This window comes from Schistocerca piceifrons, unplaced genomic scaffold (assembly GCF_021461385.2).
Source record: "Schistocerca piceifrons isolate TAMUIC-IGC-003096 unplaced genomic scaffold, iqSchPice1.1 HiC_scaffold_2521, whole genome shotgun sequence".
NCBI classification, from domain to species: domain Eukaryota; kingdom Metazoa; phylum Arthropoda; class Insecta; order Orthoptera; family Acrididae; genus Schistocerca; species Schistocerca piceifrons.
This window is the reverse complement of record NW_025728467.1, coordinates 2,467,841-2,539,929: the sequence shown is the minus strand read 5'-3', so window position 1 is coordinate 2,539,929 and position 72,089 is coordinate 2,467,841.

The following is a 72,089-nucleotide window of genomic DNA, read 5'->3' as shown; positions in this document are numbered from 1 at the left end:
GCCAAAAGGAGGAGATGATTACGCAACAAAGCCAGAGTGTAAAACCAACAGAACCAGGAGGATAGCGGGGGCCAACATAAGCAAGGACACCAATAGAGGGAGAGGAGAGGGCGAGGGGAAAGGGGTATGGAGGGGAAAGGAGGGGAAGGGAAAGGAAATGCAGCCCGGGAGAGAAAGAAGGCTGCAATGGCTCGGGGCCCCGTGCTCGCCACGCACGTATCCACGAAAGAGTTGTGGACCCCCTGGGGGAGAAACAATGAAAGAACTGGGGGGGGGGGGGGGGGGGTGTTTGGATTGCAGCCTTGGCAGTAGTGTCAGCAACATTGTTTCAGACCAGACCAATGTAACCAGGGATTGACAAACATCACAGTGTCACAGTGGCTCAATCAAGAGTGAGGAACAGGAGTGTATGACAGCATTAGTTAGGCTACTTCTGTATAAAGACTCCCAAACAGGCTAGTGTATAATGCACCAGTGTTCAAATGGATGTTGCAATGGTGGAGTGTATTTAGATGGCATAATATTGAAAGACATGCAGAGGAATAAATGGAACACCCACATTCTAGTTTCAGACAGACAAGGGATTGGTAATAACAGATGAGGGTGGTCTGAGCCACTCCCCATAAAGTATATCACTGATCACAAATATGACATTAAGTGACTGGGTACAGAAGGCAGCCAGGTAAGACACTTTAGAAGACTAAGAAAGTTTTCTGTCAAGCATGAGCCCCAAAAATTTTGCATTTTCAGCAAACAGAAGAGCAGCAGATCAAAGATGTCAAAACTGGAAGAAACCCAATGAACTGCCAAAAATTGATACGAATGGTTTTATCAGTGGAAAAGCGAAAGCCATTGTCAATGCTCCACAAGTAAAAAGAATTGAGATAATGCTGAAAATGCCAACCAAGGAGACAAGATGACAGAGAACTGCAATAGGTTGCAAAAATCATGAAAAGTGGTGCCAGAGATGCAAAGCAGGAGACAAGCCATAGTAGGGTTCATGGCGATAGCAAGGACGACAACACTCAAGACTCTGAGGCACACTGCTTTCCTGAATTAAGCTGTCTGACAAGGAAGAACCCACACATACTCTAAAAATCTGTATATAAGAAATTCCTGAAGGAATTGGGGTAGGTCGCCCTCTAAGCTCCACGTATAGAGTGTATAGATGATACCAGTACCCAGCATGTGTTGTAGGCTTTCTCCAAATCAAAACCCACTACCACAGTCTTGCATTTCCACAAAAATTGTCTACAACATGGGTTAAAGTCATGAGATGATGAAATGCAGAACAGTGCACTTTAAATCCACTTTGTGCAGTGGTTAGTAAATTGTGAGACTAGCCACCACACCAGCTGGGCAGGAATCAAACTTCCCAACATCTTGCAAACACAGCTAGTGGGAGAGAGGTGGAGGTAGCTTGAAGGAAGGTGTTTGTCCTTATTGGGCTTACGTATGAGTGCGACAGTGGCTTCACGCCAGCAACTGGGAAACGTGCCATCTGCCAGATGGGATTGTTCGTATGAATGAGAAATTGCTTGTCCACAAGAGAAAGGTTCTGCAACATCTGAATGTTAACTTGATCTGGCCCTGGCATGAAAGGTCAGGATGAAGTGAAAGAATGATCTAGCTCCTGCAAATTAACAGCAGTATTGTAGTATTAATTATTCTTATAGGAGAAGGTTATCACCTGAGGCTCCTCCACTTGTTTCTGATCGAGGAAGGCGCTGCTCTACAAAATAGCAGCCCAAGGTACAGACGATAGTAAAAGGGTCCACGATGATGATATATGCTACGGTCACACTGGAAATAGTGAAAAAGACGTTGTTCCAAGAGAGCCATCTGAGGATGGCCCACATGACTGAAGAGGGAGTGGAAGTGTTAAAATATATAATAATTGAAAGGCAGCTAGCTGCTTTGCTATCTCAAAGAATGAGAGAGCACATTTCCATGCACAAATTGCATTGTAGTATGCCTCAGTCCACCAAGGGATTGGGACATGGCGTGGCAAAGGTGAAGCACAAGGAATTTAATGTTCTGTGGTGTAAGGATAAAGTTTGTAAGGTATTCTACCTGGTCAGCACAACTGGGCAGATGATGTTCATCAGAGGTCGCCAAGGAGGATTAAAGCCTCCAGTGAGCCTCAGAAAGCTGCAAATTGGCTTTACACATTGGTGGGGTAGGAGTCAGCAAATGGATAGCACATGGGAAATGGTTGCTCGAGTGTCAGAGAGAATAGACTACTCAAGATAATGGGCAAGTTTGGCAGTGAGGCAGGTTCGGTCCAAATGGGACTTGGTGCGCAAGGAGTCTGAAAGGAATGTGGATGCTCCAGTTCTAAGGCAGAAGAGGTTGAGTTGATTAAGATGACCGACCAAGAGGGCATAAGCATTAAAGCATTAAAGTCACAGAGTAGCAGAAATGGGTGAGGTAGCTGCCCAATAATGTGAAGGAAGTCTGCCCTGGTGTGATTTAGGTGGTACAAAGAGAAAAGGTGAAATGAGGAAGGAAAATGCTGACCAGAACAGTTTGCAGCCACATGTTCAGTGAGATGGTTTGAAAATGATCATCCTGGATGATTAAGTTCCATCTTTGGGGAAGGTCAAAATATGCCAAACAGAAATGCAAGAGGTCAAAGAAGCCATAAGGACACAATTTGTTTTCTGGAGGCAGAGAACAAGTGAACACAGTGATTCTGAGAGCAGTCTGAATTCCTCCTTTTTGGATCCAACATTATGAGCATTCCATTGGAGGATAGTCATGATGGGGAAAAAAAGAAGGTAGAAAATGAAGGTGTGTCACCTCAGAAGCTCCCAAGAGCCAGCCTTTGTTGACCCATTTCTACAAGGTGCAAAGGTTGGAGGATGCTGCTCCATTAGACCTACAGAGGTGTCAGCATTCTCCCTCAATCAGTCTGCAGAATCCAGGGCATGAAAATGGTTGGTCGCACACACCGGCAGAAATGGAGGTTGGCAGGATAAGGCTATCACATCATGACACCACCGAAGGGGATCTTCGAGTCGGCAATGGAGAAGAATATTTGCCTTTGAGTTTCTGTGGAAGTATTCCTTATGCCCTTTATGGCCTGTTGGGAGGAGAGAGAGAGGGGGAGAGAGAGGGAGAGGGAGAGGGAGAGGGAGAGAGAGAGAGAGAGAGAGAGAGAGAGAGAGAGAGAGAGAGAGAGAGAGAGGGGGGGGGGGGGCAAGTGAGCGAGCGAGGAATTACAGGAAACAGGGAAGGAAAAAACAGCTGAGGGCATGCTACTTAAAAATTCAGAACATAATCCCAAAAATATCACGTTTGTGGTCCGCAAGGGAGGGGAAGAAAGAATAGCAGGAGGAGAGAGAGGCAGCACATAAGGAAAAGGTGTCCAAAGGATGGTGCACTGTGTTAGCCAAGCATGAATGCTCAAAAGAGTGTTCAGCCTCATGGGGGAGTTTACACACTGATGACTGACACCTCCAATAGGCCCCTCACGACACATTCAAGATTATTACCTCTGTAGCGCCGAGGGAGTCAACCCTATATACAGCTGATCCCCCCTATCACTGACACTGTTTCAACCAACACTTACAACACCTCTGCCCCCACTGTGAAGTACCTCGGGTGTCCTCTAGCCACATCACCATCAGATCATGGCAGTAATGTTTCCCCAGTGCTCCTCACTAAGTGAGCTCAGGGGGATGGGGAGGGAGGGGGAGAGGGAGGAGTGGAAGAGGGGGGGGGGGGGGGGGGCACACAGCTGACAGACCATCAAATTGTATAACCCCAGTGACTACCAAGTGTCGATCGCAATCAACTGTCTCTTGTTGACTGTGCATTCATTGGTGGTTTTTGATGTTTCCAGGTCATCTTTACCCTATATTCCACACTACAGACCAAGAAAAATATGAAGGATTACTGTCATGAAAACAAATTGAAATTTTTTCCATTCTCTGACTGTTCTCTCATCTCTGTCCTATATCGCATGAAGCAAATTCTGGTGAGTTTACTGAACTCCCAATCATTTTTGTCTGTCTGTGATCAAACAATGCTCGCCATCAGCATTACATTACATTCTGCTGCACAGACAATTAACTATTCAGCATCCTTTCCAAATCAACTAGAATGCCAAGTTTTATGGTAGTGTAATAACACTAGAGAAGTAAGTTGCTCAGAGCAGTTTACCTAAGATACATGTCATGAACTTTTATAGTGTAATATGAGCATGAAGGGGGCGCAAACAGTCAACAGAGCATTGTGATGACAGCTGACAGCTCACTACTGATAAGGAGACTACTCCAAGTTCAAACAGCTACAACTGATGGTAAACATACTTAAAATTTAGTATCAATGGTATCCACTCTTTAAAGCATGCAGGTGGTGCCTAGCATCAGTGTTCGCCCTCACTGCATTGCAACTGAACACAGTATAAGTGAGGCTGCTGTTGTATTTGGTAGTGAATGGGTAGATGTAAGCCAGTTAATCCTGTTAATGTTTTTAAGCTACTGCACAATAACCCAAGTCAAATTTACACATTCAATAGTGGAGATGTAAGTAAAATGGAGATGAGGCAGTGTATGGTATCATAATGGAAAAAGCACTATGACAGCTTAAAAGGTATTTATACTAATACAAAGGGGAGGAATTTTGAGTGAGCATGAAGGAATAGCACATGGCTATGACAGTTCCAAAATGCCATATCCAGTAACTAAAGAAACTGTGTTGAAGTGAATAGGCAGCTGAACCCCCAAAGATATCACAAATGAAAGTGGTGCTTATGACTGAACAATGGACAATAGTTATAGAGAATACTGTGACTGAAGTCAAAACCCTTGTAAGAAACCAATCAACAATTTTCTCAAAATCAAACTGCAATGTAATTTTATATTTTGTGATATGCGAAATTCAGGTACTACATCACTTCAAGGGAAACTAAACATCAAAACTGAAGGCTTAAAGTTAAAATGTAACACTACAGCTAGACAGAGTTACCATAATGGATGGATGCTCTATTGTTGGCGCACTCAAGCATGTGCTATGGAAGCTGCTAGAGCAGCTGCTCTGGACATTTTTTAAGGCTTCTTTGCATTTCATCCAGGCAAATCACTATCGTGAGCAGGGGCGTGACTGGAATGGGGCAGCCAGAGGACTAGCAGTGCACTGGCACCCACAACAAGGAAAATACTGTAAAGTTGAAATGGAAGCAAAAGTGGAGAAATAGAAAATACAACACATGTCTAGGAAAGAAAACATATCGTAAAATATACTTTCTCTCAGGAAATTTGGATGATGAGAGAGCAGCAAAGAAATCTATACAAATATCTGGAGTAGAGCAGTAGATGGGATGATGGCTTAACTCACTTCAACCAGCAGGGCACATTCTATAATAATAATGTGCGGTATCATATGGTTCATTTGTTAACAGTGATTTCCAGTATTTTCAAGTGTAAAGATAATTTCCACCTGAAATAAAATTTTCTAATGTGACAAATGTTGAAAAAATTACTTCTTTTAGCAGTTAATGCCATTCATGGAGGTACTGCTGAGCATGTGTGTATAGATTCCACTGTTGGAAGTAAAAGTAAATACACTGAAAAAGCAATTCAAAACAACTTAACATTGGCAGCATCTGTGGAATATTACAGACAGTAGTAACTTGGCACTAAAAACATTTTTATTGTATTCCACTGCTGGATTTAGTATCTTCTGTGGTACATCATTTTCCTTTGGAATTCTGTTACAATGAAGCCTAGAGAGGAAGAATTACTACAACACTGAAAAATTTTGCTAGGGTAATTTTTTTCTTACAACAGAAGGGAATGAGTGTTTCAAGTACTCTATCGTTGAGGACTCTGTTTCAAGTGGTGCCCAAACCAAAGGCTATAGGCCTGACACACCATCTGAGAAATCATTGCCCATAGAGAATGGGCAACAGGTTGACTGACTTCCAGAGGACAGCTAGAATGGAAACCATAGAAGAAAACAGTGGTCAAATCTATCATTAAACATCAAGCAGCACGAAACTCCCTACATGGGACATGTTCAGTCAAGTTGCAGGGAGTACATTCATCATAAAATGACTGTAATTCATTAATTAACCAACAGGTGTGAACATCCTGATATTTAAGCTGCTGTCTTTATTAAAGTTTACTTAAACAAAAGTGATTTTTTTTTAAATTGGAGTACTGTTGATTGGTATTTGCTGTGCAGGGGAAGACCCAGCCAGCAAACCCATGTCGACTTATTATGGTAGGTGTGTCCCACCCCACAATACCAACTGCACCACAACTATGAAGTTAGAGGAACGCAGGGAAAATAGTATCATCATTTAGATCTGCAGTGGGAGAAGAAGACAGACAAGACCTGTCACAGCTAAAGGGGCTGCATTCTTAGTAGGCTATAAGTAACTGCATCGTAGATCAGCATGAGGTTGTGATGCAGCTTGAAGCATCTAGGGCTGTTATTGTGGTAATATCCTCTGCCTTCAGATTCTTGACAAACTCTGTCATGAAGCTGAGAGGATCATCAAATTTCATGGAGAAATCCACTATGAATCTCAGGACCTGCCCAACAGCTGTTTCATTGTACATCAGTATGCATCCATCTCTCCTCAGGCCAGCTAGGGTAGAATAATTTGTCAGTATATGAGCCAATGTGAGGAGAGGAATACACTGAACTTGGGTGTGTTCTCTGATAAAGAAAATCATGAGTGAACTTAGTGTGGACAGACCAGTCTGCATAAAGAGAGAAGACTCTTTCCACAAAGTTTGGCAGTGGTTTCTGTGTCAATTTTCAAGTTATTAAGGGTAGTAGAAGTTTAGCAATTCCTATCCTAAGCCTTCAGAATTAGAAGCTCTCCTTGCTTTGTAAGTCAGTACCAAGTATTCTTACATCTAGTAATTCCCTCTTGCATGCTTCCTCAGTAAGTTAACTCATTCCTGACATACTGATGTGCATCAGTCATCATACAAACATCATGGTAGCACTAAACTGGCAAAGTTCAAAAATTTTTTTCCACATGTTAGTGATGGCTAATAGCCTGAAAGTAGCATAATGAGTCACACCAGGACAGGAGCTTCTCATTGTCATTGTCACTTGTTCCAAAGTGTAACTGTTGGCTTCACAGTCTACTTTCTGCATCCATTTGGAAGGGACTGCAGTTTGTAGATACCAGTGCACAAAAGCACATACTGAACTCTATTATTTGTCCTGTAGGTGGGCGGGTTATGTAAAAAGGAGATTATTTGATGAAATAAATTGTGAATATTATCAGAAATAATGCACTGGGGGACATTTTGTCTCAAATGAAAAAATAGTTACGGAAAGGGAAAGCAGCACACAAAATGATGGTGTATTTTCATTGCTTGGAGCTCCATGCACACGAAAAGAGTGGGTGCCCTGGAACGAAAATGGGAACGAGTGTGGGGGTACACTTTTTTTTCTTTTTTTTTGTTGGGGTTTAAGGGCGCTCAACTACTGAGGTCATTAGCGCCCAGTCACAATTGTTAGAGCACATAGAATCTAGTAAAACTCAAGGGGTGAGGGGGACACCAGAAAGTCCTTACAAAGATGCAGATAAAATAAGTAAAAGAATTAGATGTCTTTGGACAAGCCAGTCAAAGTTATAAAACGAATAACATGAGCAGCTGCTCGAGGGTCATCAGCTAAAATATCCTGTAAAGTAGATGGCAGGGACAGGACAACACGAGATTGACTGAAGCGGGGACATGACAATAAAATATGGCGCACAGTTAATGCTTGACCACAAGGGCACTGCGGGGCTGGGTCACCGGAGAGCAGGTAGCGGTGGCTAAACCGACAATGCCCAATCTGCAACCTGGTCAGAAGGACCTCTTCTCAACGAGATGGTCGGGAGGAGGTTGTCCAAGCAGTTGGGAATGGTTTTACTGCCCGGAGCTTGTTTCTTGAAGGAATGACCAAGTATCCCACCACAACGACACAAGTCTCTTACAAACAACCCCACTAACGTCAGATGATGGGACACAATCGGAGGCTGGCCGAGGCAGGAGGACTGCAGCCTTGGCTGCAGCATCAGCAGCCTCATTCCCAGGCACTCCTACATGTCCGGGAACCCACAGAAAGCTGACAGGAGAGCCATCATCAGCGAAAGAATGGAGGGACTTCTGGATCCGTTGCACCAAGGGATGGACCGGATAGGGAGCTCCAAGGCTCTGAAGAGCACTGAGTGAATCAGAGCACAGTACATACGATGAATGGCGGTGGCGGCGGGCATGCTGAATGGCCTGATGGAGAGCAAAAAGCTCGGCCGTAAAGCTGGAAAATTGGTCCAGGAGCCGGTATTTAAAGGTGACGGCCCCGACGACAAAGGCACAGCCGACACCATCATCAGTTTTGGAGCCATCGGTGTAAATGAAGGTGTGACTGGCAAGTCACGCACGAAGTTCGACAAACCGTGAGCAATACACTGCAGCAGGAGTACCCTCCTTCGCGAGCGAGTTGAGGTCGAGATAAATATGAACCAGAGCCTGGAGCCAAGGTGGTCTCGGGCTCTCAACCTCTATGAAGGTGGTAGGGAGGGCAAAATCCAATTGTCGAAGCAGGCGATGGAAGCGGACTCCAGGGGGCAGCAGGGCAGAACATACAACCCGTACTGACGGTCGAGAGAATCGGCGAAGAAGGACTGGTAAGAGGGGTGGTCGGGCATAGACAACACCTGGCAGGCATACCGACACAGCAGTACGTCACGCCAGTAGGTCAATGGTAATTCGGCAGCTTCAGCATAAAGACTCTCGATGGGACTAGTGTAGAAGGCTCTGGTCACAAGACGTAACCCCCGATGGTGGATGGAGTTTAGACGGCGTAAGAGGGATGGCCAAGCAGACAGGTAGACGAAGCTCCCATAATCCAGCTTTGATCAGACTATGGACCGATACAAGCGAAGCAGGACAGTGCGATCCCCTCCCCAAGATGAACCACTAAGAACTCTGAGGACATTAAGGGAACGTGTACAACGGGCCGCCAAATAAGAGACGTGCGGAGAGCAACAAAGTTTCCTGTCCAATGTGAGCCCTAGAAACTTAGTTGTTTCCACAAATGGGAGAACAACGGGACCGAGATGTAAGGATGGCAGAAGGAATGCTTTATATCGCCAAAAGTTGATACAAACCGTCTTCTCTTCAGAGAACCGGAAGCCATTTGCCACGATCCATGAGTATAGGCTGTCTAGACAACGCTGAAGGCAGCGCTCCAGGAGGCATGTTCTCTGGGCACTGCTGTAGATCGTGAAGTCATCGACAAAGAGAGAGCCTCAGACATTAGGTGGAATGCAATCCATAATTGGATTGATCGCTATGGCATAAAGGGCTACGCTCAAGATGAAGCCCTGAGGCACTCCGTTCCCCTGGAGGAAGACGTCTGACAATACGGAACCCACACGTACCCTAAACTTTCGATCTGTTAAAAAGGAATCAATAAAAAGGGGCAGGCGACCACATAGACCCCACCTGTGCATAGTGCGGAGGATACCTCCTCTCCAACAGGTTATCACAAGCCTTCTCCAATTCGAAGAACACGGCTACCGCTTGGCGCTTTCGCAAAAAGTTGTTCATGATGAATGTCGGCAAGGTCACAACATGGTCAACAGCGGAGCGGCGGCGATGAAAGCTGCATTGAACCTTGGTAAGTAGCCGTCGAGTTTCAAGAATCCAGACTAACTGAGCATTAACCATGCGCTCCATCACCTTACAGACACAGCTTGTAAGAGAAATGGGGCGGTAACTAGAAGGAAGGTGTCTATCCTTCCCGGGTTTGGGTATAGGAACAACGACGGCGTCACGCCAACGCATGGGGACCTGACCTTCGGTCCAGACGCGATTGTAGGTACGAAGAAGGGAGGTTTTGCCCGCCGGAGAAAGTTGTGCCAGCATCTGAACTTGAATGACATCTGGCCCCGGAGCAGAGGACAGGGACAGTGCAAGCGCACGTTCGCGTTCCCGCATAGTAAAGGGGGCATTATAAGTTTCCAGATTCAGCGAGTGGGAGGAAGGTTGCCGAGCCTCTTCTGCCTCTTTCCTGGAAAGGAAGGCAGGGTGGTAATGGGCGGAGCTTGAAACCTCCGCGAAAAACCGGCCGAAGGCGTTGGAGACAGCCACAGGATTAACAACGACCTCATTACCTGAGGTCAGGCCAGGTACCGAGGAGTGGGCCTTAATGCCCGACAGCTGGCGCAGGCCACCCCAAACGACAGAAGAGTGAGTAAAACTGTTAAAGGAGCTGGTGAAAGAGGCCCAATAAGCTTTTTTCCTGTCTTTGATGACTCTACGGCATTGCGCTCAGAGTCGTTTGTATCCAATACAATTCGCCAATGTAGGATGGCGGCGAAAGGTGCGTAAAGCACGTCGTCGAGCACAGATAACGTCTCTACAAGCCTCATTCCGCCAAGGGGACGGAAACGCGACGTGAAAAAGAGGTAGTATGAGGAATGGAACGTTCGGCAGCATTGATGATAACAGCCGTGAGGTATTCGACCTGACTGTCACAACTGAGAAAATCGTGGTCCGGAAAAGTCGCCAGGGAGGAGTAAATTCCCCTGTCAGCTTTCGGTATGTTCCAGCTCGAAGGACGTGGGCATGGGGTGTGGTGCAGGAGAGGAACGACACAGGGGAAGTGGTCGCTCAAATAGGTATCAGAAGGGACATACCACTCGAACTGATGGGCAAGAGTGGTAGAACAGATCGAAAGGTCCAAGTGGGAGTAGGTATGAGTAGTGTCCGAGAGGAAAGTCGGGGCGCCAGTATTGAGGCAGACAAGATTGAGATGGTTGAAGGCATCCTCCAAGAGGGAGCCTCTTTGACAGGATGCAGGAGAGCCCCAAAGGGGATGATGGGCCTTGAAGTCGCCAAACAATAAAAACGGCGGTGGAAGCTGAACGATCAGGTGCATCATGTCAGCCCACCTAACTGCGGATGACGATGGAGTGTAGACAGTGCAAACAGAAAAAGTAAAGGCAGAAAGAGTAATATGGACAGCTATTGCTTGGAGTGGGGTGGTCAATGGGATGGGATGGTAATAGAAATCGTCCCGAACGAGCAACATCATCCCAGCTGGTATACCGTCCACAGGGGTGAGGTCATACCACTCCGAGGTATAGTGGGTAAAGGCAATACGGTCAGTTGGGCGCAACTTGGTTTCCTGGGGACCAAGGACGAGCGGACAGTGCAGGCGGAGGAGCAGTTGTAATTCCTCCCAATTAGATTGAATACCTCTTATGTTCCAATGTAATAAGGCCATTGCTAGTCAGAAAAAAGGGGGGAACGAGATCACGGAAGAGCTGGTCACCTCGACGGCCGCGGAGGGCCAGGTTTCGAGGGAGCAACGGATCCTGTTCCATCAAGTCGTCGCCAGCTGCGGCTGCTGTCCGGGTTGCATAGGAGGGGCAGCATCATTTGCCGACTAGAGGCCAGCTGAGCACCCGGCAGCAGAGCATCCCGGCGAAACCGAGGACGGCCGGGAGCAGCGACTCACAGATGGAGCATCAGACGAAACGCGCCGGGGTGGAGAGGGGGATAGAGACTACTTCTTAGAGGCCTTCATGGAAGTCCAAGGAGGCATGGGGATGGTTGGCTGGACCCAAAGAAGGTCCTCACACGCGGGGTCCGTTTTGGAACGCCGGACCTCGGAACCCGGGATCCGGAACGTTTCCCCGATGGATGCCTGAGAAGAGGATCACTTCTCAGGCGGCAGGGGGGGGGGGGAGGAGGAGGAGGAGGAGGAGGAGGAGGAGGAGGAGGAGGAGGAGGAGGAGGAAGGGTGGCCCCTGGGGCAGAGGGGATGGGGGCCGCGGGGGAGGAGGATTTGGAAGGGAGGGATTTGGGAGGCAGAAGCATAGACCCCAATGGGGGGAGGAGGTGGAGGGGGGACAGGATAGGGGTGAGGATACTGTGGAAGGAGTTGACACGACTGAGGCAAACGAAGTTGTCAATGTCACGGGATGGAGGCGGTCATATTTCTTCCCGGCCTCAGAATAAGAGAGACGATCCAAAGTTTTGAGTTCTTGAATCTTCTTCTCCTTCTGATATGCGGGGCAGTCTAAAGATCTAGGCGAGTGGATGCCAGGACAATTAAGGCACCGAGGTGGGGTGCATGTATGTTCTTCATGATGAGGATGTCCACAATCGCCACAAAGGGGCTCAGCCTCACACCGTGACGACATGTGCCCAAAGCGCAAACACCGAAAGCAGCGCACAGGAGGCGGGACGTAAGGTCGCACGTCGCACCGGTAGCACATCACCTTTACCTTCTCCGGGATAACGGCCTCCTCGTAGGCGAGGATAAAGGCCCCGGTGTCGATGTGACGGTCTTTGGGGCCGCAGTGGACCCGCCGGATGAAGTGCACGCCTTGGCACTCCAGGTTGGCCCTGAGCTCCTCATCAGATTGCAGCAGGAGGTCCCGATGAAAAATAATCCCTGCGTCCTATTCAGTGACAGATGCGGGACAATGGACACTGGGATGTCTCCTAGTCGGTCGCACGCCTGGAGCACCGCCGAATGTGTGGCGGAGGTGGTCTTTATAAGAACGGACCCCGAACGCATTTTGCTGAGAGCCTCGATTTCCCTAAAGATGTCCTCGATGTGCTGAACAAAGAACATAGGCTTGGAGGTTGCGAACGTCCCCCCCCCCCCCCCCCCCCATCAATCCGAGAACAGACCAAATAGCGGGGGAAGTACTTGGCCCCAAGCCATAGTGCCTGTCCTTCATCCCAGGGCGTGGCCAAGGGGGAAAGGGCAGGAGAACCAGAACCGGAGAGAGTACCTTTCTTTTTAAAAAACTCAGCCGCAGAGCGACCTGATACATGTTGACGTTTCATCTGTGAAACGTCCGCCCCGATACCACCCACTCCGACCAGGGGCTCTCCCCACGGGTGCCACCCACCCTCAGCAAGGGCCACCTGGCAGGATGACCGTTGACGGGAGTCCTGATGCCCCAAGGTGACAGGCATCTACTCCTTGGCCGACGTGGGGAGGGTGCAGCTCAGTTATCAGCCGTACGATCCCTGTGTTGTCAGGGGGCTACAAGCTAGAGGGTACATGACGACCCCACCACAACGGGCTGGCTACCGTGCTGGATTTCGGGTGCCATGGAAAGTCCATCATGATCGTAGGTGCAGATGGGGATGCACTATGGGCGTAACTTGTACAACCCATCAGGCATTTAGGCCCAATTTGAGGAATAGTGGGTATGGTTACAACACTGTTACAATGCTGAGTGCCAAGGTCTTAGTGCACAGAGGACCAGGGTACACCACGTGAGGCGTACTTCCCCAAAAGGCTCGTACTTCTGTAGAATTTTGAAAAATGGAGGTCAAACCCCATGGGGGACCATCACATGGAAGGCCAAAATGATTGAAACTCCTTTTAGTCGCCTCTTACGACAGGCAGGAATACCTCGGGCCTATTCTTACCCCGGACCCGCAGGGGGGAGGGGGTACTCGTATGCTGCTAATGAAACTCACCATTAGTGCTTCTCTTTCTTCTTGTCGTCCCCTGTGAACACCAGTCTCCTCCATAACTGGTATTGTGGGTCCTGGTTGTCAGGAAGAAAGATCAATTTAAAGTTACTGTCAAAATTTAGGCACAAATATAAGACAACTATAATACACGTGAAAGAGGGACAAAGGGTTTTTAATCATGGAATGAAAATGGCGCAAATTAAACAATAGAAAACCCAGGTTGGAATATTAACAATATTATGAAAATAATAGATTTATACTCACCATAAAGATGACATGTTGAGCTGCAGACAGGCATGAGCAAAAGACTATTGTGTCAGGTTGCATGAACTTACGAACATGTATGCCTGTGCATGTGGGGGGACTTACATCCATTTCAAGAGTCACCAGGTGCATTTTCTTTGGGATTTTCCATGCATTAGTGATACTGAGCCATAGATGCCACCATAAAGAAGTATTTCTTGTGGGACTAGTCAAAAGTGTAGTTCCTTAAAAGGGCACAGCATCCTTTTCAGTAGCACATAAATAAGCCACTATAAGTAACTGATGTGGCCTTGTGACAACTTAAATGGTCTTTCTGTGCTGATACAGCGAACATCTCAAAGCAAGAGGAAACTACAGCCATTATCTATCAAGGACATGAAGCTCTACTGTTTGGTTAAATGATGGTATCCTCTTTAGGAAGAGACTCCAGAGCTAAAAATGATCCCCCATTTGGATTTCCAGGGAAGGACAACTCAGGAGTTTGTTGCCATATCAGGAGAAACAAAACTGGAATCATACAAGTCTGAGCTGGTAAATTGTATCATTTAATCTTTCAGGGACCCTAGAAAATGTATAAAGGGAAATGTACAGGTTGAAGTTAGATGTCATGGGAATTAGAGTAGTTTGATGGTAGGAGGAACAAAATTTCTCGTTAAGTGAATATAGGGCTGTGGAAAGGAACTAAATAGTAGTAATGCAGGAATAGGTGTAATAATGAACAAGAAAATAACAATGCAAGTAAGCTACTAAGAACAACACTGTAACATTATTGCAGCCAAGATATGTGAAGCCAAATCCCACAGCTGTGGTACAAGTTTACAATACAGCTGGCTCTGCATATCGAAAAATTGAATGTGTTGAGACAAAATACAATATGTGGATAGTTAAGGAACACAGAAATTTAATTGTGACAGCGGTTGGAAATTACATAGTAGGAAAAGAAAGAGGACATATACACTCCTGGAAATGGAAAAAAGAACACATTGACACCGGTGTGTCAGACCCACCATACTTGCTTTGGACACAGCGAGAGGGCTGTACAAGCAATGATCACACGCACGGCACAGCGGACACACCAGGAACCGCGGTGTTGGCCGTCGAATGGCGCTAGCTGCGCAGCATTTGTGCACCGCCGCTGTCAGTGTCAGCCAGTTTGCCGTGGCATACGGAGCTCCATCGCAGTCTTTAACACTGGTAGCATGCCGCGACAGCGTGGACGTGAACCGTATGTGCAGTTGACGGACTTTGAGCGAGGGCGTATAGTGGGCATGCGGAAGGCTGGGTGGACGTACCGCCGAATTGCTCAACACGTGGGGCGTGAGGTCTCCACAGTACATCGATGTTGTCGCCAGTGGTCGGCGGACGGTGCACGTGCCCATCGACCTGGGACCGGACCGCAGCGACACACGGATGCACGCCAAGACCGTAGGATCCTACGCAGTGCCGTAGGGGACCGCACCGCCACTTCCCAGCAGATTAGGGACACTGTTGCTCCTGGGGTATCGGCGAGGACCATTCGCAACCATCTCCATGAAGCTGGGCTACGGTCCCGCACACCGTTAGGCCGTCTTCCGCTCACGCCCCAACATCGTGCAGCCCGCCCCCAGTGGTGTCGCGACAGGCGTGAATGGAGGGACGAATGGAGACGTGTCGTCTTCAGCGATGAGAGTCGCTTCTGCCTTGGTGACAATGATGGTCGTATGCGTGTTTGGCGCCGTGCAGGTGAGCGCCACAATCAGGACTGCATACGACCGAGGCACACAGGGCCAACACCCGGCATCATGGTGTGGGGAGCGATCTCCTACACTGGCCGTACACCACTGGTGATCGTCGAGGGGACACTGAATAGTGCACGGTACATCCAAACCGTCATCGAACCCATCGTTCTACCATTCTTAGACCGGCAAGGGAACTTGCTGTTCCAACAGGACAATGCACGCCTGCATGTATCCCGTGCCACCCAACGTGCTCTAGAAGGTGTAAGTCAACTACCCTGGCCAGCAAGATCTCCGGATCTGTCCCCCATTGAGCATGTTTGGGACTGGATGAAGCGTCGTCTCACGCGGTCTGCACGTCCAGCACAAACGCTGGTCCAACTGAGGCGCCAGGTGGAAATGGCATGGCAAGTCGTTCCACAGGACTACATCCAGCATCTCTACGATCGTCTCCATGGGAGAATAGCAGCCTGCATTGCTGCGAAAGGTGGATATACACTGTACTAGTGCCGACATCGTGCATGCTCTGTTGCCTGTGTCTATGTGCCTATGGTTCTGTCAGTGTGATCATGTGATGTATCTGACCCCAGGAATGTGTCAATAAAGTTTCCCCTTCCTGGAACAATGAATTCACGGTGTTCTTATATCAATTTCCAGGAGTGTAGAAGAGGAATGTGGACTGGGAAAAGGAATAAAAGAGGAAGCTGCCTGGTACAATTTTGCACAGAACAATTTAATCATCAGTAACACTTGGTTTAAGAATCATGAAAGAAGGTTACACACATAGAAGATCTGCAGCCACAACAAGGTTTCAGATTGATTATACGATTTTGGGAGAAGAGAATTAGAAATCTGTGTCCAAATTCAAAGATATACCAAGGTGCAATGCAGAATGATCATGATGTACTGGTTATATATTGTAGATTAAAATTTAAGCAATGTCAAAAAGTAGGAGGACATATTACCTGAATAAGCTGAAAGAGCCAGAGGTTGCTGCAAGTAATGGAGGGAGCATTATGCAATGACTGACAATACCAGGAAAAAGGAACACAATAAGACAAGTGTGGGCTAGCAGCCCACCAGTGGTTTTTGTGAGGTCTGCCAATACAGTCAGAATTTTTTGTAACAATTTATAACTTTCTTGAAATGCAAATTAAACTATTGCATGCTATCATTTAAGAACGGTGACCCTCTGCTAACCTCTGCCTACGCAAAAATGGCCCCAAAGCCAATGATATTGCCCATTACCGCAGTAGCAGAGCAATAGGTACCTTTGAGGGCTGGAATTATGAAGGCAGAAGAGGGCCAATTATGTGAAAAGAAAAGACTCAGTAGAAATCATTTGACAACACAGGAGATCAGAATTCAGTTGTTGAAAAAATATAAAAATGCAGCAAATGAAGCATGCAAAAGTGAATAAAAGTCAATGAGTGACAGGCAGTAACAAATTGCTAAGCAAGAAAGGCTACAGTCCAAATTTAAGGATCCAGAAGGAGATGTCACTAGGGGAAACTGAAGAGGCCTTTGGAGGTAACAGAAGCAGAAGTATGAATATCAAGAACCGAGATAGACAGCAATTTTTAAATAATGAAGGAAAAGCTGAGAGTATATACACTCCTGGAAATTGAAATAAGAACACCGTGAATTCATTGTCCCAGGAAGGGGAAACTTTATTGACACATTCCTGGGGTCAGATACATCACATGATCACACTGACAGAACCACAGGCACATAGACACAGGCAACAGAGCATGCACAATGTCGGCACTAGTACAGTGTATATCCACCTTTCGCAGCAATGCAGGCTGCTATTCTCCCATGGAGACGATCGTAGAGATGCTGGATGTAGTCCTGTGGAACGACTTGCCATGCCATTTCCACCTGGCGCCTCAGTTGGACCAGCGTTCGTGCTGGACGTGCAGACCGCGTGAGACGACGCTTCATCCAGTCCAAAACATGCTCAATGGGGGACAGATCCAGAGATCTTGCTGGCCAGGGTAGTTGACTTACACCTTCTAGAGCACGTTGGGTGGCACGGGATACATGCGGACGTGCATTGTCCTGTTGGAACAGCAAGTTCCCTTGCCGGTCTAGGAATGGTAGAACGATGGGTTCGATGACGGTTTGGATGTACCGTGCACTATTCAGTGTCCCCTCGACGATCACCAGTGGTGTACGGCCAGTGTAGGAGATCGCTCCCCACACCATGATGCCGGGTGTTGGCCCTGTGTGCCTCGGTCATATGCAGTCCTGATTGTGGCGCTCACCTGCACGGCGCCAAACACGCATACGACCATCATTGGCACCAAGGCAGAAGCGACTCTCATCGCTGAAGACGACACGTCTCCATTCGTCCCTCCATTCACGCCTGTCGCGACACCACTGGAGGCCGGCTGCACGATGTTGGGGCGTGAGCGGAAGACGGCCTAACGTGTGCGGGACCGTAGCCCAGCTTCATGGAGACGGTGGCGAATGGTCCCCGCCGATACCCCAGGAGCAACAGTGTCCCTAATTTGCTGGGAAGTGGCGGTGCGGTCCCCTACGGCACTGCGTAGGATCCTACGGCCTTGGCGTGCATCCGTGCGTCGCTGCGGTCCGGTCCCAGGTCGACGGGCACGTGCACCTTCCGCCGACCACTGGCGACAACATCGATGTACTGTGGAGACCTCACGCCCCACGTGTTGAGCAATTCGGCGGTACGTCCACCCGGCCTCCCGCATCCCCACTATACGCCCTCGCTCAAAGTCCGTCAACTGCGCATACGGTTCACGTCCACGCTGTCGTGGCATGCTACCAGTGTTAAAGACTGCGATGGAGCTCCGTATGCCACGGCAAACTGGCTGACACTGACGGCGGCGGTGCACAAATGCTGCGCAGCTAGCGCCATTCGACGGCCAACACCGCGGTTCCTGGTGTGTCCGCTGTGCCGTGCGTGTGATCATTGCTTGTACAGCACTGTCGCAGTGTCCGGAGCAAGTATGGTGGGTCTGACACACCGGTGTCAATGTGTTCTTTTTTCCATTTCCAGGAGTGTAGACGATCTGTACATAGGACGTCAACCTGAGGGCAATGTTATAGAAATGGAAGAGGATGTCGACAAAGATGAGATGGGAGATATGGTTCATCAAGGACCTGAAGGATCTGAGTCAAAACAAGGTTCATGGAATGGGCAACATCTTGTCATAACTACTAACAGCCTTGGGAGAGCAGCCGTAATGAAACAGAACTATTCCATATGGTGTGAATACGTATGAGACAGATGATAGTTAGATGATTTACAGGTGGGATAAGGGACCAAATTACAAGGTCACTTATTTGTTCCCAATAAAACAATGCCACAAGGGTGAGAATAAAATGGACGAAACATATAACACAAAACGGAAAGAAAGGAAAAGCCACAAGAACAAAGGGAAGGCAACGAATATTAAAAGGAACAAAAGAGAACAAGAAAAAGAGAGAGAAGCTAGAAACAGAAGGGAGTAAAACATGAAAGCAAATTACAGTGGCTTGCCAACCACGAGAATAAAAAGGGAAAGTCAGACACACCACAATACATTGAAACCTCCACCCTAAAACCATTAGGCTGGAGGACACTGAGGGATGAAGGACATGTGCTAAAACCTACACAGAAGTATAAAACCCACTCTCATGGACAAAACTTAAAACTAAAGCTGATGTGGAGGCATTGTCACCCAACACTGAAGACAGCGTGCTGGGAAAGTTAGAAGTCTACCGCAGAGCGGCTAAAAGTGGGCAGTCCAGCAAGAGGGACGACTGTCATTTGGGAGCCACAGCGACACTGAGGTGGGTCCTCACAACAGAGTAGGTAACCATGCATTAGCCACGTTTGGCCAATGAGGAGCCAGCAGAGGACAACTGCCTCCCTGTGAGAGGCCTGCATGGATAACTTCCACACATTCATTGTCTCCTTAATGACACACAGTTTTGTTGTGTGTGCTGTTATGCTATTCCATCACACAAAGCCGGAAAACCCATGCAGTGTAAGACAGAACGCAGGCCAGCTTCAGAGATACTGATCTCCAGAAGTAATTTCTGTGTCACCTGTTTGGCCAGCTTGTCGGCAATTTCGTTGCCAGGGATTCCGACGTGTCCTGGGGTCCACAGACACATCACGGGATAGTGGGACTGTTCCAGGGAATAGATGGACTCCTGAATGGACACTACCAGAGGATGGAGAGGGTAGCATTGGTCAATAGCTTGCTGGCTGCTCAGTGAGTCAGTACGCAGGAGAAATGACTCGCCAGGGCACGAGTGGATGTACTCAAGAGCACGATATATGGTCGCCAGCACTGCAGTGAAAACACTGCAGCCAACTGGCAAGGTGTGCTGCTCAACATGTCCTCCATGAACATATGTGAAGCCCACGTGACCATCAGCCATTGAGCTGTTGGTGTAAACCACTGCAGAGCCCCCTAACTCGTCAAGAATCGAGAGGAAGTGGCAGCAGAGAGCGGCCGGGTTAATGGAGTCCTTAGGGCCATGCAAAATGTCCAGATGAAGCTGTGGTCAAGGCATACACCATGGAGGTATACGTTGGTTGGTTGGTTGGTTGGTTGTTTGAGGTTTAAGGGACCAAACAGCAAGGTCATCAGTCCCTTGTTTCAGATAGGCTCCATTCCGCTAATGGAACATCTCAGTATAGTCAGAAAAATAAAACGGAAAAAGGTAAAACGTAAAAGGGCAGTCATGTTGTCACTGGTAAACAACAAAAAGAGGGAAGTCAGCAACAGAACGAACACTATGCTGAAGCAGCATAGGAAAGACCACCTGTGACGAGAAGGTACAACTGCTAGAATGTAGAAAGTACGTATGGGAATAAAAAGACTAACCAAGCCGGAAAAAAAGGGTAAAAATAGAGTAAAAGGGGAAGAAAAGAGGATGTCGGTCAGGGAGGGGAATCGGGAATCTCCAAACACTGCTTACAGTGGGAGACACCCAAACACTCACCGCCCTGCCCCAACACCAGAGAGAGATTAAAAACCTTAAAACTGAGAATAAAAACCACTCTCCCGGAGGAAACCGAGAACCAGAGAGACCATTCGGGAATCGTCAGCCAACATCAAAGGTAAAGTGCGGGGGAGTCTGTACTTAGCACGCAGAGCCAAAAGAAGGGGGCATTCAACCAAAATGTGGGCTACTGACTGGAAGGCTCCACAACCACATAGTGGGGGTGGCTCATCACGCAAAAGAAAACCATGGGTAAGCCTGGTATGGCCAATGCGGAGACGACACAGTGTGGTCGAGTCCTTTCAGGAGAGGCGAAAGGAAGAACGCCATGGGCCTGGTGCCACCTTAATTGCACAAAGTTTATTAGACAGGGGAGTAGCCTCCCAAGAATTGGCCCATGACTGTGCAAAGTGGGATTTGATGTGAAGCCGTAAATCCGCTGCAGATGGTGTTACAGAAAACGGAGGGTAAGTAACTGCTCCCCCAGCCAAACGATCAGCGAGCTCATTTCCCAGGATACCCACATGTCCAGGGACCCAAAGGAAGCCAATGGAACAAGCAGCACGGTGAATATCAGCGAGATAGTCATGGATGGCAGAGACCAAGGGATGGCGCGAAAAACACCAGTCAATAGCAAGAAGGCCACTCATCGAGTCCGTGCATAACAAAACGCGGTTGTGTTGGGACTGTTTAATAAAGGTAAGGGCCTGCGAAATTGCCATCAATTCTGCAGTAAACACCCCACATGTAGGTGGCAGCAGATGACTTACCGTTCCAACAGAGGACGTGAAGGCATACCCAACACGATCAGCAGATTTAGAGCCATCAGCGTAAAAAACAACAGCATCCCGAAACTCCCACAAAATTTGGCGGAAAAAGGAACGGAACACCACCGGAGGGATGGAATCATTCGGACCGCAGCGGAGATCCATCCGAAGTCGAGGCCGAGGAACTAATCAAGGAGGGGTGGAGGGGAGGGAGCGAGGAAGACAGGACAAAGAAGGAAGCTGAAAATCACGGCAAAGAGACGTAAGGCGCAGCCCAACCGGTAAACCCGCCCGAGGGCGGGAGTCGGGTGGGTGACGTCTATGGTCTGGGAACAGGATGGAATAGGAAGGATGAGTGGGAGAGGAACGGATAGTGAGTGCATAAGACACCAGAAGCTGTGACCGCCGAACAGAAAGGGGGGGGATCCCAGCTTCAACCAGGAGACTATCACCAGGGCTAGTAGGGAAGGCACCGGTGGCTAAACGGATACCACGATGGTGGACTGGATCCAGCACGTGCAGTGTGGAAGGAGCAGCTGAACCATAAACTTGACAACCATAGTCCAAGCGAGACAGAACTAGAGCACGAAAAAGACGGAGGAGGGAACGGTCCACACCCCAAGACGAGTGGGCAAGGAAGCGAAGGACATTGAGTTTACGGAAACATCCTACCTTCAGGAGTCTGATATGGGGCAGCCAAGTGAGCTTGTTGTCGAAAAGAAGACCCAGGAAACGAAACTGTGGGACCATAGGCAATCGTTGGGCAGCGAGATAGAGCTCTAGATCAGGGTGGATCGTAGTACGGCGACAGAAGTGGACCACTCGCGATTTTAAAGGAGAGAATTGAAACCCGTGTGAGAGGGTCCATGCAGAGGCACGCCATATAGCTACCTGGAGCTGCCGCTCTGCAGATGCCATCGAGGAGGAACTAACCCAAATGCAGAAATCATCCACATACAGGGCAGGGGCGACCAAGGGACCGACAGAGGCCACAAGTCCATCGATAGCAATGAGGAAAAGAAGGACACTGAAGACAGAACCCTGTGGGATGCCCGTCTCCTGGGTCCGTGGAGAACTAAAAGCAGTACCAACTCGAACTCTGAATGACCGATGGATCAGGAACTGGCGGATAAAAATCGGGAGGGGGCCCCGAAGACCCCACTGATGAAGGGTTAGTAAGATGTGATGGCGCCAGGCCGTGTCATAGGCCTTGCGAAGGTCAAAAAACACTGCAGCCAAATGGCGGCGCTGGGAAAAAGCCTGCCGAACTGCGGATTCCAAGCGAAGTAAATGATCGATTGAAGACCATCCCTCTCGAAAGCCACACTGGTAAGGCGACAATAGATCCCGAGATTCGAGGTCCCAATTGAGCCGACGGGCTACCATCCATTCAAGTAACTTACAAACAACATTGGTCAAACTAATTGGCCGATAGCTGTTAACAGATAGGGGGTTCTTACCAGGCTTAAGGACAGGAACCACAATGCTATCCCTCCACTGAGAAGGGAAGTCACCCTGGAGCCAGATACGGTTAAACACCCGAAGATGATGTTGCCGTTGTGGAGCACTGAGATGTTGAAGCAGTTGGTTATGAATGGAATCCGGGCCAGGGGCCGTATCATGAGAAGAAGATAGAGCAGAAAGAAATTCCCATTCAGTAAAAGGTTCGTTGTAAGATTCTGACTCACAAGGGGTGAAACATAAGGTGGAAGCTTCAGCCAGCTGTTTTTGATGAAGGAAAGCAGCTGGATAGGAGGCTGACGCTGACGCCACTGCAAAATGGGTTGCAAGATGTTCTGCAAGAACTAATGGGTCCGTACAAATGCCATCTGGGAGGTGAAGGCCTGGGAGGGTGGACTGCCGATGGCAACCTTGGAGAGAATGAAGTGTAGCCCATACCCGTGACAGAGGGACAGTAGAACCAAGGGAAGAAAGGAATCGTTCCCAACATATCGGCTTACCCTGTTTGATTAAATAACGGGCTTTAGCACGGAGGCGTTTAAAGGTAGTAAGACTGGCGACGGATGGGTGCCTCTTAAAGTGTTGCATAGCTCGACGGCGATCACGGATGGCAATGGCTGTACTCCACGACGGGACTTGCCGGCGATGAAATGGTCCAGATGAGCGCGGGAGAGCAAGGTTAGCAGTGCGAACAATCGCGTCAGACACGTCACGTAGGACGTCATCAATACAACCCGACAAAGAGGGAGAAAACTCGACCTGTGCAGTGTATAGAGGCCAATCAGCGCGGTGGAAAGACAAACGAGGTAACCTGTCCATCGGGGAGCGGGAAGGGAGCGCATAATCAACGGGAAATGGTCACTATCACAAAGGTCGTCGTGTGGCGACCAGTGTAATGAAGGGAGGAGAGAGGGAGGAGAAAGATCAATGGCAGAAAAGGTACCATGACTGGCACTGAAATGAGTAGGGGAGCCATCATTAAGAAGGCACAGGTCGTGGTCTGCAATAAATTGGTCTATAAGAAGACCACGTCTAGATGGAAAGGAACTGCCCCACAAGGGATGATGAGCATTAAAATCCCCAAGGTGGAGGAAGGGAGAAGGAAGTTGCTGAAGAAGGGTGGTTAAGGCAGCAGGTGTAGGAGTCCTGTCAGGAGGGAGATAAAGATTGCAAACTGTGACTGCAGAGTCTAAGTGGACCCTAACAGCAACCGCTTCCAATGTAGTTTGGAGAGGAATCCACGTGCTAGCAATGTCTGTACGGACCAATGTACAAACGCCACCAGAAGCCCGCAAGGGTCCGACCCGATTTCGACAGAAAACACGGAACCCACGGAGGGTCGGTGAGTGAGCATCAGTAAAATGAGATTGCTGGAGAACAACACAAGCTGCAGAGTAGGACGAAAGAAGGGATTGCAATTCCGGAAGGTGACTTTTGTGGCGGTGTTCGTAGCGACAAACACTTGGCTGTAGAAATGGCTTACGAAGTCACCGCCACACTTTTAATAGTGGGCCGACCGGTCCGCTGGAACAGTGAACAGAAAGATGAAAGCCCAAACACTCATATTAAATAAAAGTCGGAACTTATCTTTATTACTGAAGATACAGTAACACAGTAGTGAACTCGGTGTCTACAGAAATCTGTCTAGTTCGAGTCGGAGCGGCTAGGTCAGCGTTGGCTGACGACAAACGACAACTCTGCTGCGATGAACACCCAACTGACTAGCAAGTACACAATTCGGTGGCGAGTATACAACTGAGCGGCGAATCCAGAACTGTCCTAGCGCTCGCGACTCCAGCGCTTAAGAAGCCAGAAGCCAGCGGTGGCGCGCGCAGACTTGCGGCGATTTCCTGCATCGCTGGCGCTGCTTATACGGACGGCGTCCGAACTTTGATGCTGCCAACCTTTTGGCAGCGGGCTCGGATGGCATTACTGGCTAGGACATAACAGTGACGATAGTATCCATTACAATTCCATTGGAGAACCAGAGAACGATGGTTTAAATGAGGGCTGAACACGCTAAATCCAGTCATACCGCCGGGTCCCCACCCTTCACCGACAAGGAGGGGGCGACATCCATGAACGACAGGTCAGAATCCGGTTGTGAAGTCGGGGAAGGGACCTCTGGTGACACCAGAGTCTCTTTGTCCCGGGACTTACGTTTCTTCTTCTTTTCAGGCTGAGATCGAGGAGGGCTGTGTGGCATAATGGAGCCAGCTGCAGCAAGATCAGGAACAGAAAGAGACCGGGCGACCTGGGGGCCGATAGACCGCGGCTCTCGCGGTCGCCGCGCTGCAGCAGACCTTTGACCTGGAAGGTGCCGGGAAGGGGCATCCCGGGAGAGGCGCCCTTGACCGGCAGACGCCGAAGGAGTGGGACACTTCTCCGGCTGGGGAGGGGGAGCAGTGCCCATAGGAGAAGGTGTGGGAGCCGCAGGGGAGGGGGGGGGGGAGGAGAGGTGTCCGTGATGGGGGTAAGGAAGGGGGAGGAAGGGGTGAAAATGTAACCAAGGCGTAACTAGATGTCATGGACACAGGGTGCAGTCATGCATATTTCTTACGGGCCTCTGTGTAGCTTAAACGATCGAGGGACTTATACTCCTGTATCTTTTTTTCTTTCTTATATACTGGGCAATCTGGTGAACGTGGAGAATGACTACCATGACAATTTACACATACAGGAGGGGGAACACAGGGACTCCCCTCATGGAGTGGACGTCCACAGTCACCACAGAGAGGGTCCTGGGAACAGCGAGAAGACGTGGCCAAAACGCAAGCACTTAAAACACCTCATAGGAGGGGGGATGTACAGCTTCACATCACAGCGATAGACCATAATCTTAACTTTCTCAGGAAGGGTATCCCCTTCAAAGGCCAGGATAAAGGCACCAGTATCAATACGATTATCTTTAGGACCCTTCTGAACACGCCGAACAAAGTGAACACCCCGCCGTCCGAGATTGTCCCGAAGTTCCTCATCAGTTTGAAGGATGAGGTCCCTGTGAAAAATCACACCTTGTACCATATTTAGAGACTGGTGAGGGGTAATGGACACAGGAATTGTGCCAAGATGGGTACAGGCACGAAGGTCTGCAGATTGGGCAGCTGAAGCAGTTTTTATCATCAACGAACCCGACCGCATCTTGCTCAGGGAGTCCACTTCGCCAAACTTGTCTTCAATGTGTTCCACAAAGAATAAAGGTTTGACACTGGTGAAAGTATCTCCATCAGTCCTGGTGCAAACTAGATAACAGGGGAAAGGTTTTGCCCCTAGATGACGGGCCTGACCCTCTTCCCAGGGGGTAGCCATGGAAGGGAAGGCCGAAGGGGCAAGAGAAGCAGCACTTGAGGAATCAGTACCACGCAGAGAGACAGCCGCAGAAGAATGGCCAGAGTTTTGGACCCGTATGCGTTTTATCTGCATAGCGTCCGCCCTGATACCACACACTCCGATCAGGGGCTCTCCTCACGGGCGCCACCTATCCACAGCAAGGGCCGTCTGGCACGGCGGCCATTGCCGGGAGTTCCGATGCTCCAGAATGATGAGCAACCACTCCAAGGCATGCATGAGGAGGTCACAGCTCAGGTATCAGAAGTGTGATCCCTGTGTGTTCAGGGGGCTGAACCAAAAGGGTACATAGCGACCCCACCACACGGGCTGGCTACCGTGCTGGCTATGCACCCTAGCATCAGACAACGACGTGAAAGAAAAGGTGGAATGTACTAGGAGGGCGCACGTCGGAGACACTAGGTAAGGTGCTCTTCCCCAAATGGCTCACACTACGGAGGAGAAATTTTGTAATGGAGGTCAAACCCCAGAGGGGGACCGAGGAATGCCAAAAGGAGGAGATGATTACGCAACAAAGCCGGAGTGTAAAACCAACGGAACCAGAAGGATAGCGGGGGCCAACATAAGCAAGGACACCAATAGAGGGAGAGGAGAGGGCGAGGGGAAAGGAGCATGGAGGGAAAAGGAGGGGAAGGGAAAGGAAATGCAGCCCGGGAGAGAAAGAAGGCTGCAATGGCTCGGGGCCCCGTGCTCGCCACGCACGTATCCACAAAAGCGTTGTGGACCCCCTGGGGCGGGGGGGGAGGTACACGTGAATGGACCGCAAGTAGAGGTGGTAAAGGGAAGGACTCCAGTTCAGAGAGAAAGGACCGCATGCAAACCACCAACGTTGGACTCGATCTGGGCCACTGATGTGGGAGATGGACCACCACAGATGGGAAAAGGAGACAGTAATTCCGATGGTCAGGGCAACTATGAATGTGTGCTGTGTAACTGGTGAGCAGTTGTGCACGTCTGATTTGCAGTGGAGGGACACCAGCCTCCACCAGTATGGTGGTCACCGGACTCATTCTAAAAGCTCCTGCCTGTAATCAAACCCCACAGTGGCGCACAAGGTCGAGTAATTGCAATGCTGAAGTCGTTTCAGAACCATGAACCACACGCCAATAGTCAATTCGGGATTGGGCAAGGGTTCAGTAGAGCTGCAGCAGTGTACAGCGATCTGCATCCCAAATAGTGTTGCTCAGGCAACAGAGGGAATTGAGGTGCTGCCAGCACTTCTGCTTAAGCTGACAAAGATGAAGGAGCCAAGTCAATCGAGCATTGAAAACCAATCCTAGAAACTGATATGTCACCACTACAGTGAGTGGATCGTCAATAAGGTAAAGTGCGGGTTCCAGGTCAATGATACAACTCCGACAGAAGTGTATGACGCACGACTTTGCGGGTGAAAACTGGAAGCCGTGGGGTGGAGCCTGTGACTGCGCCTTATGGATGGTCCCCTGGAGGCGCCGCTCAGCAGCAATAGTACTGGAGCAGCAGTACGAAATGCAAAAGTCGTCTGCATATAGAGAAGGTGAGTCTGAGGGCCCGACAGCTGCTGCTAGGCCGTTAATGGCCACGTGACTCCAGAACCCAACCCAACTGCCGACATACCATATGTTCCAGCAGCTTACAAAGAACGTTGGTGAGGCTGATGGGGCAATAGCTATCCACATCAAGCAGGTTTTTACCGGGTTTGAGCACCAGAATGATAGTGTTGTCCCGCCATTGCGACAGAAAGACACCATCGCACAAAATCTGGTTGAAGATGACTGGAAGATGTCGCTTGTAGTCAGATGAGAGGTTTTATCATCTGGCTGTGGATCCGATTAGACCCAGGAGCTGTGTCGGGGCAATGTGCAAGGGCACCAAGGAGCTCCCACTCCGTAAATTGGGTGTTATAGGATACACTGCTGCGTGTAGTGAAAGGGGGCGTTCCCTTCCAGCAGCCGTTTGAGTGTGCAAAAGGCTGGGGGGTAATTCTCTGAGGCAGTGCCCGGCATAGTGCCCGGCATAGTGAGACGTTTAAAGGCTGTGTGGTGCTCCAGGGAAGGGTGCCGCTTATGCCGCTGTAGAGCTCGCCAACTCTCTTTAATTGCTTCAGCGATTTCCAGCGACCACCAACGGACTTCCTTACACTTTGGGCAGCCTAAAGAGCGAGTGATTGCGTTTTCTGCCGCAGAAACAATTGTGCTAGTCATCTGCTCAACCATCACATCAATGTTACCATGTGGGGGAGATTCAGCAGTGACAGTAGAGGCGAAAGCTCCCCACTTGATCAAAGCCAATTCGGGCAGGCGTCCATGTGCCTGACACTGGGGCAGTGACAGGAAGATGGGGAAGTGGTCACTACCACATAGGTCGTCATATGCTCTCCAGTGGATAGATGGGAGAAGTCCTGGGTTCCAAATTGATAAGTCAATGGCCGAGTAACCAACATGGGGCACACTGAAATGTGTGGTAGTCCCAGTATTTAAGAGGCAGAGGTCGAATTGCGACAGTAAAGTTTCGACATCTCTGCCTCGGCCAGTAATCTTGGTACCACCTGACAAGTGGTTATTGGCATTAAAATCTCCCGAAAGTCGGAAAGGTTTAGGGGGTTGTTCAATCAGTGCAGCTAATGCATTCAAGGGTACTGCACCCTCTGGAGGAAGATATATATTACAGATAGTTATTTCCTGTGTCGTCCTTATTCTGACAGCCGTAGTTTCAAGAGGGGTTTAAAGGGGCACAGTGTCACTACAGAATGAGTTTAGGACATAGACGCAAACTCCACCAGACAGTTTTACAGTTGCTACAGTTCTTTTAATATCCCTTATAGCCACTTAGTACAGGCGTCCACATTGCTGGGAACCAGGTTTTCCTGGAGGGCAATGCAGATAGCAGGTGTAAAGCTTAACAGTCACCATAGGTCAGCCATCTGGTTGAAAAAACTGCTGCAATTCCACTGGAGGATGACATGAGACTGGGAAGCAACATTTAATGAGGCAGTTTACGCCTCATAGTCACCTGCTGCCACCGATTTATGGCCTGCACAGTCTATATCTGTAGTGTGAGGGTATGGCGAGATCTAGGTCCTCAGCAGACGCCGAAATTTTCCATCCCATCCTCAGTCACACAGCTTGTAGGTAGCGATGGTGTGGGTGCCACTGCAATTTCCTTGGCATTAGGAGGCTTCTGGTTGGAATTCTCTCGCTGCTCCTTGGGTTCCTCTGGTCGGGAGGACTTCACTGGCTCAGTCTCTGGGACTGAAGCCATATGACCTGCTGCTTTTGGGCTTTTCAGCCACTGGTTGGTGTCATCTTTCCCACTAGAAGAAAGCTGGGAAGGGAGTGACCCACAGGACCCCATCCTAGGGAAAGTAACTGAAGAAGACTTACACTTCTCTGGCTTAGAATTGGGGACAGATGTCCCCGACGGTTGGGGGGGGGGGGGGGGGGTTGTTTGTTGCTCCTAAAGTAGGTGGTGCAGGATCAACAGGGAAGAAAATTCTCCCACCATCGCAGGGGCAGGTGTAGTCTTCCGGCTCTGAGAGGTGACCTGGGTTGTCGGAGCTGATCATGCCAGAACTGTTGTACTGGTGGCTTAAGACAATGCCATATGTACAGGAAGCAGGTGTTCAAATTTTCTCTCAGCCTCAGTGTAGGTCAGTTTGTCCATGGTCTTGTACTCCCTGACTTTCCTTTCTTTCCTGCTCATCCTGCCCAGCCTTGGTTCATGGGAACAAAAACAGTCTTTTATTCATGGTCGTAGCATCCCAGTTGTCAGCATCTTCACACTGTGAAACGATTAGCAGTCTATCAACAATGGCATCATGATTCATGGGTGTTTTGTAATATGGTATAGCACAACCATCAGGTTTTGCTTCTATTTCAAATTTTTTTTTTATGTTTCCTGTAACTCTCCACTGAAGGTACCACAAAATGTTCAATAATACTTTTTTTATATCAATGCTGAATGGCACAAAGTACTTTTTATTCCAAGTTAAATCTCGTTTTCAGAAAAAGATTAACTGTATTGAAAATTAAATTTACGTAAGTTCTTTAACTAGCACAAAAATACCAAAACTATACAATATTACTTTCATTTTGAATTGTGTTCGAGAATTTCACTTGAAACAGGTTCAGAGAAGTCTTAGAACAATGTGTTTTTATTTTATTATAGTAACTGTGATTCAAAGAAACAAAGTGTCTACTTATGACAGCTGTGAGATTGTAGAAGATTAACTCAATGTCCATGTTAGGTTACACTAAAATGAACTCTCACAAAAAATAATGTTTCCTGTTTTCCAAATCGAAATGGAACATCCCATATGTGCCCCAGCCATTGGCAGAGCGGGGAAGTCGCATGTGGTACACAGCTTAGTGTGGATGAGTGTGATGGGACAAAGTGTGGTGGGACGGGGGGTGGGGGGGGGGGCAGAAAATGGAAGGATGAAGTTGGAGAGAAAGTTTAAGTGAAGAGAATGAAATACAAGAAACAGGGCAGGGGTGGATATGTCTGTGTGCATGGGACAGGAGCAAGTGATTATTGAGGCTTGTGGGACAAAGGTATGATATAAGGCCACACCCATGAACTTCAATCAGATAATCTGATATTGGAGACAATGGCAGTGGCGAAGTCACAATTCTGGGAACCCATATGCTGTGAGTCATGAAGCCAGGTAGTAGCTGAGCATCTCTTTCTTGGCAGCACATTCTGCCCATGGGTAGTCAATTGTGCTCTTCACTGCGATTTGAGATGGTCATCATGTGCCAGTTCAGGTAAAATATCATACAGAAGTTACAGTAGAGCTGGAATACATTTTGATTGTATGGATGGCCCTGCCTCTGATAGGGTGAGATATGACTCTGAAGCATGGTAAATTCCTCTAAAGGAGCTGTAATATTATCAGTTGTATTGCTGCATATGGCTAGCCTTGCATTTGGTTCTTCCACAGGCAGATGATTGATGTGGAAAGGGACTGGGAGGAAGTATGGCATAACAATGGACCAGGTTACTTAATATGTCAGGTGGCAAATTTTCACTTTGGGAAAGAGAGAAGATGCCAGAGCCAAGACTAAGAATGCAGTTAAGTTGTCCTGTCTGTGGTAACACTGGGAACATTCCTTAACAAGTGACTGAAGGATTAGAGTCACGAGTGGTACACGAGATATGTTTGGGAGTAGAGTGCTCATCTATCATGTCCTTACCAAGGTCTTCAGGATATAAAGAGGAATTGTGAGTCACTTCATGTACAATGTCAGTGTGACCATGCTGAGTAAGAGGGGATGGCAGCTATCTAACTGAACATACTGTCAGTACAAGTAATCTGTAGTTCAGCAACACGCAACACCATTCTGGAATTAAAAATTACCCTTGAGCAGTCTAATATGCCACACTACAAATCTTAATGGTGTACAAACTTTTGGTGGTATGAACTTGCAAAACATGCTCTGTAAGAATTCAGCACAGAAGAGCATTATATGATTATAGAGGAAAGAACTGCCAGTTATCACAGAAAAGCAGAGGCAATAATTACAATACAGAGATAGAGGGCCTAGTGCACAACAGGGAGATTTGGGTGGTCAGGGCACCTCAGCTCACGCAGTAGAGAGAGTTTTCGCAACTGTAATTTTGACACACATTCAAATAGCCCACTCTGATCACCAGGAACTCACAGGCATTCATCCTTCATGAAAGTTTACAGTTGTCAATCTGACACAGGAAGCTGAACACTGGTTTTTAGGTAAGTTGGTGTGTGACATGAGCAGCCAGTCCCATTCTGAGGACACAAACCAGCAAAACGACTGCCCACTGAACTGCAAAAGTTGGCGATGAAAAGCTGTGTGTTGAGATGACAGTAGATATGATGGATCTTCTTCCAGGATATATCACACTTGGCTGCAAAATTCCCATTTCAAAAAATTTTCTTTGACAAATAATTGAGTCCTCTGATGTCTTCCACATGAATCAAAGCCTTTTCTTCTGAACTGAGCCTCTGGGTTATATGTAACTCTAGGCAGTGATTTGGGTCACTAGTGCAGTCAGTTATTTTTGGAAAAGTTAAATTTAATTTGAGTGTCAAGAATACAACCAAAAGGAAAATTTGATCTGGAAAGAATCATTGTCCACTTACCAATAAAAAGATGAGGGAAATAAGTACTGGTGTCAATGGTGTTGAGTAAGAGCTTACATTATTAAAACTGAATGAAGCTCCAGGCCCAGTGGAATCCATTGATGATACTATACTGAATTTGGAGCCGAATTAGCCCCTCTTTACTATCATCAATCATAGACTCCAGGAAGAAAAAACAGTGCCCAGAAGTCTATGTCACACCTGTCTAGAAGAAGGGTAGTAGAATTGGTCCACAAAACTTATGTCCAATATTCATGACATTGATTTGTTGTAGAATGTTAAAACATATTCTCAGCTCAAATATAATGAGGTACCCCTAGCAGAATGATCTCCATGTCAATCACACACATTCTGATAACACTCACCTGAACCTTAACTTGCATCTGATTGTTACCAAAGTACAATCATTAGGGGATATCATGCAAAAGATTTGACTGGATTAATTTCTTTTGGAGGGAGGACATGGCTTGTGTCATGAACCGATGTTGAGGTAACTTTGGGTGTGGCACAGAGAAGTAAGTTGGGACTATGTTTTTATGTTAATGACCTTGTAGACGTTACTAGCAGTGATCTCTCATTTTTGCATGTCTGGTATAGTGCAGCAACTCAATATAGCATCATTCAACAAGTCATTAGAAACCCCTGCAGAAATACTGAGCCATGTTTCTTCTATAGCCATCCATAAATCTAAGGGTTGCCAGTGCAAGATTTTAGGCATGAAATGGCCTCTCTATGCCCCATAAATGTTCAATGGGGTTCATGTCTGACAATATGGGTGGAAAAATCCTTCATTAAAATTGACCAAAATGTTTAACATGGCACACTGTCATCCATAAAAATTCTATTATTGTATTGGAATATGAAGTCCATAAATGACTGCAGATGGTCTCCAAGTAGCCAAACAAAACCATCTTCAATCAATAATCGGTTCAGTTGGACCAGAGAACCCATTCTACTATCATGGAGCCACCATGAGCTTTCACAGTTCCTAGTTGACAACTTGGATCCATGGATTTGGGGAGTCTGCATCACATAATAATCCTACCATATGCTATTACCAACTGAATTCTGGACTCATCTGACCAGGCCACAGTTTTCCAATTATCTAGTGTGCAACTTATATGGTCACTAGCCCAGGAGGGGTGCTGCAGGCCACACCATGCTGTTAGCAAACATGTCCTAATCAGTAATCTACTGGCATAGCTAATTAATGTCCTAATGGATGCATTTGTCACACATCCCACATTGATTTCTGCAGTTATTTCACACAGTGTTGCCTGTGTCAGCAATGACAACTCTGTGCTGCTCTCTCATTAAGTGAAGGCTGTTTGCCATGTTGTCCACGGTGCAAGATAAAGCCTGAAACCTGGTATTTCAGCATGCTCTTGACACTATCTTTTAATATTGAATCCCTAAATGATTTCCAAAATGGAATGACTAGCATGTCTAGCTCCAACTGCAATCAGTGTTTGAAGTCTCTTACTGTCATGCTCACAATCATGCCTTATACAATTTCACATGAACCACTTGAGCAAAAACGACAGCTCAGCTCAGCTCAGCCGATGCACTGGCCTTTTATACCCTGCATAAGCATTACTACCGTCATCTATATACATGCATATCACTATCCCATGAATTGTCACCTCATTGTAATGAAGTACAGTGTGACATAAGTGACAATCTTCAGTTTCATCATGTCAAGATTTAGAGCTGGTGCAAGAAAATGGCATCTTGTTTTAAATGTTGAGAAATGAAATACTGAACACTTCACAAAATGAAAAACTTAACGTCCTATGACTATCACATCAATAGTCAGAATTTCTGTTGTGAGTAATGCTGCTAGCAGATTTCAGTTTATTGGTAGTATACAATGGAAATGCAATCAGTCTACAAAGGAGATTGCTGGCAAATCACTCTCTTAACCCATGCAAGAATATTACTGATGTGTATGGGACCCACATCAATTAGGGCCAACAGGTGATACTCAACGTGTACAGAGACTAGTGGCACAAATAGTCACAGGTTTGTTTAATCTGTGGGAGTGTCACAGAGATGCTGACAAAACTGAAGTAGCAGACTCTTGAAGATGGACAAATTATCCTAAGAAAGCTTACTTGTGAAGTATAAGGAATTGGATTCAAATGATGACACTCAGAATGTACTACAACCCCTTTATGTATTTCTCCCACAAGGATTGCAAGGAGAAAGTTAAATTGATTAAAGCATGCATGGAGACATGCAAACAATTATTCTTTTTGCACCCTGTATGTGAATGGAACAAGTAAAAACCCTAATAACTGGTACAATGGGGTGCACCATTTGCCATGAACTTCACAGTTGCTCGCAGAGTATAGATTTAGATGTAGTGTGTAGATAGTGTTATTAGATGGGCAAATCAACAAGGAATGGTGTCAAGTAACCACCAGCAAATATATAGACTACGAAGGGTGATTTTAGATGAACAAAGTATTAAATGCCAAACATGAAAGTGAATTCTTGTGCTCTAGAAAATTCTGCTATTTTCTTTCCACTTATAGTGACCTCTGATTCCTTGAAGGCAGACAGTCACTAAATGAAATGCCCAATATGGACTTTTTACAACGTTTATGCTTGTTTCTTTCTGAGACAGTAGTTGAATTATCAAGTGGGTGGCAGGAGGCATGTATGTAATGGAGAATCACAATCTGGAAGACCAAATTTTACACAATTCTCACAACAAACAGATTACAGTGGGATGTAAACAGCTTACCTGCATCATCAGATATCCTCCTCTTTCTTCGAAAATCTGATGAATCAGAAGACCGCCTTTCCTGAAAGAACAAAAGTTCGGGACTTTAATAAACGTAAATGAACAAAATTTGAGTGCAAATCACTATCAGAAATACTGCAATACATCTACATTTATACTCTGCAAACCACTTGATTTTAACAGAAGAGGTTACATATCATACTATTTATTAGGGTTATGAGAGAAAATTAACTGTTACCATACAGATGTGGTGTCAAACAATAGACAGCAAACCAAGACAGCATTTGGACAGTATACGCAGTGTGTTGTTTCATCTGCCTCTACCTTCCCACTTCATTTCCATTCCCCAACACCACTGACACTAGCTGGAAGAGGCCCTTTGACATGAGTGTAAAAAGGAACTATCTGTCTCCACATTCCATAGGTTAGCACACTTGGTTCAAGCAAATCTGAGAGTATTACTAAAAGACAAATTTATTACTTGCCCATTGGATAGTAGGCACTTTTGTGATAATTGTTGCAGAGCTTAAGAAGGTGACTTTAATGAAAAATATGTATGAGCATTCAATCATATGATAAATTAATGCACTAGGTAAATGAACTATGAAATTTTGGAAGGAGACTCATCAAACCAAGTAAAAGTAGCCCCTGGCTTGCACAAAAGGAGAGTGTTGGAACACTCATCATTCTTGTTTTATGTTAGCAAGCTGACCAACAGTACAAATAGCAACCTCAGACTTTTCACAGATGACACTTATCAGTGATTAATTATTGTCAGGACAGAAGTTGCAGGAATAAGCAACCGGATGTGGAAAAAAATCCAAGTGTAGCAGACTGGTACCAATATTTGATGTACAGAAATGTAAAACTAAGCATCTCAAAAAATAAGAAAGTACCCTACCCTATTACTACATTATCAATGATTCAATATTATAATCAATAAACTGAGGCAATAATTTGTAGGGATACAAATTGTATTAGCTCCATCACAGGTGGATGACTCCAATGCGTGTGTATGGCCAATCTTAGGTAACTGTTGAAGTATGAGGGACCAGGCCATTTGTTCAGCTGATTCTCAATGTATACAAAGAAGGATGGCACATATGGTCACAGATTTCCTTGACTGATGAGAGCCACTCTTCAAAAGATAGATACAAATTATTCCACAAAAGTCAACTTCTGAAAGTACAAGAACCAGTATTAGTGAATAACCTAGAAATATTCTTCAGCCTCATCCGTTTATCTGCCTTAGGAACTCCGAAAACAAAATTAGACTATTTACTGTACACGTTTTTTGTTTTGTTTGTTTTGTTTTGGTTTTAGGGCGCAAAACTGCTATGGTCATTTGCGCCCGGTCTGTGACTTAGGAAACAGTAAAAAACCGAAATTGAAAACCAGCAGCAATGGGAACGAGTCATAAAATTGGAGAAACTAAAAGCAGAAGGAAGGCTAAAAATTCACTACAGAAAGGGGTTGGTTGTCCCCAAAAAAAAGCTTCAAATGACTGACGTCATTTCACTGGCACTAATAAACTTGAGAACGCGGTCGGCTGAGTGCGTGTCATCTGCTAAAATCAACGATATATCAGGCGACAGCTGTAGATGGGAGGGTAACGGATTAAAATAGGGGCACTCAATTAAAAGGTGTCTTACCGTCCACAGCTGAGAGCAGTGGGGACAGAGTGGGGGAGGATCCCCAATTAGAAGATGTCGATGGCTAAAAAGACAGTGCCCTATCCAGAGTCTGGTTAAAATTACCTCCTCCCGACGACGCGTTCAGGAGGAAGAGGTCCAAGCACAAGGAAGAGCTTTCACGTCCCGCAATTTATTATGGGGAAGTGTCGACCAATGCACGTACCATAAATGAACAACATGACGACATAAAACGCTCTGTAGATCGGCGTAGGGAATCTATTGAATAGCTGGCCAAAGAAGAGAGACTGCAGCCTTGGCTGTAATATCGGCCGCCTCATTTCCACAGATACCAATGTGTCCCGGGAGCCAGAGGAACGCCACCGAGACGCCCCCCAGGTGGAGCAAGCGCAGACAGTCCTGAATATGGTGGACCAGAGGGTGCACAGGGTAAAGAGCTTGGAGACTGAGGACAGAGCTGAGAGAATCTGAGCAGATAATGTACTGTATCTGCTGATGGCGGCGGATGTAGTGGACAGCGTGGAGAACAGCTAAACCTCCGCAGTATACACCGAACACTGGTCGGGAAGCCGAAAGTGATTTGGGGAGTCGCCAACAATATAGGCACTCCCTACACCTAACGATGTTTTCGAGCCGTCGGTGTAAATAAATGTGGCGTCCGTCATTTGTGCCCATATAGCAGCAAATGCCCGACGATAAACAAGTGAAGGGGTACCATCGTTGGGAAATCGACAAAGGTCATGGAGCAGGCAAATCCAGGGACGGAGCCAAGGCGGTGCTGTACCCCAAGTTGTCAAGAAGGTTTTAGGCAAGCGGAAGGAAAGAGAATGGAGCAGTTGACGGAAGCGGACTCCCAGTGGTAGTAGGGAGGAAGGGCAGCCTGCATACCCTACATCAAAGGAGGAGTCGAAAAAAATGTCATGGGCTGGATTAGCAGGCATGGAAGACAGATGGCTAGCATATGGACTCTGATGGACTGCTCGCCGATTGGACAGCAGAGGCTCAGCAGTCTCAGCATAAAGGCTTTCCACAGGGCTGGTGTAGAAAGCTCCAGACACTAAACGTAATCCACGGTGGTGGATAGAGTCGAGACGCCGAAGAATAGACGGCCGAGCAGAGGAGTAGACTATGCTTCCATAGTCCAATTTCGAGCCCACTAAGGCGCGATAGAGGCGGAGAAGGACCACTCGGTCCACTACCCAGGAGGTACCATTCAGGACACGGAGGGTGTTAAGGGATCGCAGACAGCGAGCCGAAAGATAGGAAACGTGGAAGGACAAGCACAGTTTTCTGTCAAACATAAGACCCAAGAATTTAGCGACGTTTGAAAATGGAAGGTTGACAGGACCTAGATGTAAGGAGGGTGGAAGAAACTCCTTACGTCGCCAAAAATTAACACAAACGGTCTTACTGGAAGAAAAACGGAAGCCGGTTTCGATGCTCCAAGAGTTGAGGCGATCGAGACATCCTTGAAGACCTCGTTCAAGAAGGCTGGTCCGTTGAGAGCTGTAGTAGATCGCAAAATCGTCCACAAAGAGGGAGCCCGAGACATCAGGAAGGAGACAATCCATAATTGGATTTATGGCGATGACAAACAGTACAACACTCAGCACGGAGCCCTGGGGTACCCCATTTTCTTGGGAGAAAGCACGGGAGATAGTAGTGTTCACCCGCACCCTAAATGTGCGCTCTGCCATAAATTCGCGAAGAAAAAGGGGCAGCCGACCTCGAAAGCCCCAAGAGAACAGTGTGCGGAGGATGCCTGTCCTCCAACAGGTATCGTATGCTCTCTCCAAATCAAAAAATATTGCTACTGTTTGGCGTTTCTGGAGAAAATTGTTCATGATATAAGTGGAGAGAGCAACAAGATGGTCAACTGCAGAACGATGCTTTCGGAATCCGCATTGGGCAGGTGTTAAAAGACTGCGGGATTCCTGCCACCAAGCAAAACGGCAATTCAACATACGCTCCAAAACCATACACACAATACTCGTGGGAGAAATGAGGCGATAGCTAGAGGGGAGATGTTTGTCCTTTCCAGGTTTCGGAACAGGAACGACGATAGCTTCCCGCCATCGTCTGGGAAAAGTACTGTCGGTCCAAATTCGATTATAAAGGCGAAGGAGGTAACGCAGACTATGGTATGATAAATACAGCAACATTTGGACGTGGATACCATCCGGTCCTGGGGCGGAGGAACGAGGAGAAGAGAGTGCATGTTGGAGTTCCCGCATGGAGAAAACGGTATTACAGCTTTCGCTATTTTGAGAGGAGAATGCAAGAGGTTGCACTTCCGCTGCACGTTTCTTCGGCAGAAACGCTGACGGGTAATTTGAAGAGCTCGGAATCTCAGGAAAGTGCTGACCCAATGAGTTAGAAATTGCGACGGGGTCCACTAATGTGTCATGCGCGACAGTGAGGCCAGATAACCGTCGAATCCGACTCCAAACTTCCGACGAGGGATTAAAGGTGTTAAATGAGCTAGTAAAGAAGTCCCAGTTTGCCTTTTTGCTGTCGCGGATGACGCGACGGCATCGCACACGGAACTGCTTATAGCGGATACAGTTGGCCAAAGTAGGATGGTGTCTGAAAACGTGAAGAGTACGTCGCCGCTCACGTACTGCGTTACGGCATGCCTCGTTCCACCAAGGAACTGGGGGGCGCCGGGGCAAATCGGAGGTGCGAGGTATTGAACGTTCCGAAGCTGTAAGAATAACGTCTGTAAGATGAGTGACCTCATCGTCTACGCTAGGAAAGTGACGGTCATCGAATGTCGCTAGAGACGAAAAAAGTGTCCAATCGGCTTGGGCAAACTTTCAGTGTCGCGGGCGCATATATGGCAGTTGTGGCTGCAATCGAAGGACACATGGAAAGTGGTCACTGGAGTGTGTATCAGCAAGGGCGAACCGTTCAAAGCGCCGAGCTAGCGGAACAGTACCGACCGAAAGGTCCAAATGAGAGAAATTTGTCGTGGAGGCAGACGAAAAAGTAGGTTCCCCAGTGTTGAGGCAGACAAGATCCGCTTGGTGGAAGACGTCTATCAATAGTGAGCCACGCGGACAAGGATGTGGAGATCCCCAAAGCGGGTGGTGGGCATTGAAGGCCCCAAGCTGACCAAGAAGATGAAGGAGATCAGCTCGTGCCATTGGTGTGGACGATGGAATGTATACAGTACAAAGAGAGAAGGTGTTCCAGAAAGGGAAAGACGGCGATAGCTTGGAAGGAAGTGTTTAATGGGATTGGTTGATGATGGAGAGTATCATGGAGAAGAAGCATGAGTCCTCCAAGTGCTGGAGTGCCAGCTTTGTTTCCTGAAGACAGAAAATGACCGCCGAGTGGGATCTTAAGAGGATCGACAATTTATCCCGATTGGCTCGAATGCCGCAGATATTCCAATGGATAATGGACATAGAGTAAACAGAAAATGGAAGATTGTGACCAAGGTTGCCCTCAACTCAACGACTGCTCGGAGCTTGCGACCGACAGCGTGGAACGGCATTCAGCCGAAGGCAGAAGATCCTGATCCATAGGTTGTTCAGGAGCAGCTCCTGCCACCAGCGATCGGCCGGTTGATCGGCCGCCAGTAGGGCGCCTCGGTGACAGAAGACGGCAGAGGGCGGCTACCGCCAGGTGGTGCTGTAGATGAGACACGCCGTGGCGGAGAAGGAGAGGAACTGGGTTTCTTATTAGCCTTCTTGGAAACAGGATGTTTAGATGAAGGAGGAATCGATGGTTTTGAAGTTGAGCTACGTAAAAAATCTTCACGAGTAGGCTCTTTTCAGGAAGTCCGGGTATCTGACTTGAGGGCTCGAGATTTAGCAGAACCCGATGAAGCGTGAGTCATAGAGTGGGCAGGCGAAACTGGGGAGGTTGAACGGGCGATCATTGCGCTGGCCGATCTGACGACTGTGGCACTAAAGGTGAGATCACAGGTCTGCGTGGCCGCCTCCTTTGTTGGCCGAGGAGAGGCAAGGACAGTGCTGTATTTACCTGTCTGAGGCACAGTGGGCTTTCGACTGGCGAATAATTTTCGAGCAGCAAAGGTCGACACCTATTCCTTCACTCTGATGTCCTGAATGAGCTTTTCGTCTTTAAAAATGGGGCAATCTCTAGAGGAAGCAGTGTGGTCACCCATACAGTTGATGCAACGAGGGGATGGAGGTGGACGAGCACCCTCATGGGCATCCTCACCACACATAACACATTTGGCCGGATTGGAACAGGACTGGCTGGTATGATTGAACCACTGACACCAATAGCAACGCGTAGGGTTTGGGATGCAAGGGTGAACGGAAATTATCTCATTGCCCGTTTTTATGTTCAATGGGAGTTGAACTCTGTCAAATGTCAAGAAGACAGTAGAGGTTGGAATGATGTTCGTGTCAACCCTTTTCACGACTCTGTGAACAGCTGTGTCACCCTGGTCAGACAGGTAGTTTTGAATTTCCTCGTCACACAGTCCGTCGAGGGAGCGTGTATAAATGACCCCATGTGATGAATTTAAAGTGCGGTGCACTTACACCCGGACAGGGGAGGTGTGTAGCAGTGAAGTACACAGCAATTTTTGTGCCTGGGGGGCACCGACTGTTTCTAACAACAAGGTGCCATTTCGTAAATTGGAACAAGACTTCACAGGACCTGCAACTGCGTCGACTCCTTTCTGAATAATGAAAGGGTTGACTATGGAGAAGTCGTGACCTTCGTCAGACCGAGAAACAACAAGGAACTATGGCAAAGATGGAAGAACTGTCTGTGGCTGAGACTCAGTGAACTTACGCTTGTGAGCAGACATAGTAGAAGATGAAGAAACCATTGTGGAAGTACCCCCCATGATTACCGGCGTTTCAGATGGCGCACTCCTCCCTTGTGGGGGTCCCTCTCTGAGGGCACACCCACCTTAGGTGATTGTCCACACCTCAGGTCACACCTCCCGAGAAACTGACAGGGACCAATCGGCACTTTCGGAAGGTATCAGCTCGGGTAATCACCCCTCCCTGGGGCTGGCCGTTACCAGGGGCACGTACGTGTCCAACCTGTCTACCCGGGGTGGGGAATTACGCTTTACCCAGTCACCGGGTCCGCCGCTCGTGGTCTCGCGGTAGCGTTCTCGCTTCCCGAGCACGGGGTCCCGGGTTCGATTCCCGGCGGGGTCAGGGATTTTCACCTGCCTCGAGATGACTGGGTGTTTGTGTTGTCCTCATCATTTCATCATCATCCAGGAAAGTGGCGAAATTGGACTGAGCAAAGATTGGATAATTGTACGGGCGCTGATAACCACGCAGTTGGGCGCCCCACAAACCCAACATCATCATCAACACACACCCAGTCACCGGCTATGCGTGGAAATTCGTGGGTCGACCTTCAGACACGCACGTGGAGGAAAAAAGAGAAAGCGAAAAACAAAGGAAGGGAAAGGAAAGAAGAGAGGTGTAAAACGCCGCAGAGGAGACAAGGGTAAAGAGTAGTGCTAAGGAAGAGTGTGTAGGGCTAAGGAAAAGAGTGTAGGGCTAAGGAAAAGAGTGTAGGGCTAAGGAAAAGAGTGTAGGGCTAAGGAAAAGAGTGTAGGGCTAAGGAAAAGAGTGTAGGGCTAAGGAAAAGAGTGTAGGGCTAAGGAAAAGAGTGTAGGGCTAAGGAAAAGAGAGAAGGTGTAAAGGAAGAGAGAAGGTGTAAAGGAAGAGAGAAGGTGTAAAGGAAGAGAGAAGGTGTAAAGGAGAGAGAAGGTGTAAAGGAGAGAGAAGGGGTAAAGAAGAGAGAAGGGGTAAAGAAGAGAGAAGGACGGAAGCAAGGAAGAGAGAAGGACGGATGGAAGCAAGCAAGGGAGCAAACAAGGAAGGGCGAGGCAAGGAAGGGCGAGGCAAGGAAGGGCGAGGCAAGGAAGGGCGAGGCAAGGAAGGGCGAGGCAAGGAAGGGCGAGGCAAGGAAGGGCGAGGCAAGGAAGGGCGAGGCAAGGAAGGGCGAGGCAAGGAAGGGCGAGGCAAGGAAGGGCGAGGCAAGGAAGGGCGAGGCAAGGAAGGGCGAGGCAAGGAAGGACGAGGCAAGGAAGGACGAGGCAAGGAAGGAAGGAAGGACGAAGCAAAGAAGCAAGGAAGGAAGGACGAAGCAAGGAAGGAAGGAAGCACGAAGCAAGGAAGGAAGGAAGGACGAAGCAAGGAAGGAAGGAAGGACGAAGCAAGGAAGGAAGGAAGGACGAAGCAAGGAAGGAAGGAAGGCCGACGAAGCAAGGAAGGAAGGCCGACGAAGCAAGGAAGGAAGGAAGGCCGACGAAGCAAGGAAGGAAGGAAGGCCGACGAAGCAAGGAAGGAAGGAAGGCCGACGAAGCAAGGAAGGAAAGAAGGCCGAAGCAAGGAAGGAAGGAAGGACGAAGCAAGGAAGGAAGGAAGGACGAAGCAAGGAAGGAAGGAAGGACGAAGCAAGGAAGGAAGGAAGGACGAAGCAAGGAAGGAAGGAAGGACGAAGCAAGGAAGGACAAAGACTTGCAAGCAGAGAGGGCAAAGAATGTGTTACATTTTCGATCATCCAAGTCCGGACGTAGGCACAAAACATACTCCCAGAGGGGGACAAAGGGAAGGAAAGAGGTGGTTGCGAGGGGGGGGGGGCAAAGATGGGGGATGGGGAAGGATGCAGAAAAGGAAGGTATGCAGCCCAGAAAGGAAGGAGGGCCACATTAGCTCGGGGTCCCGTGCTCACAAGCACGTATCCACAAAAGAGGAGGGGGGAGGGGGGGTGGCTGCTGGTTGTGTAACTGCTGACTTCACCCCATTAAGCGGAAGTTTGGTGGCATGTTGCGCAGCTGGAGGAGCAGATGGGGGATGCTTCTATGGTGCAGGGCAATTTCACAATCATGGTGCTAAATTTAAGGTCACATGCCTATAAGGCCACATCCTCCATGGAACGAGATGTAGCAACACAGGTACTGTAAGTGCCAGATGGTAGAACACAGGGTTTCCCACTAGCCAACAACTTGTGAGCGACTGGGTGAGGCACTTTTCCTTCGCCCCGATCTCCAGGAGGGCCCGCTCATTGAGATACTTTGAACAGTCATGGAAGGAGCAGCATGGTTGCCATTGCAGTTGATGCAGTGGGCAGAAGGAGGTGGGAAATCACTCTCATGAGAATCCGTACCACGTATTACACTTTTGGATGGGTGTTGGCAGGACTATAATGTTATTGTTACAATTACACTCATACGATTGCATTGGATTTGAAATATATGGTCTGACTGTGATAACTTCATAACCTGCTTTGATCTTTAATGGAAGGATCACTCCACCAAAAGAGAGCGAGAGTGAGTGTGGACACTTATGAGGTGTCTACTTTTTTGTCACCTGATGTACTGTAATGAATGCCTGATCAGAGAGAGATGTTTGTATGTCTGCCTTTGTCAGATCATCTAGCAGCCCAGTATAAATAACACAGCAGGAAGAATTTAGTGTTCAATGGGCCTCAACATTAACAGGATAGCCATGCAGGAGTGAAAAGCTGCAAGCAGTTGTTGCTTGAGAATCATAAGTAGTCTCAAAAGCGAAGTGCCACTCTGTAAAAAATAGCAGGATTTCACAGGGATGGCAATTGCATCGACACCTTTCTGAATAATTGGATTTACCATTGCGAAGGACTGGCCATCTTTAGTACATGATACAACTAGGAATGATGGTGGAGTTTGAAGGTTCTTTGAATTGGTTGCTTCATTCTGTTTACGTTTTGTAGATATTGATTGTGAAAACAATTGTTTCATTGGAAGAAACTCACCCATGATTGCCACCATCTCCAATAGTGTGCTCCTTGCATCTGGGTCCTCCCTCACCAGGGGGTGCACAAGGGTGATTGTTCACACCTCAAGTCACACCTCACAAACACCTGACGGGGGGGGGGGGGGGGGGGGGGTGTCCAATTGCCAATTTGGGAAGGTGGCAGCTTAGGCATATCACCATTCCCTGGGCCTCGCCTGTATCAGGGGTTATGTGCGATCCCTACCTGTCGACCCACGGCTGGGATTTACATGTTACCCAATCACCTGTTATGTGTCAGATGCATAGTAGGCCTTCAGGAGTACACAGCGAGGAAGAAGGCAAAGAGGAACCCCAAATGCCAAAGTGGAGGAAGGACAAGAGTAAGGAAACAAAGAAAGGAAAAGGGAATGGAAAACTGGGAACAAAAAACCGTGGTGAGACTGTTCTTATGTCAGCAACAGACAGTGCAGAACATTCCCAGTAACATACCTGACATGTCCCCAAGGGAGGGGAAAAAGAATAGCAAGGGGAAAACATGCAGCATGGAAGGGAAAAGATCCTGCAAAGGCTGGGGCCACATGGTAACCAAACAAAAACCATCAAAGTGTGACGAATTGCAAACTGACCACAGAATCCAAGTGGACCCAGATAGCAAATTCTTCCAGTGTAGTATGAAGTGGGATCTGTGTACTAACAATGTCCATATAGACCAACATGCAAACACCACCGGAAGCCATTGAAGGGCCAATCTTATTCCAAAAAAGCACAGCATCTCTGAATGGTTGGTGAGTGAGCATGAGTAAAATGAGATTCCTGGAGAACAGGACAAGCTGTCAAAAGGCAATAAGGGATTGCAGCTCTGGGAGGTGACGATAGTTTCCATTACAGTTCCACTGAATAAGCACAGAGTGGGTATCTAAATGGATGGTGAACAGACGAGCCAATCACATCACCAGATCACCACCCATTACTGATGAGGACAGGTGGCATTCATTAATAATTGGACGGACTCAGGTTGTGAGGGGAAGATGGCACATCTGGAAGTACCATGGGGACATAGTTCTGAGACAGCTGTTTCTTTTTCTTCATCTTTATGAGCTGAAAGCATGTGACCATGGGGAACACAGACTGTGTCCCATGGCCAAGTTGTGATACCAGGCCTCCGACCAGGAAGACGCCAGGGAGAGGTCCCAGAAGGGAACCCAATCACAAGTGGTTTGCCAAAAACTTAACACTTCTCTGCCCAGTAAGAGAGAGTGGCTCGTGGAGGGGAGGGCGTGGGAACTGCAGGGAAGGGAAGAGGAAAGGGGGGCGGGGGAGAGGACTAGGGTACAGAGAAAGGGGAAAGGATGTAACAGACAAAGGCAGAAGCCATCGACACAGGTGAAGTCTCTCATATTTTTTGACGAACCTCAGTGTAAGATAAACAATCAAGGGACTTTTCTCCCTTTTTCCTTCTTATAAAACAGGCAATCTGGTGAACATCGAGTGTGTTGGTTGGAACAATACACACACGTGACTGGCAGAACGTAAGGGCTCCACTCATGGGGTGGGTGTCCATGTTCTTCTAATAGAGCGGGAAGATGTGCCTGAAACACAAGCTGCATAAACACCACATGTGTGGCAAAACATATGGCTTCATGTCTCACCAATAACACAAAAGCCTTGCCCTTCTCCAGGAGCATATCTCCCTCAAATGCCAGCATAACTGCATCAGTACCACTGCAATTTGCATTACAACCTGAACGATATTCAAAGACTGGTGGGGAGTAACGGACAGAGGGATGTTCTTATGTTGCCACGATACGCAGAAGCACAAAAGGCACTGAGTGGCAGAAATAGTTTTTATGAACAGTGAAGCCAACCACATCTTACCAAGAGAACCCACATTGCCAAATTTATGTGATATTTTACGCAAACAATAATGGTGGTGTGGTGGTGGTGGTGAATGTGTGTATATGAGCATGCAACAGCTCAGCATCAGCGGTCAGGTCACTGTGTTGCCAAGGGGCTTAGCCAGATGGGTACATATTAGTCCCATCACACTGACTGGCCACATGTGCTGGTGGTGGAGTGAAGGGAGAGGCGGCGAAAGGGAGAGGCGGCGAAAGGGAGAGGCGGCGAAAGGGAGAGGCGGCGAAAGGGAGAGACTTCATTGAACGCCCATGTGTTCTGCTCATGGTTCAATGTAATTCAAGACCAATGGTGGAGGAGTGACATTATATGCTACAATTTACATTTCTGAACAATATGATGCAATCTTCTTGCAACTGTGAAGAAACCACAAAAGTACATTTCTGGACAAATTAAAGAGGCATATAAAACACTTATTAAAAACTTGAATTCAAAGTATAGATGTTCCACAAAAGCAAGGAAAGATGCCAATTAGTATTTTGCATATTGTGATGAAAGCTTCAGTTTCCCAAATTCTCTTAAATTTTTCACACTGGGGCAAGTGTAACTCATTTTCAAAGAAAAATTATATTTTTTGAATAGTTTTATAGTGCAACATCAATACCACATATTTAAGTTTTTAATTAGTGTATTTTGTTCACAGTACTGACTTAATATCCCACAGAGACACTTACATCATCTGATGAAGCTAAAACATTCAGCTCCAGGCCTTTTCTGTGTTCCATGATGGGACTGTAACAAATGAACACACATTGCGCACTGGAATAATGTAATTTAGTACTACTGTCACAAATATAATTAAAGATAAAATTAAGATAATATCCCTGGTACTGATGTGACATAGGATTTAATTTCCAATGCAGTTGAAAATTTTTCATACTGAGAGAAATTTAATGAATTCTAATAAACTAAATTTACAAATGAAGGTGAAAACAATTTGTTATGAAAACACCACATTTTCATGATGATATAAAAAATGGTCATTGATGTCTGTTTGCAGAGTTTCATAGGTAAACTGCCCTCTGAAACTGATTTTCATTGTGTATAGATGACCAGTAAATTGTCAAGTATATCTTATGAACTAAACCCTAGGTGCCCAGTGTTCAAAATGTTAATATCCACTTCCTTTCACTGCATGTCTCTACACAGGAGGAAAATTCATTTCAAAACAAAAAGACCATAAGGTGTGATACCTTCCATGACAAAGAAAGGTGGGGCACCTGTTACAATTATTGCACAATCTACCAATGCTACACAGGAATCTGGTTGCTTGAATTAACACCATAGTTACAGAAATATTACGTACTTACTATATGCACTAATGATTCTGAAAATTCCATCCCCAAAAATACTCACATGAGTGAAATGCACTTTGACTGTACATGGGACAGTAGTGTGTGTTTTAGCTTTGAAGGGATATGCATCTCCAGAGAACAGGTGTTATCAGTACACAATTTAAATGTGCAACAGTACAGCAGTGTGTTTTCAGCTGAGATAATCTGACCTCAAAGTCTAGGATACCATAAGGGGTTGTCAAATTGCATATCCAGTGTCAGATTACCCACTTGGCCAGTTTATATTCAAGGTCACCCCCAGTCCCCCTCTCCCACATAGCCACTGGGAATTCACCAAGATCAGATAAATTGATTTCAAAGTGAGTTAAAAGTCTTGTTAGATAAGGCTAACAGGGAATTCAATTATGTAATTGTAATTAGTGATCTAAACATTAACACACTGAAATACAATTGTTATACAAGGTGTTCTTAAGATCTGATTAAAACCTATGGACTTAATTTAGCAGTAGGCAGCCCCATGAGGTGCTGTGAAAATACAGAAGCGTTTCTAGATCATGTAATCATTAATACACAACAGAGCAGGCAGACAGTACAGTTCATGTACATAGCCATTGTAGACCATTATAGGGTATTAGTTAAATCAGCAAACAGCATAGGAAGGTCAGAAAAAATGTTTAAAGACCTTGACAAACTAAGCATACAAACATATGTAGGCTAGAAAGGCTATTGCAAATCCAAGATTTTAGTGAACTATACTTAACAGAAAACCTAGATGAAGGATGGCAATCCCTCTGAAATACATTAGGCCATTACATAGATTTTTCATTTCCATTAATACAGAGGGAAATAAATGAGAAGTATAATGAAAGTAGAGGTAAAAAGGAAGAGGTGGAAATTGTGTACAAAAATTGTTGGCTAAGACCAACCCAAATGAATAGGGATGCATGCAGCAAAAAGAAGAAATCATACACCCAACTGATGAAAAACTATTGACATATTATTCAAACAAGACAGCAACCTCAACAAATGTCACTAAAATCATAGTGTCTCTCATAAATGAGGAGCGGGAAGGTGAATGTGTGGAAATGATGACTTAACACTGGAGGTAAATCTGAGGGAATTCAGGGATGCACAAAATGTCATCAGTACTTCAAACAAACATACTGAAGTTGGGGACCCATTAGTAAATCAAAATTATACTTCCAAAATAAAAACCAACATTCCATATGCTTATTCCTGACGCCAACTAATAAATCAGAACTTGCAAGAAAAATATATAGTCTAAAAACATAAAACACTGTGGGACTAGATGGTATATACACTAAACTAATTAAATGCTGTTTACAGTGGGTAGTAAAGTCATTAGCCAGTCTGATAAACTTATCTTTAAAAAAAAGTATATTTCAAATGTCTAAAAAGGAGTAAATTAATCCCTATACATTAAGAAGGTTGCAAAAAAGACCCAGGAAATTACAGACCTGTAACTATTACATCTCTCCTTTCTAAAGTAATAGAAACCATAATAAAAGACAATATTAAATTTTATACAAACATGCAATATTCTCAACAATGATCAACATGGGTTCAGAAAGGGCAAATCCATCAAAACAGCATTTGCTGAATTCATAACACTTATCTACAGCACTTTGTGGACGGAACTTCTGCAATATGTTTCTGGACCTATCTGAAGTATTTGACAGTGTACACCATAATAATCTATTATAAAATCTCCATTGTTATGGTGTAAGAGGGAAAGCAGTATACAACATTCAACTGTTATAGGAAATTAGTAACTGGTGTGCTGAAATAAAGTGAAAAGTGAAAATAATAGTGTAAGTGTGTTTTCAAATTTTGAAATTGTGAAGCACATGATTCCTTTGTCCACTATTCATTCTGTATGTCAATGATATGACCAAAACTGTATCTGATAGTGTAGTCATGTTGACTCTATATTTGTTATTACCAGTTCTACAACAAACGACCTGCAAGAGAAGGCTTCGCTAAATATAAAAATTGTAAACAATTATTTCAAGGAAAACAGATTTTATAAAGGGAAACAAAATAACATATCTGCAGATACATCAGACAAAAAACCACACTGTTGACAATATTACTGTCAGGCTTGGAAACACAAAACTGAAGGAGAGACAGACAGCTATAAATTTCTAGGTTTAAGAATTGATAGGTATATGACATGGGAGAATCATAAGTAACATTTGTAGCAAAACAGGATCAAGCACATTTCTGAAGAGAAAAATGTCAAAATCAGAAAATAGACACACACTACAAACAATGTACTACAAACTAGCCCATTTGCATCTCTCATATGGCATTCTGCCTTGGGGGTAAGGCTGCAAATGTGCACACACAGATTATTAAGTTTACAAAAGAGAACTGTACAACACACTGCAAAAGTATCCCCTAGAGAATCCTGCAGAAATAAATTGAGGTAGCTAAAGTTTTAACAGTAGCATCAGTGTTTGTATATATGTATGTATATGAAACAATTATCTACCTAAAAACTGTGCTGCAATGCTGAACAGAGGTTACAATGAACATAATACAAGAAGAAAAAATGACTATCATGCAGAACAAAGTAGGCCAAAATTAACAGAGAACATGTAAATTCTGGACACATATTGTACATCAGTTTACCATAGTGTATCAAGATGGTACAAAATATGCCTCTTTTTAAAAGAAAATTAAAAAGCCATCTGGTCAATATTTGCCTTTACAGTGTTAAAGAATATCTTGAAATAAAAAATTAAATAGTGTGTCAGTATCCACTGAAAAGAGAAACTGTAACAGATTTGAAACTAAATATAAAATCACTTCAATTATGAATGATGTACCTAATAATATTTCATGTCAAAATGCTAATTCGACTATACTTTTTCTCTATTTTTCTTGAGAGTTCTGAGTGAAGATCACATAATTACATTTTGTAAGTAGCTAATATGAAGTCAGGTTACGAATGTGATTATACACTGATATATATCACAGTATTTTTGCTACGTATATGTAAGCTTTATGTAAACATGGTGTCTAACATTATAAGAAATGATCCATGGACATATACAGAAAGAAGAAGTCATCCATGGGAACTCCCACACACCCTAGGCAATTGTGGAACCTATATTCAATCTCCTGACATAAATCAAAGGTCACATGATACACCCTAAAATCGTGAAGTAACCCCTCCACATGCCTCAGTCAACTGAAGCACAATAAAATGGCAGGAATCCTATCTAACAAATAAGATCAGAACTCACCCTCCTCCATTACTATAATCCTCAACTGTGTTAAGCTTCTGCCTTTGAGGTCTGAGTATTTATGGGGAGATCTTCAGGCCTGCTATAACCAATAATTATCTAGTGGAAGGGATTGGAACTGATTATTATATAACAAATTCAGTAACAGATTATGAACAACTGTTTTCACAACACATGCTTATCTTTGTTGTTTATTAATATTTTTCATTTTTATTTACAATGTTATGCATTTGATGTAGACGTATTTTTATTTACTATCTTTTGTTATTGTTTATTAATAATATTTCTTTACAAAACTGTCACATGCAGTGGTTTCCTTACAAAGCTAATTTTTCTTACAAATAATACTCAAGTTTTCTTGTTTTATTTGCACATATGTATGCACACTATATTTATTGACCAAGTACTTTTCTGGATGCCTTATTACTCTCCAGTACATGAAAGCTAGGGAAACTACTTTAATACTACATTTTCCATTTTGTTTCTTTATATAATACCACATTAATTTTCTTTCTGATCATTATATACTCAGTACTAACATTTTAACAGTTAACAGTATATGATGATGATGATGATGATGATGAGTCCCACTATGCTGCTGATATGGTTGCACTGTCAGAGGATGGCATTCACATATCAAACAGCACTTATTGTGCCTTCTGTGACCACCAATGGCGTACACTAGCCCCACATAATGGCACCCCAAAACCGCAAGGAACCTCCACCTTGCTACAATTGCTCGATAGTGCATCTAACGAGTTCAGGCTAACCGGGTTGCCTCCAAACATGTCTTCATAAGTTGTCTGGTTGAAGGCATATACAACATTCATCGGTGAATAGAAAATGATGCCATTCCCAAACGGTCTATTCAGCATGTTGGGCCCCACCTGTACCACGCTGCATGCTGTCTTGCTGTCTTGGTTGCAAAGATGGACCTCACAATGGTGGTCGGGAGTGAAGTTGCACACCACGCAGCCTATTGCGCACAGTTTGAGTCATAGCAAGACGTCCTGTGACTGCATGAAAAGCATTATTCAACATGGTGGCATTGCTGTCAGGGTTCCGCAGAGCCATAATCCATAGGTAGCAGTCATCTGTTGCAGTAGTAGCCCTTGGGCGGCCTGTGTGAGGTATGTCATCAACAGTTCCTGTCTCTTTACCTCCTCCATGTCTGAACAACATTGTTTTGGTTCACTCAAAGACACCTGGACACTTCCCTTGTTGATAACACTTCCTGGCACAAAGTAACAATGCAGACAACACGAGCAATGTACATCCTTCCTGGTGGAATGACGAACTGATCGGCTGTTGGACAGACTCCGTCTAATAGGTGCTGCTCGTGCATGGTTGTTTACATCTTTGTGAGGGTTTTGTGACATCTCTGAACAGTTGAAGGGGCTGTCTGTGATACAACATCCACAGTCCATGTTTATCTTCAGGAGTTCTGTGAACCTGGGTGACAAAACTTTTTGTCGTGTGTACACATTTACAAGACAATGCCATCTTATGATATAAAAAGTTCCAATTGTGGTTCTCTTCCTGAAACAATAAATTCTATGCATCTACTCTTCCTGGCAATAGGACAACCAATGTCATGATGAGTGTTCAACAGAGCTAAGCCATTAAGTTGATCCTCCTCCATTATCGACCTCAGCCGTGTTTTTGTATACTGCAATGTTAAAAAACTTCTTTCTACTGTATTGAAATCACTAGAATTACCGTGACTTTTCTCACAGATGTGTGTTAGCTATCGGTGTGTCAGATAGAAATGTATAAAATACAATAATGTGGACACGCGTGCTACATAGGTAAGTACAACCAGTTGATAACTCATTTCAGTTGAGCTAACTGACTGAAGAAATGAATGAATGAATAGCATGCGGACTGACTGGCGGGGGTGGCATGGATTGCAATATGCGTGGCTCCACAATTGGGGGAGGGGGGGAGGGGGAGGGGGGCACGTGCCCCCCCCCCCCCATGTATGTGCCACATCACCAGATACAATTAGTGTGTCAGTTCTCATAGATGATGCGCCAGACACACACAGCCAGACACACACAGCCAGACATACACAGATAAGGGGGGCGGAGGGGGGGGGGGGGGATTGGTGGTAGGGTGGCTGGTTCTGGGGTTTGATAGGGGCAAAACATCGAGGTCATCAGTCCCCTGCTCCAAACAGACATACTTGTAAAATGCCTATACAGTAAAAGCGTAATCTCTGGACCCAGAGGGAGGGAACACCAAGGGTTACAGAGCTAAAATGAACACCGCAGTAAGACAAAATAGAGGACACTTAAAAGGACCAAAGCAAATAGTTGACTAGAGCAAAACCGACTACAGTGGTTGATGGATCAGGTAAAAGGTCAACCACTCAACTACAAACGAAGAACCTCCAGCTGGAAAGCGTTGATAGAGGCACCAACACAACTTTTTACCATAAAAGAAACTATTTTGGTATCCACGTCACGATTAAAAGTCGCTGGAGTGGGTGTAGCCTGAGAAATCATGCTAGAGCGCCCACACTAGAGTGAGTGATGAAACCCAGCTGCAGGGATAAAACGTTAAACTGAGTCAGCTATAGAGGCATCATCACCTAGAATTATAGGAAGTGCAGCTGGTAAATTAAAGGACTGCCGCTAGGGGGCTGAAAGGGGGCAGTCCATCAGAAGATGGACCATCGTCAGCCCTGCATCACAGCGACACTTGGGTGGGTTCTCAAGGAGATAGCTGTGGGTCAATCGCCTATGTCCAACTCGGAGACGTCAGAGAACAACTGGGTCCCTACGCGTGCTCCTCAAGGATGAATTCCAGACGGCCGTGGACAACTTTACCACGCAGAGTTTATTTGGCGTTTTCAAGACAGACCATTCAGAGCTCCAGGCATCGCGGACCTTGCGATGTAGTGCTAACCGGAGGTCTCTTTCCACGAGACCAAGCTCCAGCGGTGGCGAAGCGATGGCGTGGTGGCCTGCTTGGCCAACTGATCGACACGTTCGTTTCCTGGAATTCCGATATGGCCCAAGGTCCACACAACCGTCGCTTTTTTTGTTTGTTTGTGGTTTTAAGGCGCACAACTGCAGTGGTCATTAGCGCCCAAGCGAAATTATAAATGCACTGTGAGGTACAATGTTAAAAAAGCAACTAAAAAGGACAACACTATAAAAGGCACATTAACAGGCAAGGGATTAAAAGAAAACAGCATAATCAAATGTCCTTAGACAGGTTTGTCAACTGGATAAAACGAAGAATGCGAGCAGCTGCTCCTGGGTCATTCGCTAAAATTCATCCAGAGTATATGGCAGGCCAAGATCAATGCGCGGTGTATTAAAATTCGGACAGGACGTTAAAATGTGGCGTACCGTCGCAATTGCCCACATGGGCAGAACGGCGCCGGCGCAGCTGTCAGCAGACAGTGGTGGTTGAACCGGCAGTGTCCAATCCGTAACCGGGCCAAAACGACCTCCTCCCGCCGAGAAGGGCGTGAAGAGGTCGTCCAAGCCGTGGGGAGAGGTTTCAAGGCCCGAAGCTTGTTTTCAGTAAGTGTAGACCAATCGGCATGCCACAGCGATAAAATGCGCTGGCAAATGACCCTGCTAAAATCAGATGAATGCACACAACGAGAAGCTGTCCGAGGCTGGAGGACCGCAGCCTTGGCCGCGGCATCTGCAGCTTTGTTCCCAGGGATACCGACATGGCCAGGAACCCACATAAAGGTAACCAGAGAACCGTCGTCCGTCAGCTGCTGAAGAGAGCGTTGGATCCAGTGCATGAAAGGGTGAACCGGGTACGGATCACTGAGGCTCTGGATGGCGCTCAGGGAATCGGAGCAGATGACATAAGCAGAATGTCGGTGGCGGCAGATGTAAAGAACACCCTGGTAGAGGGCAAATAGCTCAGCTGTGAAGACCAAACAATGGCCACGGAGCCGGTATTTGAAACTGTGTGCCCCGACAATAAAAGAACAGCCGACATAGTCATTGGTCTTAGAGCCATCTGTATAAATGAAGGTCATATTAATGAACTTCGAACGAATTTCGACAAAATGGGAGTGGTATACCGAACCGGGGGTGACCTCCTTTGGGAGTGAGCTGAGGTCAAGGTGAACGCGGACCTGAGCCTGGTGGCGTGTGGCTCTCGCTCACTCTAAAGGTTGCAGGGAGTGAAAAATCAAGGTGTTGAAGGAGGCGACGAAAGCGAACTCCAGGGGGTAGCAGGGCAGAGACATACAACCGGTATTGACGTCCGAGAGAGTCGTCAAAAAAGGAACGATAAGACGGGTGGTCGGGCATTGACAGTAGCCGACAGGCATACCGACAAAGCAGCATATCGCGCTGGTAGGTTAATGACAATTCACCGGCTTCAGCATGAAGACACTCGACGGGACTAGTATAGAACACTCCTATCGCAAGACGTAACCCCCAATGTTGTATAGAGTTGGGGAGGCGTAAGATGGACGGCCGTGCAGAGGAATATAGAGCGGACGATCGACCGATATAGGCGAAGGAGGACTGTTTGATCCACTCCCCACGACATACCACTGAGAACACGGAGGACATTTAGAGAACGGGTACAACGGTTAGCCAAATATGACATGTGGAGACCAGCTAAGTTTCCTGTCAAATGTAACACCTAAAAATTCTGTTGTCTCCACGAATGGGAGAGCAATGGGAACGAGTCGTAAGGACGTTGGGCGCCAGAAGTTAACACAGACCGTCTTCTCGGCAGAAAAACGGAAGCTATTGGCGACACTCCAGGAGTAAAGACGGTCAAGACAAAGCTGAAGACAGCGCTCCAAGAAACATGTACGCTGCGCGCTGCAGTAGACGGCAAAATCGTCCACAAAAAGGGAGCCCGATACATCAGCTGGGAGGCAATCCATTATTGGATTGATCGTTATGGCGAAGAGCGTCGCTCAAAACTTAACCCTGTGGCACATTCTCCTGACGAAAGTTGTCAGACAGGACAGAACCCACACGTACCCTGAACTTTCGACCCATTAAAAACGGACGATTAAAAAGAGGGAGGCGACCGCGAAGGCCCCATGTATGCATGGTGTGGAGAATGCCCGCCCTCCAACAGGTGTCGTAAGCCTTCTCCCAATCAAAGAACACAGCCGCGGTCGGGCGCTTCTGCAAGAAGTTATTCATAATGAAGTTCGACAAGGTAACCAGATGGTCAACAGCAGAGTGGCGCTTACGAAATCCACATTGTACATTGGTAAGTAGGCGTCGAGATTCGAGCAGCCAAACCGATCGCAAGTTAACCATTCGCTCCATCACCTTACAGACACAGCTGGTAAGGGAGATAGGTCGGTAACTGGAAGGCGAGTGCTTGTCCTTCCCCGGCTTAGGAATTGGGGCAATAGACTCGCGCCAGCATGTGGGAACATGACCCTCAATCCAGATGCGATTGCAAGTACGAAGAAGAAAATCTTTACCCGCAGGAGAAAGGTTCTTTAGCATCTGAATATGAATAGAATCAGGCCCTGGAGCGGAGGACCGTGACCGGGCAAGTGCATTTTCGAGTTCCCGCATGGTGAATGAGTATTATAATTTTCATGATTCGAGAAACGGAAGTTATGTGGCCTTGCCTCCTCTGGCTGTTTTAGGGGGAGGAAGGCAGGGTGGCAATGAGCGGAGCTCGAAACCTCTGCGAAAAGTCAGCCGAAGGCATTGGAGACATCCTCAGGGGCCACAAGGACGTCATTTGCGACCGTCAAGTCAGCAACTGGTGAGTGGACCTAAGTGCCAGATAGCCGGCGCAGGCTACCCCAGACAACAGAAGGAGTAAAACTGTTGAATGTGCTTGTGAAAGCAGCCCAGCTGGCTTTCTTTAATAACGCGACGACACTGCGCACGTAATCGTTTATAATACAATTCGCCATTTTAGGGTGGCGTTTAAAGCTGCGTAGAGCACGTCGACGAGCACGTAAAGCGTCTGTACATGCTGCGGTCCACCAGGGGACCGGTACGCAACATAGAGAAGAAGTAGTATGAGGGATGGAACATTCAGCAGCAGTGAGAATGACTTCCGTGAGGTGTGCGAACTGACTAACGCAGCTTGCGAAATTTTGATCCTGAAATGTCGCCCTGGAAGAGAAGAGCCCCCAGTCTGCTTTGGAGATGTTCCAACTAGTTGAGCATGGAGAGGGGGTATGATGCAGGAGATGGATAACGCAAGGGAAGTGGTCGCTCGAATATGTATCAGAAAGGGCGTACCACTCAAACTGACGTGCAAGTTGGGTAGCACATATAGAGAGGTCTAAATGGGAATAGGTGTGAGCTGTATCTGAAAGAAAAGTAGGGGCGCCAGTATTGAGGCACACAAGATTGAGGTGGTTGAAAAGGTCTGCTAACAGGGAGCCTCTCGGGTAGGATGATGGAGAGCCCCAAAGGGGATGGTGGGCATTGAAGTCTCCAGTCATCAAAAATGGTGCAGGTAGCTGAGCAATAATTTGCATCATGTCTGCCCTAGTAACGGCAGACGACGATGGAGTGTAAACAGTACAAATGGAAAATGTGAAAGTGGGGAGAGTAATTCGGACGGCAACTGCATGCAGATCGGTGTGCAATGTGATGGGATCATGGTAAATATCATCCCGGACCAGGAACATAACCCCTCCGTGAGCCAGAATACCTGCCACAGTGGGTATGTCAAAACGCACAGAGTTATAGTGTGCCAGGTCAATATAATCGCCAGGGCGGAGCTTCGTTTCCTGGAGAGCTACTACGAGCGGACAGTGCAAGCGTAGAAGCAACTAAGTCTTCTCGGTTGGAGCAAATGCCGCGAATATTCCAACGAAAAAGAGCCATCGTGAGAAGAAAAAGAAAAAGCAAGAAGGGGTCACCTCGAAGGCCGCTGAGGGCCTGGCTTCGAGCGAGCACTGCTGCCGCTATCAATAGGCGGAGAGTCATCTTCCACTTTTTCAAGAGGATCGTCGACCACCACGTTAAGATGGTCGGGATGGGGAGCTTCCTCCGACGGCCAGATGTTCGGCTACCAGCGGTGCGGCCAGGCGAAACGGAGGACGGCCTGGGGCGACAACCGCTGGGTGCCGCAGTAGAAGAAACTCGTCGTGGTGGAGAAGGAGAACTTTTCTTCCTATGAGCCTTCTTGGAAGAAGGCAGAAGATGATGAAGGTGCTTGTCTCTTAGGGGTGACGGGAGGAAGAGGAAACGTTGACTGGGCGATCTTAGCACTGGCCGGACGGGCGACGGTAGCGCTAAAGGTCAGATCGCATGTCTGTGTCGATATCTCTCTGGTAGGCCGAGGAGAGGCGAGGACGGTACTGTTTTTCCCCGGTGGGAGCAGCGTGCGCTTCCTACTAGCAAAAAGCTTGCGAGCAGCCGACGTGGACGCTTTGACCCGAATTTCCTGTATACAGTGTTCATCCTTGTAGACGGGACAGGCGCGACAGGACACTGCATGGTCACCCTGACAGTTCACGCAACGAGGAGACGGAGGTGGACAGTCGCCCTCATGGGCGTCCCTGCCATAAGTGACACATTTAGCCGCATTAGAACAAGACTGGCGGGTGTGGTTAAAACGCTGACACTGGTAGCAGCGCGTAGGTGTTGGGACATAAGGGCGAACAGAAATAACCTCGTAGCCCACTTTGAAGCGCGACAGCAGCTGAACACTATCATAGGTCGAGAAGTGTCTGGGTCGGTACAAGGTCATTGTCGACCTTTTTAATGACCCAATGCACAGCCGTCACGCCCTGCTCAGCGAGGAAAGAATCTCCTCGTCAGTCAATTCGTCGAGTTATCTAGTATATACCACACCATGCGACGAATTCGAAGTGCAGTGAGCCTCCACCCGGACAGGGAATGTGTACAGGAGTGTGGCCCGAAAGAGTTTTTGTGCCTGAAAGGCTCTCAGTTTCCAACAACAAGGTAACGTTACACATTGACAGGTCCGAATATGGCATCTACGGCCTTCTGAATAACTAAAGGGTTGACAGATGAAAAATCCTTTCTATCCTGATCTAGAAACTAAGAGGAACTTTGGGGTAGGCTGTAGTACTTTTGTCACTGGTGGCTAGTCAAATTTCCGTTTTTGGGCAGGACTCGAGAGAAGAACGGAAATCCACTGCAGACTGCCAGTGTCTCCGATGGCGCGCTCCTTCCTTGTGGGGAGCCTCTCAGAGGGCGCTCCTGCCTCAGGTGAATGTTAACACCTCAGATCACACCTCCCGAGAAACGGACGGAGTGAAAAATCGGCATGGTCGGAAGGTGTCAGCTCGGGCAATCACCACACCCCGGGCCAGGCCTTTACCAGGGGGTACGCACGGGCCCTACTTGTCGACCCAGGGCGGGGAATTACGCTTTACTCCGTCAGCGGCTACGCGTGGGTAAGCCTTCAGGCACGCACAGGGAGGAAAGAAGAACAAGAGAAAAAGGGAGGGAGGGAGGGAGAAAAAGGACATACTGTCTCGAACGCCAAGGCGTAGAAAATAGGGTGGATAAGGAGGCAAGGAGGAGGAGGGGGGGAGAGGAGAGGAGGCAAGGAGGAGGAGGGGGGAGAGGAGAGGAGGCAAGGAGGAGGAGGAGAGGAGAGGTAAAATCGTTGGACAATTTACGAAAGTTTAAAACTAGCTACTTTCGTTTGATCATTACCAAAAATAGGTTGCAGATCCGTTGGCAAATCAGCTGCAGTCCACCGGCTGTAAAATGAAACTATCCAATAAAACGTGGCGCACAGTGATATGTACGCAACAAGCGCCACACATCGGAGGGTCCTCTCGCTGGAGCAAGAAACCATGCATCATAGGGCTGCAGTCTATATGAAAACGAGTGAGGAGGACCTCGTCATGTCAATGTAGCTGGAAGGAAGTACGCCACTACCATGTTGTGGGCTTTACTACACGGAGCGGATTGGATTGGATTGACAGTCACTTCCAAGCCATTCATCGTTCCAATACCGCAAGACTCTCGAGCGCCACAGCATGGTGATAGGAAGCACGGGCTAACACAGTTAATTACCTGAGGGTGAAGACATGCCTCATTGGCTGCTAGATCTGCTCTTTCATTCCCCGCAATTCCCATGTTACCTGGTCCCCCGCAGAAATACAATTCATTCTACAGTCATGGTAGTTGGAGGGGGCATCGTGGATAGTCTCGACTACTTTATCTGCCAGGTATGTACGTTTCAGCGAGTGAAGGGCAGTTACAGAATCGGAACAAACAAGAAATTTGGCACTGGAAAAAAGTCTTATCTGCTTCAGTACACACATGATTTAATGTAATTCTGCATCAATGACAGTAAAGCCTTGAGGCAGTCGGACCTTGATGACATGATACAGGAAAACATAGCAACCCACTGAATCCCTGTTTCGACCCATCTGTAAAAACAGCTACATAATGCTATCACACCAAATCTAAAATCACTCTGGGCCTCTGCAGTAACCTGGGGACCAGACTGTTGAAACGCTGGATTTGGGGTCGCTCTTGCCCCACACCGATTAACTCCAGCACACATTGCATTGTGGCTCGTGGAACATTCTAGAGATGGACGAGCCACAGTATGGTGTGTGGGCGAAGTCTGAGGAACTTACATGGCTGACACACCATGAGGAGCTGCTGCTGGATGGTAAGTGGTGATTCTGCAGGCTCGGTATGGGACAGTTCCTATAAGTACCCATGGCCAGCCAAAGCTCTTTATGGTGGACAATGACAATGATCCTCAAATGAGGCAGCCTCACTAATCCATACACCGTGCACCTGTAGTCCAGCTACAGGCACACGAAGGCACTATAAAATTGGGAGACATGGCCTCTCTGCCCCCACATGACCTGCGGCTAAGGCACTTCATGTTCAGTGTCTTCAGGGTTCTGGCTTCCAAGTCCTCAGGTGAGGCAAACACGACAATCTGGAATCAAAGAGGCTCAGAAACCTCACCGAGTCTCAAATTCGGGATGGTGTCCCTCATATGTAATCCAGGTAAATTGAAAATACTGCGAGACAATTAAACTCAGGCACACGCACACACTTTTATGCAGAAAACTAAACGCCTCTTTGAAGCCCACTCCCGTAATCTCTGCACTAAGTTGCAACTGACGGCTCACTGTTACAACACCAGAGGAGGAACAGAAAACAGCAAAATCGCCCACAAATAAGTATCACTGTACAGTACAGTACAGTATCATAGACTTACGGTTTATGGCTATGGCAAAGAGGGTAACACTTTGAACACTGCTCTGAGTGATGGTATTCTCTGCTCGAAACTGACAGTGAGTGAACAAGTCTGCTCATAAAAACCTTCAGACGGTTAGGTGGCCACGAAAGCCCATTGATACAGTTGTGCAAGGATACAGTGTCTCCAAGCAGTATCGTTCACCTTACTGATATCTAAGAATGTGCCAATGCAGTGATGTTTATGTACGAAACCCCTGCCTATAGCATCACCCTGACCACAAGAGCAAGTATTGGTCGAACCCCACAAAGGACATGATGGGCGTTGAAGTCTCCCAGGAGGAGGAATAGTTGCTGGAATTGTGCGATAAGATCCGTGAGAGGCTCATAGTCTAGTACATCTTGCGGAGGTAAATACAGTGAGCAAACAGTAATCGTTGAACACACACTAATTTGAACTGCAACAGCTTACAGGTCAGCAGCGACGGGGATAGCACAGTTGTGGTGCGCATTAGTGACTAACACTGAGCCACCTGCCTTGGCCCTTTGCCCTAATAGGTTATCGTTGCCGTATAGCGTGTATCCCTGTAGCACAGGGACACCTGTATCTTTAAAATGTGTGTCTCGTAAACAAAAGCACTAGGGACGTGCTTGTGCTATGAGTTTCAGTTCCTCCATAAGTCCCAAACCCATTCATGTTCCACTGTAGTGGGGAAGCCATGTCATCGGTGTGGTTTTAATTCATCCCTATCTTTGTTCTGGGGAGGTTAAGCACTTTAAGAGCGAGGGGGAGTGGAGGGGCTGCCTGGATACAAAGCATATAACTATGATATCCTCATCAGTCAGATGGTAAAAAATGACATCCGACAGGGCTCAGGCCAGCTTTCGAGCCAAACGTCATGAGCCTTTCCCTGCACCCTGTCCCTCTGAGGATGAGGGGAAAGGGGCCTTGAGAGGCACTCTGCTCTTCTTGTTCCTTCTGGGTACTCGCTGTGGAACCGTTGTTGGTCTTCCTGGTGCAACTGCCTGGATTGTTTTTCGTTACTCTTTTTCCCCTTGACATGTACACGTACAAGTACAGGTGTGTGTGGTGGATACAGGCACATCAGGTGTCGTCTGTGTCGATGTGTCCGCCTTAGAAATAGGTTTCTGCACCATGGAAGAATATGAGGAGGCATACACAGAGGGTTTCGTCGTCTCCTATTCTTTTTGTTTCGGCATAGGGGATCCGCTTACTCACTTATCTCCTATATTTTGTATTCTTCAGCGAAAGCAGGGCAGTCTTGGCTCCAGACTGGGTGGTTCCTACAGCAGTTGGTGCAGATTGCTGCAGACGGGCAGTCAGTACCAGCGTCATGAGCGTCTTTCCACAGTTCCTGCAGATCACTTCACGTCCACAATTCGTGACTAAGGCCGAAACGCTGGCATTTATAGCACTGCATAGGGTTTAGAATCTAAGGCCGAACATAAGTCGAAGGACTCCCACTATACAATGTTCAGGCAGTGTCCGAGAATTGAATGTGACAATGAAAGTAGCAGTGTTTTCAGTTGCTCTGTTATTCCTGCGTGTCTGTTGCTCCACATCGACTATTCCCTGCTTCATTTCTGCTATGTTCATGTCCATGATCTCTGGACATGTGACAAGGCCCTTACTGGAGTTGAGAGAGCTGTGAATCTCAACAATGGTGTCATAGTCACCCAGTTTCTTAAGAATGTCTACCTGCTTTGACCTATTAGTTTCGACCCATTATGCAAGCTTGTTTTAGATTTTAATGTTATAGAACTGCCTTCCAAAACCTTATGAATATAAAAGGGGGACAGTTTTTCAAACGCCCCTTCTTCCTCTATCACCAGAAATACGCCATTATTCACGACTCCACGAGACCTGTTACCGCAGTCCAAAGTATTATTAGGAGGACTAGCCTCTCCTCGTTTTGGATGAATGGGTGTGAATACTCCCAGGCGGTACACCCTTCCCGTTGAGAGGAGAAGATGATTCCGAGGGTTCCATGTCGGTCCCACGGGCAACTAGGGAAATAAGGGTCTACTCAGACAGAGCCCTACATGCCTGAGTAAGCCTTATACAACTGAGGTGATGCAGGTTTCCCGGCGATTGCCCACTAACGACTGTTCCATCTCAACAACCACGCATCCCATCAGCACACTACACACCTTGAGATAGAGGGTATTTTTGTAGAAGTTTATCCCGTCCTCGCAATACGGGCGATTAAGCCAAGATCATCATTCCCCGAGACATACAACATTCCATTGCTGCACCGCTTGGTGGTCCCTGAAGCATGACCAGAGCTTATGGTGACAGGGGAATGGTGGCGCTTACCAGTCCCCAGCTCAAGAACCCCAGTTTCGCCAAGCCCATACCCAGCAAATCAATGCTGAGCCCCTGAGGGCGGCTCATTCTGACTATATGACTGTCCCAGTCCATTAGCTCTACGGAAGAGTCAAGAGACGTCACACAGTAGGACGTCAACATTTTTACTTCGACTCTGTCGATGGTGGACGCTTAGATTTTATTTGTTGCCCTGGGTATCCTTTGGAGCCAAGGCCACAGCCGTGGTACTGGCACTGCTGGAAGGTGGACCAGACGACCTTTAGAGGAGGGAGCTCTGCACGTTAGCAATAACAGACTTGTCTGATGTTTTGGGAGTACACTTCAAAGGAACTGCAGAAGTGCACTGGCAAACGCAGATGCTAGCGCTGATACTAGCAAGCTCCATTTGGATAGCAGCATCGGTCTTCTGAACTGGTTGCTTCAGAGTGGACACAAAGGAGGTAGCAACCTTCGGAGGTTCCATGGCCTTACCGATATTTTTGGTCTCTCCATATGAGATACGTTTCTTTGCTTTGATTTACAGTACCTTCCTTTCTTCAAGAGACACTCTGCAGTCAGTGCTGCAGACTGGGTGATAGCCAGAGCAGTGTACATGATGTGGAGAAGTTGCACAACCTACACCTTCATTGACAGCCTTACCAAATTTTATCCCTTACAACCTGAGGTGGTGTGTCCAAAGTGCTGCCATTTAAAATAGGGCATCAGGTTAGGTAAATAAGGCCGCACACTGAGGTGGGGGAAATCATCCTTAATGTGCTCTGGAAGTTTTGTGCAGCCGAAATTCAGTATAAATGAGTGACTCAACAAGCTCGCCATTCACCAATTTCATTTATGTTCTCTACATCAACGATGCCTTCCTGGGACCATGCACCTGTCAGCTCTTCTCAGGGAATGTCAACTAGATCCCTTCAAGTCACAACACCTTTGCAAAGATTTAAGGTGTTTTGCAGCTCAGTCTCAGGTTCTTGACTTGTTGGCAATTGGATGTTTCTCCCAACATGGATCCGTTTCACAAGCACTTCACGTATTTTAAGCTTTCAGCGATTCCCTCTAACCCATTCTGTATGTAAAAAGGCGGAACTTTCTAAAAGCTCCCTTCTTTCTGTTTAGTTGTAAGAAACAACTTATGGCCACCAGAACGAGTTCTATTACTCAATACCAAGCCCAAGTCTGGAGGACTAGTACCTGCCAGTGGCCCACCCTTTCCACTGGAAAGAGAAGATTTCGTAAGATCCATGCTGGTCGCACAAGACAGAGCCCCACATGCCTTCGTAAGTCTTATGCAACTGAGGTGTGGCATGTTCCCCAGAGGTTGCCCACCAACAACTGTTCCACTTAAACAGCAATGTATCTCATCAGCATGGAGCACACCTTGAGATTGAGGGATTTTTTAGGGAGGTTTTTACTATTCTCGTGATCCAGGCAATCAAGTTGAGATCCTCATTCACTGTGACACACAACATTCTGAGGCCAAGCTGAACACTGCTCGCTGAAGCATGCCCGGCGCTTATGGCGACAGACGACAGGCAACGCTTGCCAGCCCCAGCTCAGGAACAACGGGGATCACCGAGCCCGTACTCGCCAAATGAATGTTGATCCCCTGACGGGGGCACCTGCTCGCAGCTTTGTGTAGGCCCCCCAATATTTTTTTATCACTTCTGGCGGTGTTTTTGAATGTCTCAGATTTCAGTGCAGGTGCACACATTGGTCCAAGTATCAGGTGTAGCTCAGCCCACTTCCACAGTAGTAACAAAAATTGAAGGTAGTGACATTAATTATATTATTTCATCAGCTTTGGCTCATGAGATCCTTGGGGAACATTCAAACACATCCAGCAGCTGCTATCCCATGTAGGAAATCAACGAGCCTGTTGCCGTTATCTGGAGGTAATGGAGCATGGCTGTATTCAGACGTAATTAGACTCTGGCGTGCGTTTTAAAAACAACGATGAAAAGCCGAATGGTTTTACCAGTAGCATCCTGCGACGAGTGTGTTATAAATCGTCGTTTGGTGTTTTATACGACCACGAGTTTTGGTCATTTATTTCTACCCTAAATAACCAGACTTGTATGCAGGTGTATAACATGGGGTGCCCACTCGAATAGGCCCCACAAACTTTTAGTAGCTGCGATGAAATTGCGCCATGTTATTTGTAGTATCTGACGTGGTAATACTGCACTTTGCAGCATCGTTTGAAGCAAAAGCTTGTTTCCGTACATTCCTGTGACTGGAGCTCAACATTCTGTTTTTAGTGACAATGTAAAATGCTTTCCAATGTAGAGCACGCTTTTCTTGTGAACTAATATTGGATTACTGGTTTTATCAAGACACGTCAGAAAATGTTTGTTGAATGGTTTGATAAGCAGCATACACCGCCTAAATTTTGCGCACATAATTTAGTGTACAAGATGGAGAGCAGTGGAACTGTATTAGATATTCATGGCAGAAGACTACCGTCATTATTGAAAGAAAAAGTGAAGTGAAACAACGATTGTTGGGCTCTCCTGCAAACTCTGTTCGACGTTTATCTCTGGAGTGTGGAATGTCCCACAGCTGTGAAGAAAGCCGTTATGTATCCATAAATATTTACTGTTCGTGGAGGTATGAACCATCTACGCAACTAAATGAAAGCTGTTTGTTGCCATACACGTTTCGCTTCTTTTATTATTGGAAGCACCATCAGTGGCCTGAAATCAAAGTTTCTTTTTATACATACAATAAACGTATTATGTGATACAGTATGCTGCTATATTACATTTTGTCGTGTTTCTCTTGCTTTTTTAAATTAGATGCACTTTTGTAGCCCAAGTTCCGCATTGTGAATGTATCGTACGGTGTTACGATTTAACATGCGTGTGGTTCTGGAGATGTATTTGTTAGTCTTTGTACTCCAGCTGGCCGATTTTGGCGTTCTTTCATCCACATTTGCCACATCGCATGTTTCACTTACGCTTTCCATTTGGTGGTCAACATATGCGGTTTTTGGTGTGTAGTGTTGCCAACTGATGTGTGTGTCTTTTGATGTGTTGTGCTGTTTTTTTTTTTCATAGGTCATATCCACCCAAGTCAAAACTATAGAGGAGTTAAATGACGATATGTTAAATGACGGTATGTTCGTCCTAATGGAAAGGATAGGAACCATCTGAACTAGGCAAATAGAAAAAGGGCCAAAAAACACCATACAAACCTGGAGATCCAAAACTAAAAATTAAATGGACTTCACCACATTGCTTTGGCGGATAAAAAGTAGGTAAAACGCGGGCGACAGCCCTTATGACATTTGCTAAAACAGCTGATAAATCAGATGGCAAACCAAAGATGGAACGTAAATTAGTAAAAAAAAGAAAAGGCATTCCTGCAGGTAGTGGCGGACAGTTAAAATTTAGCCGCAATGCATACAAAGTGGTGGGGCAGCGAAATAGAGCAAATGACAATGGCTAAAAAAAGGCTGTGCCCAAAAGGCAGCAGAGTTAAAATCATCTCCTCCCGGCAGGAGGGCCGAGAGGTGGTCGTCCAAGGTACCGGAAGAGGCTTTTTAAGCAGAAGCTTATTCCCATGAAGGGAGGACCATTGACGATTCCAAAGGTACACGACCTTCTCACAGACGACAATGCAGAAATCATCGGAGGGAATAGAGGTACTCACAGGCTGAGGTAAGAACTGCAGTCTTGGCAGCAGCGCCAGCAGCCTCGTTTCCTGGCAGACCGACATGACCAGGGACCCACAGAAACATTACATTGGCTCCGCCAAGAGTGAGCAAGTGGCAGTTTTCCTGTACACACTGCAGTAATGGATGAGCAGGTTACAGCGCACAAAGACTTTGGAGGGCACTGAGTGAATCTGAGCAGAGGACACAATTCAGAAGGCTGTGTCGTCAGAAGTACTCCACGGCTTGATACAAGGTGAAAAGATCAGCTGTAAATACTGAGGAGTGGCCCAGAAGACGATATCAAACGACACAGATGCCAATGATGAATGCACACCCGACCCCATGGTCAGTCTAAGAGCCATCAATGTATACAAAGGTACTATCGCTAAGTTCCATGCGAAGATCATGGAACTGAAAGTGATAGAGCGAGGATGTAGTAGTGTCCTTAGGAAGCGAATGAAGACCAAGGTTAACATGGGCCGCTTCTAGAAGGCAAGGTGGTGAAGGGTTCACATCCACCAGGAAAGTAGCAGGTAGTGTCAAGTTAAACCACCAGAGCAACTGCAGAAAGCAGGTTACAGGAGGTAACAGAAGAGGGAGGGAGACACCCCATCTGGCGATCGAAGTAGTCATGGAAGGAGGCATTGAATGGGTGGCCACACATGTCAGGAGAAAGTGATGGTGGTAGGATAGTGGTAGGTCAGCAGCTTCAGCATACAGACTCTCAACCAAGTTAGTGCAAAAGGTACCCATGCCCAAACAGATGCCACGATGGTGGATTGTGTTGAGACGGCGTAAGAGGGATAGATGTGCACACACACATAAAGCACCCATAGTAGAGTTTCAAATGGACAAGGGACTGGTACAAATGGAGGGCAGTGGTTCGGTCGCCACCCCAGGAAGTACCATTGAGGGACCACATATAGTGGGCTGCCAGGTAAGACACATGGGAGGACCAGGAGTTTTCTATCGAGCAAGGGCCCTAGGAATTTCGTAGTTTCAACTAATGGAATAGCAGCAGCCCAAGATGGTGGGAGAAGCCAGTTGCACCGCCATAAATTCATACAGACTATTTCGCCAGTAATAAAACTAAAGCCACTGTCAAGGCTCTAGGTGTAAAGACAATCAGGACATTGCTGAAGACCACTCCATGAGGTCTGTGGAGAACTCCAATAGATAGCAAAATCATCAACAAAAAGGGAGCCAAAGATGACTGATGGGAGACAGGCCATTATATGGTTAGAGGAGTTAAAGAGGATGACACTCAGGACAGAACCCTGAGGCTCGCCGGTTACCTGAATAAAGGTATCCGAGGCAAAATCTCCATGCACCTTGAAAAGTCTGTCTTCTAAAAATTCCTGAGAAAACAGGGCAGGTGCCCACGGAAGCGCCACCTGTGAAGAGTTTGGAGGATACCAGTTCTCCAGCAGGAGTCCTAGACCTTTCCAAATCGAAAAACGCGGCCACAGTCTGGGATTTCAGCAGAAAATCATTCATGACATGAGTGGACAAAGTAATGAGATGGTCAACTGCAGAACGGTGTGCTCGAAATCCACACTGTGCAGTGGTTAGTATACTGTGAGACTAGAGCCACCATATCAGCTGGGCATGAATTGTACGTTCTATCACTTTGGAAACACAGCTGGTGAGAGGGATGGGGCGGTAGCTAGAAGCTAGTTTTTTGTCCTTACTAGGCTTAGGTATGGGTACGACAGTGGCTTCTCGCCAACATCCGGGAGATGTGCCCTGTGCTCAGATGCAGTTGTTACACATAAATTTCTTGGCTGCAAGAGAAATCAAACGGATAGCACATGGGAAGCGCTCGCTCGAGTATCTGTCAGAAAGAACAGACCACGCTGGGCAAGCTGGGCAGCTCTGACGTATAGGTCCAAGTGGGAATAGGTGTACAATAAGTCACTAAGGAATGTGGTGCTCCTGTGTTAAAGCACAAGAGATTGAGTCGATTAAGAGGATCAGCCAACAGGGCACCTCTCAGCCAGGTTCTGAGAGAACCCCAAAGGGGATGACGCACGTTAAAGTCACCGAGTAGCAGAAATGGGTGAGGTAGCTGCCCAAGAAGCTGAAGGAGGTCTGCCCTCGTGACATCAAATGATGGAGGAACATAAAGGGTACAGAGGGAAAACGTTAGGTGAGGAATGAAAAGGTGAACTACAACACTTCTAAGATGGGCAGTCAGGGAGATAGGTTGACTATGAATGTCATCCCATTTTTTTTTATTTTAAGGTGCAAAACTGCTATGGTCATTAGCGCCCGGCCCGTGACTTAGGAAACAGTAAAAAACCGAAATTGAAAACCAGCAGCAATGGGAACAAAATCATAAAATTGGAGAAACTAAAAGCAGAAGGAGGGCTTAAAAATCCACTACAGAAAGGGGTTGGTTGTCCCCAAAAAAAGATTCAAATAACTAACGTCATTTCACTGGCACTAATAAACTGGAGAACGCAGTCGGCTCAGTGCGTGTCATCTGCTAAAATCGACGATAGATCAGGCGATAGCTGTAGACGGGAGCGTAACGGATTAAAATAGGGGCAAACAATTAAAAGGTGTCTTACCGTCCACAGCTGAGAGCAGTGGGGACAGAGTGGGGGAGGATCGCCGCTTAACAGATATCGATGGCTAAAAAAACAGTGGCCTATCCGGAGCCTAGTTAAAATTACCTCCACCCGACGACGCGTTCGGGAGGAAGAGGTCCAAGCACAAGGAAGAGCTTTCACATCCCGCAATTTATTATGGGGAAGTGTCGACCAATGCGCGTGCCATAAATGAACAACACGAAGACATAAAACGCTCCGCAGATCGGCGAAAGGAATCGATTGAATAGCTGGTCGAAGAAGAGAGACTGCAGCCTTGGCTGCAATATCGGCCGCCTCATTTCCACAGACACCAACGTGTCCCGGAAGCCAGAGGAACGCCACCGAGACGCCCCCCAGGTGGAGCAAGCGCAGACAGTCCTGAATCCGGTGGACCAGAGGATGCACAGGATAAAGAGCTTGGAGACTGAGGAGAGAGCTGAGAAAATCTGAGCAGATAACGTACTGTATCCGCTGATGGCGGCGGATGTAGTGGACAGCCTGGAGAACAGCGTAAAGCTCCGCAGTATAAACCGAACACTGGTCGGGAAGCCGAAAGTGATTTGGGGAGTCGCCAACAATATAGGCACTCCCTACACCTAACGATGTTTTCGAGCCGTCGGTGTAAATAAATGTGGCGTCCGTCATTTGTGCACATAGAGCAGCAAATGCCCGATGATAAACAAGTGTAGGGGTTCCATCCTTGGGAAATCGACAAAAGGCACAGAGCAGGCTGATTCGAGGATGGAGCCAAGGCGGTGCTGTACCCCAAGTTGTCAAGAAGGTTTTAGGAAAGCGGAAGGGAAGAGAATGGAGCAGTTGACGGAAGCAGACTCCCGGGGGTAGTAGGGAGGAGGAGCGGCCTGCATACCCTACATCAAAGGAGGCGTCGAGAAAAAGGTCATGGGCTGGATTAGCAGGCCTGGAAGACAGATGGCTAGCATAACGACTCAGGAGGACTGCTCACCGATTGGACAGCGGAGGTTCAGCAGTCTCAGCATAAAGGCTTTCCACAGGGCTAGTGTAAAAAGCTCCAGACACTAAACGTAATCCACGGTGGTGGATAGAGTCGAGACGCCGAAGAATAGACGGCCGAGCAGCGGAGTAGACTATGCTTCCATAATCCAATTTCGAGCACACTAAGGCGCGATAGAGGCGGAGAAGGACCACTCGGTCCACTCCCCAGGAGATACTATTTAGGACACGGAGGGTGTTAAGGGATCGCAGACTTCGAGCCGAAAGATAGGAAACGTGGGAGGACCAGCACAGTTTTCTGTCAAACATAAGACCCAAAACGGAAGGTTGACAGGTCCTAGATGTAAGGAGGGCGGAAGAAACTCCTTACGTCGCCAAAAATTAACACAAACGGTCTTACTGGGAGAGAAACGGAAGCCGGTTTCGATGCTCCAAGAGTGGAGGCGATCGAGACATCCTTGAAGACGTCGTTCAAGAAGGCTGGTCCGTTGAGAGCTGTAGTAGATCGCAAAGTCGTCCACAAAGAGGTAGCCTGAGACATCAGGAATGAGACAATCCATAATTGGATTGATGGCAATGGCAAACAGTACAACACTCAGCACGGAGCCCTGGGGTACCCCGTTTTCTTGGGAGAAAGTACGGGAGAGAGTAGTGTTCACCCGCACCCTAAATGTGCGCTCTGCCATAAATTCGCGAAGAAAAAGGGGTAGCCGACCTCGAAAGCCCCAGGAGAACAGTGTGCGGAGGATGCCTGTCCTCCAACAGGTATCGTATGCTCTCTCCAGATCAAAAAATATTGCTACTGTTTGGCGTTTCCGGAGAAAATTGTTCATGATATAAGTGGAGAGAGCAACAAGATGGTCAACTGCAGAACGATGCTTTCGGAATCCGCATTGGGCAGGTGTTAAAAGACTGCGGGATTCCAGCCACCAAGCAAAACGGTAATTCAACATACGCTCCAAAACCTTACAGACACTAATCGTGAGAGAAATGGGGCGATAGCTAGAGGGGAGATGTTTGTCCTTTCCAGGTTTCGGAACAGGAACGACGATAGCTTCCAGCCATCGTCTGGGAAAAGTACTGTCAGTCCAAATTCGATTATAAAGGCGAAGGAGGTAACGCAGACTATGGGTTGATAAATGCAGCAACTTTTGGACGTGGATACCATCCGGTCCTGGGGCGGAGGAGCGGGAAGAAGAGAGTGCATGTTGGAGTACCCGCATGGAGAAAACAGTATTATAGCTTTCGCTATTTTGAGAGGAGAATGCAAGAGGTTGCACTTCCGCTGCACGTTTCTTCGGGAGAAACGCTGGTGGGTAATTGGAAGAGCCCGAAATCTCAGCAAAGTGCTGACCCAACGAGTTAGAGATTGTGACGGGGTCCACAAATGTATCATGAGCGACAGTGAGCCCAGAGACCAGGGAGAAACTAGGCGCGCCTGAGAACCGTCGAAGCCAACTCCAAACTTCCGAGGAGTGAGTGAAGGTGTGAAATGAGCTAATAAAGAATTTCCAGCTTGCCTTCTTGCTATCGCGGATGACACGACGGCATCGCGCACGGAACTGCTTATAGCGGATACAGTTGGCCAAAGTAGGATGGTGGCGAAAGCGCGGAGAGCACGTCGCCGCTCACGTATTGCATCACGGCATGCCTCGTTCCACCAAGGAACTGAGGGGCGCCGGGG